Below are 72,089 nucleotides of genomic sequence, written 5' to 3' on the forward strand. Positions count from 1 at the left end.
AGGTTTTATCTTCAAAAATGTTAAGCACCTCAAAAAGAAGGTCTTTATGTGATTTTAACCTGTCACAACTAGAAAAATATAAAATCCTTAATACTTCTTAAAATTTAAGGCCATGTGTAAAGTGGGGGCTATAGGTCCATCACTTATTAGTCTTGCTCCTTTATATCATGAGTGACTTAGAAATGTCACTTCAGCTATATAATACTGTATCCAAGCTTCTAACACATTAGCCCGTATCAGCTAACGGTGTACCTATCCACTGTCTCCTTTCAAACATTTCCCAGTTAGTTCAGAGAATGTAAAGATTTGCATGTCAGGGCAAAAATCATCAAATGGATGATGTGAACAAGAAAGTTCTTTTCTTAATTGTTCTTTGTTGTATTGCATCCCAGCACTGCAGTTTGCAGTACTTATCAGTGTTTGAGATGGTATTTTGGAGTAGATGGATCATTGATCTGTTTTAGTATGACAGTCTGGCACAACAACTTGTTACCCAACTGCATGGCTAGACTATCTTCCCTACACATTTTCACATTTTGTCTTTAAAAAAAAAAAAAAAGTAAACCCAGATCGCTTTCCAGTTTAATTCTAGTTTTATTGCTTATTAGTTTTTGTCTCCTCTAATGCTACATGTGTTTTCATCACAGCATTGATGATTTTTAATCTAATTTAAACTGTATGATGTGAATGTTCTTGCTGATGCTATTTTAAAATGCACTGCTTTTATAAGTAGCTGAGCATCATTAACCTACCAGCTTTAAGCTTTAAAACTTTTTCTATATTACTGGAAATTTAAAATTTATTTTTCTTAAAATCTTTTCAAGCCAGTTATCTTATTCTCTCCTAAGACTCCTGTTAATTTTTATATGCTTCCTTCAGCCTTCATCATAAAACTAAACTGTGATGAAACTCATACCTCATTGGGTCGAAGAAGGATTTTTCACATCAGTTAGCCAGCTTGACAGCAGCTTTAATACATTTTCCAATGATGGTTACAAGCATGTTGTTAGAACAAATGCTTATGTTTTTTAATATAATTCCAATCAAATAATCTTTATGAAGGATTAAAAGGCAAAAGTCTGTAGAGAGAGGAAAGGAAAAGTCTGGTAGATGAATCCTCTGCCTTGCAAACAGTGTGTGAAATCCTTCTTTTAATTCTACTTTAATAACTCCCTTCTGACCTTAAGTTTTTCACTTAGGCACTATATTTCATTAAAGAAACAGCTCATACAAGTGTGACTGAGTAAGCTTTAACCATCTAAACTAGCAGGAACAGTATACATGCAGATACATAGAAATTACACTGAGAGGAATGTAAAGAGAGAAATTCCAAGGATCTCAAAGTAAAATTTGAGAATTTTGTTTTGGGTAGTTTATATCTCAACTCCTTTCTTGATGGAAGCTGATTTCTTTCAGGATGACATGTGAATAACTAGTGAACACCATTCCAATCCTAAATTCATAGTGTTGAACATGAGACGAGTTTTCAGACAGTAGGAAAGGCATCATCAGTAAAAACAGACTGTGTTTTATCTGTTGTTCCATATTAAAAGCTTAATTCAGGTTTTCAAATGAATGCATACTGTCAGCAATGGGACCTATATACAGATTTTCTACCTCTATTATAGAGCCATTGGGTTGATTCTACTTGGATCTTGGATATGTTAAAACAACAAATGAGTCACTTAAAAGTCATATGCTGAGCATTATCTTTTGGGACTTTCTTTTTGCTTCCCTACAATCTTAACAAATTGATCAGGTCTGAATGCTAATAAGAATGTACTTCTAAGCATCAGATCTGAATACTAATAAGAGCACAGTTCTAAGAAATACTTAGCAATATTTACTCATTCCTAACTATACTTTAAACATAATTTCTTCAGACATGCATTCTAAGAAAGTCAGTTGTAGATATTGTTAAAAGACTTAGAAGGATGAGTTTTTCATGTACCGATTTAACTATTTACTTATTTTAAATATTTTCTGGAAAGCGTTGGCAACAATAGTGTAAAATCGATGCTCATATTCCAATAATAATTAAAAAAATAGTCCTAGGCAGAAGTAGTTCACCGGTTTGGAATCAGTGCTACAGTGATTTATACCTGATGTGAGACCCTGTAAAATATTTATCTCACACTATAAAAAAAAAAAAAGCAGTTAAAAATGATCCTATCAGATTTTTGTGATATCCATGAAGATAATTCCCTGAGTCCTGAAAATGAAAATCCTTGTGAGAATCAGCAGCTGATCTTTGAGGCAAGCAGTTGAATGGTACTGCATAAACACCAGGTGTGATGGTTTGACCCTGGCCAGCAACTAAGCACCCACCAGCTGCTCACTCGCTCTCCCCGCAGTGGGATGGGGGAGAGAATTGGAAGGACAAAAGTGAGAAAAGCTCATGGGTCATGATAAAGGTAGTCTAATAAGTGAAGGGAAAAAACCCTCCACAATTGAAACAACAGGTGATGCAAAGGCAATCACTCACCACCTTTCACCAGCAGACTGATGCCCAGCCAGTCTCCAAGCAACGGCTACCTTGGAAAGACTCCCTCTCCATTTTACTGCTGAGAATGATGTTGTATGCTATAGAATATCTCCTTGGTCAGTTCGGGTCAGCTGTCCCAGCTATGTCCCCTCCCAACCTCTTGCCCACTCCCAGCCTATTGCCTGAAGGGGGACAGAATGAAAAACAGAAAGCCTGTGTAAGTGCTGTTCAGCAACATTTAAAACATCAGTGTGTTATCAGCACAGTTTTGGTCCCCGATCTAAAACACATCACCGTACATGCTGCTGTGAATAAAATTAACTCCTTCCCAGCCAGACACAGTACAGCAGGGTAAAAAAACAAAATAAAGAAAAAAAAAGAAAAGTCAAAGCTGTTCAGGTTGGTGTAATAAACCCAAGATGCTTAGGCTTTGCAAAGCCTAAGAAGTTAAGGCAATTTTACATTACAATTAACAGTGTGCACACTTGTGGTTTAAGTCCAGCCAGCAGCAAAGCACAATGAGGCCTCTCACTCATTCCCCCCCCGCCCCCGGTGGGATGGGGAGCATAAAATATAACGAAACGCTCATGGGTCGAGGCAAGGACAGGGAGGGATCACTCACCACTGATGGTCATGGGCAAAAACCAGACTTGACTTGGGAAAAAAACAAAATCAACTTAATGTTACCAATCAAATCAGAACAGGATAATGAGAAGTAAAACCAAATCTTAAAACACCTTCTGCCCACTCCTCCCTCCTTCCCAGACACAACAAATTTCTCCAGCGCGGGTCCCTCCCGCAGGCCGCGGTCCTTCAGTCCCAGGCTTCCTTCAGTCCCAGGCTGCCCCAGCGCGGGCTTCCCCAGGGAGCGGCGGCCATCTTGGGGGGCCTCCGCTCCCCCGCTCCCCTCCGTGGCCTGGGGGGGGACAGCCTGCCGCCTCACCACGGGCTGCGGGGGCATCAGCCTCCTCCCCCGCTCCTCCTTCCTCCCTGCCCTCGGGATCTGCACTGGGGTTCCTCTCCCACCCCGATCCCCCGACTCCCGGCAGGTTTCCCCTCTGGAATCTGTTCTCCCAGAGGTGGGTCCGGCTCCCAGCCGGGGAAGCTTCCAGCAGCTTCCAGCAGGAGCCGGCCCTGCGGACCCTCCCCCGCTACCGAAACCCCGCCACACAAACCCAAAACAACACTTTAAAAGACTGAAAGATAAGACAAGGGTAAAACATTCTGGACTCCTGTCCAGGATCCAGCTGATTCAAATACATTAGGTTTTTGTTTCTTCCCTGCCCCCCTCCCAACTTAGTAGCTCTCCACACAAACACAACATGCAGATTTACATTAATCTCATGAGCTGATCTAAACTATAATTATAATTACATCATCTCAGTCACTGGAACATCTTCCTTTAATAGTGACAAAAACTATAATGTGGGAGAGAGTAAAGAGTCTTTGTCATTCATGTTTTAAATTAGGAAACTGAGACCCTGAAAGTCCACAGCACAGATTCTCAAGTGTTCCTTTAATCATGGGTGAAGACTGAAGCATCTAAACAGTCTAGATGGAAAGGACTGCAAGAGATCTCAGGGGAAGTCTGTGACACAGCCAGGGACGACATTCACTGTTCCTGAGCTATGGGTATAGCTGTAAGATCATACCTATGGCTGTCTTGTTTTCTTATTGTTAGAGGGAGAAGATAAAGGTGATCTCAGTGTCTTTTCCCAGAACCATTTTTTTTTCTGATCAAGATGAATAGCCCAATGGCCTCTCCAGTACATGTGAGACACCCTTGAGCTGTAGTAATGCCTCAATTGTTTCTTTTTTTTTTTGCCTGCACTTTACAAGGCAAAAGATACCTTCTAATGTGTTAAATGAGCTGTTCACAGTGAAAGATGGAAGGTTTTGCTCACCCAAGAGGAACTAAGAATTGCATGGTATCCTGTGGGGTTTGGATCAGAGAGTAGCCTGAGCATCATTTCAGATTTAAAATATTCTTCAGTTATATTGCTAAATCCACTTGCTATGTCAGAAGGTGAGAGTTAGGTCAGCAGGCCAGACACATCTTCATGTAAAGATGAGGAATTTATTAAAAACCAGTGACAGGAAGACCACATTTCAATTTATTAAACACAAAGAGAGGACCTTTACAAGAGGGGAGGAACAGGTTAGCTCCCAAGAGCAGTGTCATATTTGGAAGTATTGTAGGAAACAGTTTTGATTTTGAGTGAAAATAAACCTTTCTGAAACTTCAGGAAAGTTTGGGTTTGTTCTTGCTTTCTCAATTTTTCATTACTTCATCCATATATCATTATAGCATTGGCAGTATTCTACACCTCATGAGATACTTGTGTTTTTTCATGTCTCTTAAAAAAGACCTTCTGCTCAGGAAATAACAGAGCTTAGGAATGCTGCAGCAGCTGCCACTTCCTCCCTAGTGCATCCCACCCTGCTAGGCTGATGAGACACAAGCTCCAGTGGCACTGTTGGCTTGCTCTGCTTCTTAACTCCAGTGGGTATTCACGCTCCTACCTCAGAGTCCTGCAGTTTTGAAACCTTGGGCTTGTTGTAGCTTCCTGATTTTTCCAAATTTCTCAGTGTTGCAGACTTTAAGGATTGATCCCTGAGGTTTCTGTTTTTCCTCCCTTTCCCCTTGTCTACAAGCTAACAGAACTCCAAAGCCATCCAAGAACATGCTTGCCAACCAGAGATTTTTGTAAATAATCCAGTACCATTTCTAAACAAATTAATGCCCTCCAGCTAGCTCATATTTTATATGTCAGTGATATTGAAAAATTACATTGGTATGTTTGAGGATTTGAAGTGAAACATTTTTGACTTGGAAATCTAAAAGAGTAATTTTTAAAGATTTTTTTTTTTATGGCTTACTCTGTAAACATTCATAATTTCCTTGATCAACAGTCATTGGACTCAGTGGCATTTATCACATATGCAAACCAACAATATGTCATCACACTTTGTACACTAGAAGTAGAAGCTAGTACCACAACAATGACATACTAATCCAATTACTAGACAAATGCAAGTTTCTGTCAGGTTGGAAGAACCCTGAAAACTGCCAAAACTCAGATGTTCATGGCATCTGAGGTGAGGAAACTAAAGCCTTTGTGTAGATTCTGGTCGTGTGGCATTGCAATTCCACTTTTTAGGTAGGACCTGGCTTCTGCTGATGTTCATTATCCAGACGTAGTGAACCACCTGCAGATCCCGTACCTATGGTGCATCTTTCTCCACTAGAAGGGAAACTGATCTGACCCACGATCGCACGAGTGCTAAAATTGCTGATTTTATTTGTGCTTTTGTTTAATTATGTCGCATTTTCCTGGATTTGGGCTAGTGCATGACTTTTCACATGATTCAGTAATGATACATTTAGGGAAGAATAGTAAAAGGTGGGGGGTTTATTTGTTTGCTTGAGGTTTTGGGGTTGGTTTGTTTTCCCAGGTAGAAGGTCTCAAAGGATCTCAGACAACAGTTGAAACATCATGAACAGAAATTTAATCACTTTCAGGAAAGTAGAGGGAAGGAAGAAAAAAGGAAGGAAGATTAAAAAATGTGGAAGGAAATTGAAAACATTTAATCTTACAATTTTCAGGATATGTTAAAATTAATGTTACTAGGGATAAACACAGGATTTCAACAGAAAAAGGTTGTAAACTTCCCACAGACCACCCTTCATAAGAAAATAAAAATTTATTGCATACTAAATTCATATTTTTAGCCAAAGTCTAGCATTATCCAAATGGCCATATGCAGTTACTGACATTCAAAAACCAGGTTTAATATTATGTGGATGAAAAAAAAAAAATGCAGCTTGTTAACTTCATATAGAACATAATGTCAACTCAATTTTGACTGGAAAACATGGTGAGTTTTCCACATGTAATCACATACTCAAATAGAAATAAAAATCAATACGGCCCAGCTTTTAAATAGAATGTCACACTTAGTGGCTAGCCAAAAAAAAAAAAAAAAAAAGCTAAAAGATATTTAAATACAGCATAAATATTTCATACCGTAATGCAGTCTAGATTACAAAGTATTTGGAAGACTTCAGATTTCAAATAGTGCACAAACCCATACAGGATATTTTTCATTCTACAGTAAGCTCAGGCATAATATATGCATGCTGACATGTAGCATTGATTTTTCCTTATGTACGACTGTATTAATTTTTAAAGTTCACACAGACAAACGTGCACCTTTCAGAAACAGAAGCAAACAAATGAATAAGTTCCTCAACGGAGATCTCCATTATGAAACTTTTGTTAATGGATGTGTGCATTTAAAAAAATAATTCATTTCTGTATTTTTTTTAAATAGTTTTTTAAAGGATAGCATCTTGTCTTATACTTTCATATTTATAGATTTTACATGCACAGTCTTGCTTTAAATTTTAACTCTTGTTCAAGAGAAAAGTTTATTTCTACAAGTAATACTTTATAAATTCAATAGCTGGAAGCAATTGGCTTTTGATGCCATTTTTTTCATTGAAACAGTAAATAAATAAAATAAATAAACAAACAAATTCAACCCTGTAGCAAGTTCATTACAGGCAAGTTTTAAACTAGTGTCTACTGTGTATTTTCAATAGCACCAAAAGCAACAGAATACATATTATGCAAATTATTTAGAACTATTCATCACAACGTAGGAAATGCAGTAAGGGAATGTGCTCTCTTGCAAACTTACAATGCATAGCAGTCGTCTTCATCCATCTCTCTGGCTCACCCAGTCCGACACTAGACTTTCATCAAATTCTACAAAATAGCTCAAACTTTTACATCTTGGAATTTTTATTGTCACTGAATATATTGCTGCAGAAATACAAGATAGAAATGTCACTTTTGCAGTGTGATTGCTAATTGGCATTCCCGTTACTACAGCTACACAAAACATAGGTAAACACAGATTTTCCTCCCAAGTGATATCCACTTGCTTTGGATATGCTTATTTATTCTGTCAAAGGGATATTTCCTCCAGGCCCTTCAAATTTTGTTTACAAAAGAATAGGGATGCTTCATATCCTTCAGGAGAAAGCCCCTAGATTGATAATTGATTGTTTACTTGGGGTTGGTTGGTTGGTTGGTTGGTTTGGGGGGGGTGGGTTGTTTTGTTGTTTGGGTTTTGGTTTGTTTGGGGTTTTTTTTATGAGACTAATAATCCTATTAAAGAACTTTAGCCAGAGATTAATGACAGCTTAAAAACCTCCACCTCATTAAGGTTTCATCAGTTGCTTTTGGAATTAGAAAATGAAATAATGGAAATGCCAGCTGTGATTCCACTGGCTCTCCTGTTAAGGGGAAAACAACTTCATTTACTAACGAATACAAATAAATCTACTGATAATTAGACCAGTGTCCTATTAAGATACAAAAATAAGGCCAAATATTGACAACCTAAGTGAATGGATTTGGTGTCACATACTATCAGGGTCTTGTCTGATCAGCAGTTGGTTAATGACTAGCAAAGTAAGCTTTGGACTACTTCAGATGTTTTATGGCAGGTAGTCCAGAATCCCCTTCATTGATTTGCTGGGACCATTTGGAGTGAATGCAAAAACGTCCTGTAGACTTTCACACATACAACTGAATTGTCAGACTTAACGTGAAAATGGCGTAACAGTTACAAGGCTGTTTATTTCAGTTTCTATGAGGCTAAATGTATAATAGAGGTGTGACAGCTATACCTCCTCAGCCAGGCTGGGAATCTGAGAACTTAAATTCAGTTTTGAAGAAGTGATTCACTCTTACTCATAACAAAAGGTTAAGTTTTGTGACAGCATTTGACAGAGAGTGGGATTAGGTGAAGATGCTAAAGAAGGAAGTTTCTCTGTAAATGTACACTATATAAAATAAGCTGCAAAACAGAACAAAATTGTTACTCTTTAAGAACAACACTTAAACATGGTAGCCACATAACATCCTTTCTACTGCTACACTTTGTGCTGATGGCAGTATTTGACTAGCTGAGTAGCTGTTCTCCTTCCCCTGGAGACTCTACCTGATTGCTGATCTTCTGAATGAAAGTAGTATGAGTACTGTATGTTTTTACTGTTAGAGATGTCACAAGGCAAAGCTGAAAGCTGTAAGTTGTCAATAAGTCAGTAGCAGAGTGACATTGACTACAAGTTCTTTTAAAACTGCAAAACCAAAATGGTTTTGCAGATAAATTGCCATATTTAATAACAACAACAACAACAATAACAATCATAATGATCAGGTCCTGAGCACCTACAGCCTGAAAAACAAAGTGAAAATCAGCTTTTTATCCAAAAAATTATGCTGAAGGATGTCTTAAAATTTAAAATAGGGAGAGAAAATAAGTCACTTCAGAGGGGATTTTTTTTCCTTGTTTTTGTAGCCATGTTTTCTCTTGCTTTACTTAGTTTTCCTTATGTTAACCGACTAATTCTATCAGAGAAAACTTTTAGATGCAGTTTTTAGACTACAATAACAAAAAAGCTACAGAGTCTTTCAGTATACCAGGTAGAAGAGGAAATACTGATTGATCACCCAGGAACACTTACTGATGTTGTCCTGGTGATAATGTGAAACTTGAAAGCGAAGATGAGAAAACTCACCTGCTAAACTTGCCTAATGTATTAGCCATTGTCAGTGCAAATCCTACCTCAGTTCTAAAACCATTAAGTGCCCATACTTTAAAAATGTCTTAAGTACAAAATAGTCTTCATAAAGGAACAATCTGATTTAAAGGCAGGTTTCATTTTGGGAGTTAGGTGTTGGACATGTGGTCGGGAAAGACACTGCCTCTCAAAAGCACTATTTTAGGCATATTTTTCCTACTTTCTTAATTTTCTGGAACCTGGGAGCTGGTAGTTTGCTTTGTGCTGGTGGTTGGCACGGCCCAGTCACCATCTCAGCTCATCAGTTCTCAGCATCACGTGTGAGACATGACTGACATCACCTCCTCACCCTCCTCCAGGGAGGCAGCAGAGCAGCTAGCATCTAGCTCAACCTCTGCAGCCAGGCACATGATTATTTAGGATGTAGTGTGATCAGGAGATTGTTTATTTTTATGCCTTATTACTCCTTTTCTATGAGAATGTGATCCATTCCTTACCTCTAGAAAAACACCAGTGTAATTGAAGTAAAAAATCTTAAAGCTGTCCTACCTATAATTTTCAGCTAACCACGCTTTAGGTAAAGGTCCCTACAGGTATTCTTGAGAGACTGTCAGCACTGATATATTGGCCAGAAAGTTCATTGCTGAGTGAACAAGACATGCTCTTTATCTCAGGAACTGTGTACAGTTTCCTCAGTTCCTACCAACCCGGAAAACAACAGATCAGAAAAGGGCAGATCATATTAATATTAACAGGCTATTAGACTGGTCATATGGGTGAATGAGTATATAGACAATACAATTATTTTCATGATTGGAAATAATCGCCTATTACAATTTTTAACTACACACTGAGAGTATTTTTGTTTTTTTTCTAAATCTCATTCCTAGCTAACTAGTCTAGATGAATTTCCAGAGTAACCCCATCATCATCATCCATCTTAGGTGATCTTCCCCCCCCAAAACAGGAAGTACTTATTTAAGTGGCATCCCAGATACTGGCAAAGATGGTAAGATATTATATAATAATGATATAACTAAAGTATTCTTTTCAGTGAGTAGCCTTTTATGTCTTTTCATTGTGTCATATGCTACCTGGTTTTGATTAGGTAAAAGCTGGTACAATGGAAAAAAAGATCACTATGGCAGCTGTAGTCCAAGAAATAGAATTTTTTTCTTTTTTCCTATGAATACAGAATCCTTTATAACATTTAAACACATTACCGTAATGTCTGGTAACCAGTTCAGATACAAGTTTCGAGTCTCACCAGAAGGGTTATATTCATTGGTCTAGCAAACAGATCCTCATTTTAGTTTGAGGTTATGCTCATCCAGTCTAATCTTCTATGATAGATAAGGCACAGAATTTTCCCTTCTAATTCCTGACTACTGTCCAGAAACGTGTCCTTTAATGCAGAAACTCTGTGTAAGAAAAGTTGCACAGGGTTTTTTCTACCTCTGCTTCCACTGCTTATCTCAAAACCAGCTTGGTCTAGAAACTTCACATTTACTGCATTAACTAAGCCCGAAGGTGAACTATGCACAAGGGTATGCGCTATGTGGCTAAATTAAAAATTATTTGCTAGGGAAAAAGAAATTAACTTCTCGATGCTATGCAAAATCCCTACAAAGATAATGGCTTTAATGAAGAGTTCTTAACAGCCTGCGGGATTCACAATCTCTTCGCTCAGTGTCGCAGCAGATCATGGTAGCATACATGCCCAATTGTCACTATTTAGCCAGCACAAATCCTTATTATTCAGCATTTCCCTCCACTTTATCCTCACAAAGATGTCTCCCAAGACAGTATATTTCAAAGGATTTAATAGCTGGTCTCACTGTCTAACTTCCCAAATTCCCTCACTTACAGCTTTCAAATTTTGTCAAGCACTTTGCCTAAAACTTGCAGAAGTATAAGTACCTTGGTTCAGGGGGTTTTTTTGGTCCTGAAGCTTAAAAATTCTTTTTGTAAGGTCTTTAATAATTACAAGAATAGCAACAACAATAATAGTAGTGGTATGCCTTGAGGCACTGACTCAGCAAAGCACTTATATTTGTATTATTTTCTATACCCTTATCTGCATTCATAATGATACTTACAGCTTGTGTATTTTATGGAAAAAAACTCACTTTTTTTCAGTGATGCAGGTTGCAAAAGTGAAAAACCTGTAAGATGTATTTATTCACATACACATAGAATCACATCATATCCGAGTAATAGTTGATCTGGTGCACAGTGTGACATGTTGCACATCTATCCAACCAAGGATTGTCTGGAAGAAGATACAAGGAAACCTGTAATGGAAAAATCTGTCCATGCAGAAATTTTTTCTCATTTCAGGTACATACCTCAAAGCATGAAAGTCTATTCATTTTAAAAGTAACCATGCATTTTCTCATGGTTCATGTAGAAAGCTGGGCTTTCCAGTTCATCCTGCGTTCTGTATTTTCTTTTTACTTTGAATGCCAGCATTTTTAGAAAATGTTTATTCCTGAATTGTACTGAATGCATTTCGTGTTCTGAATTAAACAAAACATACTGCTAACAAAATTAAACAAGAACCAGAACAACAGGTCTAAATTTCTTCACAAATATCTAGATTTCGATTGTGATCTAAGCATTACTGCTTTTATTGTTTTCTATAAAGACTTAAATACAAATCCAAACTAATGTACACTGCAAGATAGTAGATATTTAAACCTTGGCCTCAGTTATGCGATTCTGGTCCTAATTCACAGCTTGAAATTCAATTGCAGTGCAGATTTACCCCACTTAAGAGTCTGCACTTATTGCAAATAAGTGTGTAAATAAGCTAAGCACCATGGTCCTAAATTCTGTTGCATTAGTGGAAGGAAGTAAGCAACTTATATCTAGATCTTAGGTATGCTGAACCAACTCTCAGAAGTATTTCTGCCCAGTGACAAGAGAGAAACAAAAATGACAGGGCTCCTGTCGTGGTTTAACCCCAGCCAGCAACTAAACACCACGCAGCCGCTCACTCACTCCCCCCCACCCAGTGGGATGGGGGAGAAAATCGGGAAAAGAAGTAAAACCCGTGGGTTGAGATAAGAACGGTTTAATAGAACAGAAAAGAAGCAGCTAATAATGATAATGATAACACTAATAAAATGACAAGAGCAATAATGAAAGGATTGGAATGTACAAATGATGCGCAGTGCAATTGCTCACCACCCGCCGACCGACACCCAGCCAGTCCCCCGAGCAGCGAATCCCTGCCCCCACTTCCCCGTTCCTATACTAGATGGGACGTCCCATGGTATGGAATACCCCGTTGGCCAGTTTGGGTCAGGTGCCCTGGCTGTCTCCTGTGACAACTCCTTGTGCCCCTCCAGCTTTCTCGCTGGCTGGGCATGAGAAGCTGAAAAATCCTTGACTTTAGTCTAAACACAACTGAGCAACAACTGAAGACATCAGTGTTATCAACATTCTTCGCATACTGAACTCAAAACATAGCACTGTACCAGCTACTAGGAAGACAGTTAACTCTATCCCAGCCGAAACCAGGACAGCTCCTTAATTAAGCTTTTAGTTAGGTGCCTAAACTTAGGTGTGTTGGTTCAGGGCCTCTGTCTCCCATTTTGAAATTCAGTGTATTCTGGTTCAAGGAAATGGGATTCATGATAAGTTCAGGATCCTATATTACAAGATGACAAGTATACTGATCTGTACATATATTAAGTCTCATACAGCTTGCCCAAGAGTTGTCTTTGAGAGAAATCTAAGTCTCTTGTAAAAAGATTTTATAGGTTTGGTATTGTGCTAAATATTTTGTCCTCATCTTTCTTTTTAAATATCAGTGATAGATAACCTAACCCCAGCTCAAAATCTCTGTTACTTGCTGTTATTTTATGTTGCTTTTTAACATTAAGTACACTCTTCAATTAGGTAGTTCATAAGCTACTTCCTTTGACTTAAGAACTGATAGTCATTCTATTTCTTCTTTGATCTGATTCCTTCTCTCATGTCCTAAAGTCTGCCATATGATTTACAGCAGTGCTGTACGCATCTCTTGTAATATAAGGTTGCTGTTGTTGACTTTCATACACCTACTGTGGTGGTTTTTTTCTTCTTTTTAATTAAAACATTTATATAGAATAATCTACTGAACCATAGACTACTTTATGACAGCTCTTATATAAATGCTTTATATTATTCAAATTTGTAACAGGCAGATAGTCACCAAAAGTGCATGAAACCGTGTTACCCTTGCTCATCATAAATGTATTTTAAGTCATTTTTCCTGTACATTTAGCTACAGATCAGCAATGTTTACATATGATCATAATTAGTAAATAAAATATTCAGGAAGATAATTTTTTTGTCTTTTAAAAAGGTTAGTTTATTTAAACAGAAAATTATCCTTTTAAAAAGGCATTAATTTCTTTAGATTCCTGTACGTATGACCATAGAAACCCTGCTGCTGCTCTAGCACATCTTCCACTGGATTTGTATTTATTGGAAAGGTCTGTTGGTAATAAACAACTTTATTACTATATATGTCCTTGTAGAGATGATAAGTGATACTAAAACATGCACAAAGGGACAAACCAGAACCCCATGTCTCACTGTGGCTTCAAGTTTGACTTTTGATGGATAATTAAGTTGAACAGAAGGATCCTGCTTTGCAGTTTGGATTGGACGTGAAACTTGCCATGCAGTCAGTGATGGAAAACGTCCAGTTTTCAAAATTGGTTTAGTGTTGTAGGGCTAGCTTGTATACCTCTTATTTCCAAAGGCCAAAACTGATACCGTTGGAGTCGCTAATGTTATTACATTTGTTCATCACAATCAGGAAGTTTTTCTGATTTCATATTTTCATCATAATTTCACTACATCAAGTGTTTGGTTTTTTTTTTTACCTTCTTTTTCCTTTGTTTGAAAACAGACCATGTTTAAAGTCATCAAAGCTATTTTACTGATCAAGCATCACACTTAACTCAGTTAAAAGAAGCCATTTGGGAAATTATTACAAACTCTTGCCTGGAATTTAAGAAATTACATCAAACTGCAGCAATATTAAGCGGGTGCTGCTTTAAAACAAGTTAATATGCAATATTTCCTCAATAAATAGAATCAGTTCAGCCCAGAGAGATTCATCTGTCCTGCTCTTACACAGGTTAACATACTTTTCTTTGTGGATAATATTGTGTGTGTGTGTGTGTGTGTGTGTGTGTGTGTGTGTGTGTGTGTGTTAAATTTAGCATCCTATAACGTCTTTCAATGATAATGCTATTTCTTACTTGGATTTTTTATTTGATGAAAAATACTATATAATATCAATTATTATGACTTTTTTTTCAGTATATTCAAGTTTATCTTAGCAACTCACTCCTTTTGTTTGCATTTGTTTTGTTTTAAAAAAAATAATACTTTTCATTCCCCTCACCCTTTTTCTCAATTAACATTTTCTGTTCTGGTATCAGATTACTCTGTTCCATTTGAAATGTTATGTTTCCTATGAAGAAATAATCATTTCACAAGAGATTTAGAAGAGAACTTCATGAAGCTGTAAAGAAGATTGATGATGGGCAAATTCCAGAGCTTTAAGAAAATTCGTTTTGTTTTCAAAATTATTCTGAAGTATAGATGCTAACACAAACCTCTGAATTTGGTACAAACAAGTGAATTTCTTATCTGTGTGTATAAATCATCCTCTTGTCCATCATCCAAACCTTATATGAGACTTTCTGAGAAAAAGGTTGGGCACATCTCTGTCTTTAGCTGGCTGAAGACTGTGGCTAGGCAAGATGCTGTGAGGCTCAGCCTTCCTTTCAGACATTGGGCTACTGTCAGTCTTCTTCACACCTTGGGTACCACATTGTATCAAACAGCAGAATATGCTATCTGCCTCTCTGCCATTTCTTATGTCTTACTACAAATTACTTAAAGGTAAAATTGCTGTTCATTCATTAGATACACTGAATACATGTGTGTACTTTTCCACCCTTTTCAATTTACTACTAGGTTTTATCTGTTTGTAATTATGAGAAAATGGGGGGGGTTATGAATGAAAGAGAAAATGAAAAACATTCCTCCTTTTTTCCAGGATGTCTAAAAATTGATGCATGTTTATTTCAGATGAAGGGAAGGGTTTGTCTCAGACGAAGGGAAAATGTTTTGGTGTTGCTACTGTCCCATGAGTTCAGAAAAAATTGTATTTTTCTCTTTATTACTCAGACATACCAGTAGCTATACCTGAAAGAACAGGTTATGAAAAAGATATGTAGATGGATCTACAATTTTAGTACTTCTACTGGTTTCTAGATTATCTTTTTTCATGCTTCATTTTCAGAAACTCTCATGAAAATTGAAGGTGATATAACTAGCATAACTCTTCTGAACATAATTTGAATTTATATTGACGACAGTTCTATTTTTGGTTGTGCATAACTTATAACCTTTAGCCAAGGATCCAGGACTCTTTAATGTCACATACTAACAAAAAAGAGTTATTTCTCAGTATGCAGTGGTTTGAAGGAGGCCAACATGTGATTGCACTGAAATGTGCTGGTGCGATGTCTGATTCAATATGCTTTTTTTGCACATGCACTTGGTTCTGTAAAGGTTTCAGATAAAAGTTGATGAGGTCTGCACTAAACTCTGCAGCTAGATGGACAGATATTCATAATGCCGCAAGAAGCTCAATAATAGATAATGATACTATGGGTGATAATAACAACAGTAGTTTGAAGCTGGCTCAGAACAAAACCTGGAACACTCCTTCCAAACTTTGTAGATTATCAGTTCTGATACCATATTTGGACCTTCTTGTGTTCTTGTCCTTATTGGCTAACACCTACCTTTTTTAATAAGACAAAAAAATAAATGGACATAATAACATGCTCATATGTAATGCTGTGATCAGATATTTAATGAAGTGTCTGAACATATTTGCTACATGGCCTTTAAGAATTTCTCAGATTCATATATGAAAAAATAAGAAAGTAAGTATTGTCTTAGGAACAAGTTGTAATGAGAACTGGGAAAGCAAGTTTGTTTATTTCTTCTGGTTATTTTTTTGTTTCTTTTTTTCCCCTCTCTGCAGTCTGAATATGATAATTGACATATTTAGAAATAAATTTCTAATTTAATCTGAATTTCCTTACGTTCCAAGTCTCTGTTAACACCAAACAATTCAGATTTCTCATTCTATGAAAATATTTTAAGAAAGAAAGTGCTGTATAATTGCTTTTAGGCTGAAATGCATCCATATGGATGACAACAACTGTAAAAAGAATAGATCCACTTTTGTCAACAATCTTACAATTTCTATTCATGAATAACTTATGCTCCATTTATGCTCAATTTCAGTCTAAGTTCCACTGGAAAGTTATACAACACACCTTTCGCATATAAATTATACTAGGAAAAAACCCCCACACATAGTCCAGAGCTGAAAAACCTGATACTTGGGGATACCCTAAAGATTCATGAGCAGCCAGATTCATCCGGCACCTGAAAAACAAAGTCAAGTGTGTGGTGCTCAGACTAATGACCCTCCAACGCCTTTCGCTGGACTGGCTGTTACTTCATTAGTATTCAGCACCTATCATAGCTTGAAAGAACAATAATGTTAAACTAGAAAAAAGGAGAACATACTGTTCCTTAATTGTGCTATGGCCTTCTTATGGGAAGCATAACCCCTAAAATGAAATAAGTGATAACTACAAGCTTTATATCATTAACAGTAATACAAACTAATTAAAAGCCATGTTAATGTTTGTTAGCTAAAGTAGGAAATAGCTGAAGAAAAGGACAGAAATGAGAAGAGGAAGAAAGGAAAGGAAAAACAAGTGCAAATAGCCAAGGAGCAACAAGAACACAGATAGCAGAGAAACACTTATGGCTAATTGTGCAGAGACAGTGAGGGAAAGGGAAGAAAAAAGCTGCAACAAAGAAATCAACAAAGAGAAACACTCAGAGCCCAAATCCTAACATGCAAATAGATTTTAAAAGGATAATGCTTTCCTGTGCTAGATAACAGCTACCTGCATTGCAATTCACTTTCAGAAATAGGACAAGTTTATCACAAAATCGTTTTGCTGCTATGCATGCAGAACTTTGGGCTCAGTTTCTTCCTAAGAACTGAATATGGTGGTGTTATTCCTAATACCGTTTATTTTTCTATTAACATCTTTTTGTTCATGTTTAGTACAGGAAACTGTCTTGTGCAAACAGATTTTAAGAATGTTTTTCTATCCATCTGTTTTCTAAGGTGAAAAAAGAGTTTAATTATATTTTCGTGTACAATAAATAAAGTATATTTGTCCCTAATCATTTTCAGAGTGAAATGAAATTTAAAAACTGTACTTCTGTCTGATATTACATAGTATGCTGTGCGTTCCATGATACTTAATTGCATTATGTACTTTACAACATGGAAGTGTTATTAATTGCTTAAATAGTATTTTAAAGTGTTATCTAGTTCTTTCTACAGGAGGGTAATTAGCGTATGCCAGTGAAACCAGTAGCTTTGCAGTAAAATCAATGTCATTTTTTCCTAGCGTGTACTTGTATTACTTACTTATAAATGCATCATTTATGATTGCTTAAAAGAACCTACAATTGTAATTGTCTTTATCGTAGGTTAACAAGAAAAAAAAGCAGAATCTCACATTCAGATCTTGCTCTCCTTTCAGAGCAACATCCTAAGGTTGTAAGGAAAAAAGCAAAAAGTCACATACAAGTCTCACAAAACAGAAGCCAGTCTTGGGACAGCGGATGAAAGCCCTCATATTTAACCATTTGATTCAGTGCAATTTAATGTGCACACTCCCATAAAACCTAAAAAAAAAAAAAAAGACAAAAAAAAATCACACAGAAAAAATTTCTGTACATGAAGGTGATTGCAAAGTCACATTCCTGGGGTTCTGAGATGGCATCGCAGAGACCAGAGCTCTCTTCATCAGGGCAGAGCGAAGGGACGGTGGAGGCAGGGCCAGCCCCAGCCTCCTGTGGAGGTTACGCTGCTGCAGTCCCAGCCCTGCGCTGCTCGGGGTAGGAGCTCACGGCTGTGCAGCTTAACATCACCAGCACAGGTAGTCCTCTCTGGGTACGGTCCTTCAGCCAAAAACATGGAAGCCCTGGAAGGAGGCTAGTGAAGACTCCCAGGCCGGGCTGGGCTGGGCTGGGCTGGCAGAAGAGCTCCTGGGACTCCCTATTCTTTGCTGGTTATTTGCAGCTGGATGATTCACAGATCCTTTTGCACAGCCCAAGTTGTGTAAAGTTGCCAGATCCGTACTACTGAAAAAGAAAAGTGTATGGGTTTTAGTATTTTGGCATTTCTTTGGAGCAAGGACTGAGGATTTTCCATATTTTTACATAGTCAGTTTTTAAGGGACAGTGTCAAAACAGCTGTTACTGTGATTTAAATGACTGGATGTGTTCAAATTTATGTATATGTAATAGCTGAACTTGAGTGCACATACTTTTAACCATTTTAGTCAAAGTAGATCAAGATAAAGTTTATGCTAGTGTAAAGATAGCCACAGGTTTGTATCCTTTTTTCTAATATCAGGTAGGCTATGTCATTTTAATATTATGACATGCTAAAATAGGGTAATTTACATGCAGATAAGTCATATTTCAGCTCAATTTTTAGGCTGTTAAAGATGGATTTTAGCTAACTAGAAAAAAATTCAAAGTTAAACAAAGTATCAACAACATCTAAACTGTATTAACTGAACTCACACAAGTTTGTGTGTAAGCAAGGTCTTAAATATGCCTATGAGGAAATGTTTTAGTTTTATGAAGCTGTATTCATTGCACTGAATCTTTTCTCTAAAGCAGAGAAGTAAATTTCTCATGTAGTTAATTCCCATGTGTATTGATCAGATATGGAAAATGAAGATGATATCTTATCTTCTATTTTTATGCCCCCACCACTGCATTTGTAAGATTTCTGATGGGAAACTCAGAAAAAGGATTAACTGGAATGATAATTTAGCTCTTCTAAAGTAATGTTTACATAGTTTGAAATAAGCTTTTAAAAAAGAGATATTGTTTCAAATAGGTGTAGTAGAATAAAAGAAAAATGCCTTCTTGTAAACAGAAACCCAAACTTATTTTTGCACAATAAAAGATTCTAAACTCCTCTAAAATAATGGTGCGAATTACTGCAGAAATAACATTTAAATAACTGTTCTTTAGATGGCAATGACGGTATTTATAAAGATTATGGACTATGGTCAAATTTTATTCTCCATTTCTTCCTACTTTGGGGACTTTGGCTATTTCTAAATATGCAAAAGAAAACAATTTTAAAAGCTTTACCTCTGGAGGTATAGAAGTAAAGTATTTTAGAACTGTTAGTATGAATCCTAGGGTTGTTTTTTTTTTTTTAAAAAAAAAAAAAGAGAAGAAACACACAGGAAGCTTCAAAAGGAAAAGATAGATTTCACGGGGCATCTGTTTAGCCAGCTCTAGTTAAAAATGGCATTCAGCTGTAAAACATCAATATGTCAAGCAAGTTACTAATATAATTTTTATGACAGCATAACATATTGTGAAGACATGATCCTTTTCCATTTTCTTCAGCCCTATTCAGCTGCCTGTCCTATTCACAGATCCTCTTTCAGTGGACCATTTTTTGGTGAAAAACTAAAATCTCTATGCCAGTAATTTAGGCTAACCAGCATCTTTGCCTTATATTCTGCAATTAACATTCAAGTAAGTAATCTCCCACTGTTAAGTATTCTGCAAAACTACTCGTATCCCAGTGTGGCCCAGATGGTAGCACACACTACAGGGGACTTTACTGAATCCAGAATTTCTGTGTTGCTGCTACCTGTGGAATTTAGACTACAGCATGCAGAACAGAGTGAATTAATGAGAAGGTTTAAGCTACATATGTATATATGTATGATTTGGTACAGGCAGGCAGAAGTAAATTGTCTAATATTCCTTTCATTTTACTAAAAATTTTTATTGTACTTCCATGCATGGAGCCCACCACAATTTCATGCAATAATTGCAGTCTTAATAACAGCAAAGTCAACTTCTTTGCAGTATGTATACATGCCCAGGTAACACAAAGGGAAGTTTAACATTTTTTCCTCATAGGATCCCTGCTTCATGTCTCTCGTAATTTCTTCAAATCACTCACTCATTTCCTTGTTGGCACTTCTCTGTCTTTCCAGAATTTCTTCATGTCTGAAAGTATAAAACTTCACCACATAACGAGATGCAAGAAACTTTCATTAATAGAAAGGCAGCCAAGCCTGGCCTCTCTGCATTTCTACCAATGACAGCAGGTTTTCTTTGGGGCTCAAACACACTGGGAAACTTATGGTGACATCTACCCAGGAAACAACCATATTGGTATCCTCACCAGGTGCCTTGGTCAAGTTTCCATCTTGTTTCGCTCATAGAAGCTGGGCAGCTCTAAGCTCCACAGCAGAATTGCATAGCCTTATTGAAAATCTCCTCTTCTTTCCCACTGAGCCAGGCCTGCCTTTTCATGGCATAGTGGAGCGGTATTTGCAGAAAGCAAGCGTTCACGCCTTCAGAACAGGGTCTCTCAAGCAGCACTGCTCCCTCTCTTCTTTTCTTCCACTTTCCTCTGTAACTCTGCAAGGTGGTGCTCATTACCTAGTTAAGGGATTACTCTTCCCAAACTGAGTCCGGAGGTCTTCCTCTGCTCACTGGGTCACTAAGAATTTTGTCTTGTAAAAAAAGCAGAGAGGGATTTTTTCCGTCTTCCCTCTGAGGCACTCTGCCGATACTGCGAGTTCATTCATGGCAAAGTGTAATAATGCCGTTAAGCGGAACAAATAATTCTACTCTACTGTTTTATTACATGCAGGCAGCATTATAGAAATAGCTCTTCTGGGGAAAAATGGGGGGTAATGAGTAATAAAGAAATAAAAACATCAGCAAGAAATCTACATTTTAAGTTGAGCTATCTCTCTTTTTTTTCTAGACTGTTGGTAGACTGAGAAACTCAACCATTCCTACCATCTTTCCTTTTCATTCTTCTCTCCTCTCCTCACTAGCAATCTGTGCTGGTAGACCTGTTTATTTCTATTTTAATGATTCTTAAATAGCATCAAAGGAAAATTTGGAATGAAAAAATCTATTGTTACATTGCTGTGGTAGGTTGACCTTGTCAGCTGCCAGATGCCCACCCAGCTGCTCTCTCACTCCCCCTCCTCAACACGACAGAGAGAGAAAATAAGATGAGAAAGCTCATGGGTTGAGATAAAGACAGGGAGATTTCTTATTAACTACTGTCATGGGCAAAACAGGTTCAACCTGGGAAAAATATAATTTAATTTATTACCAATTAAAATAGATTTAGATAGTGAGAAACAAAGACAAAAGCTAAAACCACCTTCCCTTGTCTCTTCTTTTTGCCAGGCTCAAATTCATTCCTTCATTCCTGATTCCTCTACCTCCTCCCACAGAGAAGGAAAACAGGACTGAAAAATAGAAAACAAATAAACAAACAAAAATTATTCTGTATAAATTCTCATGCTTTTAAGACAATCTCATGAGTTCTGAATGCTTGGGGTTGTTTATCCTAGTAGACTTTTATCTCTCACATTGAGTCCATGAATTGGCTTGAGTACCATTCCTGCGTTGTCCAGACCCCTTGCTTAGAAAACAGACACTTCCACAGTTGTTTCTAAACCATCCTTTGAATACATGATAAATCAAAAAAGTGCTATGCAGGCATTATATAAGATATACTACACAATCTAAAGTCTAATAACTGAAAGTAGCTTCCATAGAAATTAAAAATAATGCAATGTAGTATCATAATTATTTTTGTCTTGGGATAAGTTTGCTTTGAAAAACTTTGTAAAAAAAAATCAAAACAAAATAAAATACAATACAATACAAAACACTTATTAGTAGCTTCTTATCTTCCTTTTATAAGAGGATAATAGGGACATATTGAATCAATAAAATCTTTATATACACGCATACTGATTTCACAAATACTGCACCATAACCAGTGTCTGATAACAGAAAAATATCCTATGTGAATTGATACAAAATATGGATTTAACATTAGAAGTTTTCTGCTAAATATTGTAACTCATTAATTCAAGTTCCTCAAACTGGCACCTATTCAAGTTCCTCAAATCTGCTGAGAGACTAATAAACTTGTCATGAAGCAGTTACATTGAGGAGTGATGTAAATGTATAGCACACAACTTATTTTCTCAAAGAATTGATGGAAATTAGAAATAGGTAAACCCTTAGTTGGGGAGGCAAAAGAAAGCATGCAGAAAATTTCTGTAGAAGACCAATATTGCATTTGTCTAGTCCTGTATTGATTGCTCAAATTAATAATTAAATCTCAGTAACTTCACCAGGAGTTTGATTTCACAGTCTTCCTATATGTCTGTACTCACTCTAGCACAATGATCTTCCACTCTTCGGTGGGATAGTCAGGTGCAATCACAATGCCAATAATCAAAATCATGACAGTTAATACTGAAAGTACATAAGGACATATCTCAATCAGAAAGTAGGTGAAGGGAGAGAAGTTATATTTCATTTCTACAGACATCCTATACATGAGCTAAAAATGACAAAAATCAAGGCTACTACCTACGGCTATTATTTCATTCCATTGCACATAGTTGAATTCAGAGTGAAGCTACAGAGGGAATGGTATAGAGAGCTGAGGAGATAGTGCATTCTGGAGTCCATAGATGAGATTTTTATTTTTAAAGAGTTTAGGAGTTTTATTTTTAAAGAATATTAGGTGCCTAAATCAACTAGGAATAAGCTTTTGGGGGGAGGCGTGGAGTTCCACAGCACCCCTCACTCACCTGTGTGTGAGGACACAGCAAGACCCCCTATAATATGTTTATCCTGTCTAACTTCAAATCTTTGAAATCAGTAAGCACTAAATAAACAAAAGCCACAGAAACTGTATCTGGAAGGTTTCCTTAGAGGCTGTTTAGTACATGCTCTTTACAGAAAACAAGACTAAATATACTTAAATCATTCACATTAAAATGATAGACAATAAATAATTGAAGTCATTCCTCTGTTCATTTCCTTCTCCCATGGCATTAAAAATTGAAACCTTAAAATATGGTATTTTAACAAAAAATACAGATTATAGCTTGAAAAGGTCATCACGTCTGTGTGTCCTGTCCACACAAAGCATGGCTACCACAGGCAGGGTATATTTTTTATTATATAAGAAAAGTTCCTAGCGAACTGATGCTGTTCTTGTTGTAACATGTCTTTAAATTCACTGACATCATTGGACTGTTCTACAAGATAGTGTAATCTTTTTTTCTTCTCCTCATTTTCATACATTTTTCAGTATTTAGCAACAGATACTAAGAAAGAAAGGAATAATTTATGAATGTCTCTAAAAAAACTAAAAGCATAAGCTAACAAAGTATCTTTAAGTTACAGTATTTAATGAAAAATGCCATTTTTTTTTATTTGCACTTCTTTCCATAAGGGTCATTTGTGTCTCTAACTATTTGACAAAATCTTCTCACTCCATCCATTCACCCTTATTACTGGGCAATTTCTGGATTAAAGAGGTCAAGATGTAGAGTTAATCATTATCTTGGTAAATAAGGATGGATACTGCTCTTAATTGTGTGTGTTATATAAAGGTAAGAGTAGAAACATTTTTTTCTTTTAAGTTTTCAGGACTTCTGAAAGCAGAGGACAGTTATTTCCCCCAAAGGAATGATTCAGCCTTGAGAGCTACAATATTGTTACATATTTATCCATGACAGAAATGTTAACATGATCTAGGCAAGTTGCTAAGACATTGGAAAGTGTCTGTGAAGAGGTGGACTGCATTGTTTATTATTTCAAACAATTGAGGTAAGTTTTAATTTAGAAATGTGGTTCTGTTCACAGGCATTTTATGTTCCTGAACAATTATCACCTTTGTATTTGCTAAATAAGATGTGAAAACTTAAAGCAGTGGAACAATCACATGCACATATTATACTGAACATTTCATAATGTCCCTGTAAGCTGTGGAAAATGCAGTATTGATTTCAGTAATAACTTTCATTCAGGTATTAATACGATTCAGTGCATGCCAAAGCGAGATTGTAGCTGGAGATACAGTGAACTATCCAGAAGTCATTTAGATGGTGACAGAGAGAATACCTTACTGTATCACTTATTCAGTGTGTTCTGGTAGTCAATGGAAAAACTAACCTATCTGTATGAATTTCCTAGTGCAGAAATCAGGATATCAATTCATTTTCTTCTTGTTTGTGTTTTTCTCTCTCTGGGAGAAGCAGTCTTATAAGCTTCGCTTCCTATCTGTAAATATAAAATTTTGAACAGGGCCATGACTTAATGCAGTTACTGTGAAAACCTGTCATGTCCTATTAATTATGTTGGTTTGCACTCATGACATACTTTGAACTCTAATTTTTTCTTTCTTTTTCTTTCATCTGTGACAATCATAATTCATTAACTGCAAGCCACTGAATTAAACAAAATACTAAGTTTGATAACTCAAATATCTGAAACACAGTGTGCTAATGCATAGGTAAATTGCTTCACTTTTTTTTTCCTAGCAGTGTACTATGAAATGCAAATATTTGCTTATGAGTCTGTAAGAAAGTGAAAAAGTCAGGGAAAAAAGTGCCACTCAGTCCACGATATATTGATTTTTTTTTTCTTATTTACTACTAAAAGCTAAGGCATTCATTACCACTCTTATGGCAGCGCAAGATATGCAAATCTGTTGCAACTGCTTTGTGACAGATGGTAGAATTATTTAATATGCCTGTTTCCAGTTTACTTTCTAAGTCCAATACATGTTGTTAAAAGATTGGAGGCTCGGCAGGAAGGAGGAAATCTGCCTGTTTGTCTTGATATAGCTGCTTCGCTTTGGGTTGGGAGTGGTCATGTGGAGACAGAAGGAGGCAGCTTTGTCTCTGAAACCTTTAGAGCACAACCAGCCTTGGAGAACCTGGGAGTGGATGTCTGGCAGGACAAATGCACTCTGAAAGACCCTGAAATTTTGCCAGGGACATGCCTATGGCAGGGAGTTAATTCACCCATGGTGAAGCCTCTGAGGTGACAGAGGGCAGAAAACTTTTTGCACAGGGATTTGGTGCAGAGCACCTAACCCAGAAAGCCCCCAGAAGGTGTTTGTCTGTTAGTTCTGGAGTAAAGTATTTGTTCTTCAAGACCCGGGAGATGTGTTTGTTCTCAAATGTCCAAATCTTTCTCACTAACAGATTGGCATTCTCTCCATGTAAAGTCTTACCCTGGGCTTGCGTATTATTTTAGCATTCCAGACACGCACTGGTGTGAGAGATAATAAGCCTTCAGCATCTTTTGATATTTTCACTTTAAGGAAAAAAAAAAATGGTAGAATGGAGAAAGGGAGCAGTTGCACTCAAAAGATCTGGTGGACTTGGGCCGCAGCCACAAACTTCCAGACTTTTGCTTTGCATTCGTGGCAACATTTGGGAGAGAAGATAGCTAACCACATCACAGAAGCCATGAAGCCAAACCTTTACGCAGACACAAACGTGGCCTCATTCTGTTCTTACCCACGCAAGAATTTGCACCAGCATCATTATAACCTTTTAATTGGAGGGGATAACCAAACTTCTTTGCCTGTCTTTTGCAGACTTAATTCTTCAATATAAATGTGTTTCAAGAAGCTGTCTTCAGGCTTAAGAATCTGTATAAATGTGCCATATACTCAACAAAGAAATTAAAATCAGCAATGGGAATTTCAGGTTACAAATATAGCATTTGCTTTAACTTTGAGGAGGTAAACCTCAAATGGGAAAACACAGAAACACTTTTCCAAATGTACATCCTTAACTCTTGTACAAATCTGTTTCTCTTTTAGGAAATTGCCTCAGCAAACAGTGCAGGAGAAGACATAGTTTTGCTACAGGGAAAAAACTTTACAAACTGAATGAAAAGATTAATTTTGCAACTTCATGGACTGAAGCATTAAGAAGGAAAAAAATGGGATGCCAAGTACACCACATGCTTTCATGTTTGACTTTAAGAGGAAGAAAAATTATTCTCAACAGAGATGCCAATTCAGAGCCTTGGCAAACTATGAGATTATTTAAGTCCTCAGCAGAAGGCTTGTGCACAATCTTACTGATCACATGCTAATTATTTTCTTAAATAAACTGGGAATTTAATGTTTTTTCATATATGGAATTGTTCTAAGAGAAATTAAAGTATTTTCTTTGTTATTTCCCGAGTGTTATTATTAATTTTCAGGAAAGGTTAACCCTTTCTGCTCTAATTAATTATAAAAAATCATCAAAGACAATAATTTTGAAGCTTTATTGCCCTCACTGCCTTCATATAAATTTACCTCTGTAGCCATAAAATGTCAGTGTTATGATCATAATCTCTAACATTTGCAATATGTAATAATTGTATTATAATTTACTGTATTACTTCCTTATACAGATAAAAAATGTAAATTTACAAGTGCAGTAACACATTTTGTTCCTGGAAAAACATCGATTTTTCTCATGCTAGTGATGTGTTTGTGCAGTTATAGCTAAGTTTGTCAAAGTTTTCATCATAAACCGTGCTTTTCAGGGATTTATAACTAGTATACCAAATTGCTGCAGTCTTAAATTTCACACAGGGTACCCAGTCTTAGCAAGAGAGTGACATTCATTTTACCTTTTTGGTATTATTTTAGATATTATAGATACATTTGACAGTAAAATAATGCAGGTATATAACAAACTCAGTTTAAAAAATTCCCGTGGTAGTTTAGAGTAATGGAGAATTGCCACCCTTTATTCTGACATCATCTGTAATGAAATGAGCTTTTTGAAGCTCATGGAGAATTTACTATACAGGGCAAAGGAGACCTGATTGTCTGGGATGATTAGAAGAAAAGGGTGAAAAAACTGAAGTCACAAACGCTCAGCAGGGAAAGGAAGGGCCTAGAATTTGCAAGTTGAAATTGCATGCTGCAGACTGACCGTGGGTATTGTCCCAAAGGACAGCAAGAGCACGTTCCAGAGTTAGTGAGGGACTCTGCTGAGATATTGAGAATCACATCGGAAGCCAAGCACACGGTCACTGTAGGCCATCGCCATAGCTCATAAACAGGTCAATAGCAGTTGTGGCCACAAGACTGAGGCAGAATATGCTACTCTGTCTTCTAAAACACATTTGGATGGGGGAAACTGCTTCAGTTTTTATGGCTGAAGAGCCATCGGAAGTTCTGGTCATAGATGATAGAATTTTGGCAGGATTTTCTTGCATTTTTTTCCTAGTCCTTTCATCTTTTTTTTTTTTTTTCAAGTGTAACCCTGTCTTATTGTAGTCTTTTTATAGTCCTATTATATAGGATCCACTAATATCCACTAGTAACTGTTAATATTTATTATTTATCATTCAGTGACATTTTATGGTGAATCTTTGTTCTTTTAAGTTCATAAATGTCTTAGTTTCACACAGGCAGTACTCATAAAAAAGAACGTTGGCTGGGGGGGAATGTAGTTTATCTAATAAAAGGTCTCAAAAATCCTGAACTGCTACCAAAATTCAAGCAAATTCTTTGTTCCTCCAACACTCCTTTTTTCCATAAGAAATTGCTATTTTAATTCAACATACTGCAGGTCATTGGACTCTAATGAAGTCTGCCTTCTTCTTTCTGTTTTTTAAATAGTTTATTTATTGCATTTATTTTGGATGCTAACTCCATTTCTTCTAACAGTCCTTTTGGGGCATATAAGGGTTATGTTTTGTTCTCTTCTTCACTTGATGTTTAGTGCTTTTTTTGAGCTTTCAGTAGTGTCACTGCCACCACCACAGTCGGCATTTAAATGCATGCATGTGCCAGGGACACAGTTCAAAGGATCAAGGATCAATAATACCCTTCAGCCTCAGACATGATAAAACTTTTATTTTAAGTAAATATCCAAGTAGATTTTTTTTTTCCCCTCTAGAATTTTTCTCAATGGCAAGAATGGTATTTCTAGGATGCACCACATCTCTTGTGCAATCACTGTACAAGTTTCCATGTGCAGTAAACCCAAATACATTCTGAATGCCTCCGACTTACTGTGTATAAACCAAACTACTCTGCATGTACAGTTGGTGAATGCTACCTGCCCAGGATGTTTCAGACAGAATTGTAGTCTGGTTTCGTTCTCTTAGTTTCTTAGCAGGAATTTTTCAGTGGCATCTAATGTCCACATGCTCTAAATCAGATCTCAGTGAGGCACTTTGCAGAAGGGAGAGCACTGACTATATAGATGGAGAGAAACACTGAGAGGAGGTTGAATTGAAAAAAAAAAGGAAGAGAAAAAATTCAGTTGACACAGACTTTATGGTTTAGCTAAAGCTACAGACTACTGAAAGAAGCCTTAATTACCTATCAAATAGTTCAAATGTTCAAACTAGACCAAGGGACCTGCTGACATCCTAGCAATTCCCAGCTAAATACTATGAGCATTAGTGTTGAATTGGCATTTGCAGAGCAATTGTGAGACCACAAGTGAAAAGAACCTTGTACCTTTTCAAGTATAGCCATTTCTGTACAAAGTATGGTTATTTGATTAAATTTAGGAATATTGACAGGCTGTCTTGAATGAATTAGTTTAGAAACGAGCTTGGCTCACTTTATTTAAAGCACTTGGTCTTAGATCTCAGGCAGTCTGATACAGAGGAAACCTCAAATGCAACTTCACATGAGTAGGAAGGCTTCTTTAAAACAGATGTTAATGAACATTCCTGAAGGTTTGTTGAAGTGTTTCCATGCTCTAATTAGATGACTAAGTTGATATACAGACTGCTCTCAAAGTTGAAAGCTTATTCATGTAACAAAATAATTGCAAAAGTTTAGCATAATATACTGGAGGAACTTGTAGTTCTGGTTTTATAAATGTACTGATTAGTTAGCCTAAAGAAGAAAATAAAGGAGCCATTTTTTCCAGCCTTTGCAAATATATAAGTATGTACCCAAACTGACACTTGTGAAAAGGCCTACTACATGTATGCTGATGCATTTTGATGAACTTAGTGTTAGTAAAAAGTCACATTTCTCCTAAGAGGGCAACAGAGTATTTTAACTTGTATTATTCCATCTGTTAAAAATTATATGGGATTCTGTTCAACGACATTTTGTCTCTGTGAATTGATACAGAATTTTGATGTTCCCAGGGAGATAGAACATGCCAAAAAACCAAGCATTGGATGAACTATGATTAGTAACTATATACCCTTACCTATAATATTCTGCTTTTACAAGAGTTTAATGTTTATGTAAGAAGAAAGATCAAGGATTATGCATGTATCACCATAAGATAATGTAGAACTATTAGTGGTTGTGTACAGGTGCTGGTGAAAAAGCTGATAGCTTGCCTTGTGAGTTATTGAGGACAGACAACTAAATTAAACATAAAGACTTCTCTAAATTAGGACTTCCATTGGTGTGTGTTTTCTATGCCAGATTCAGGTGACTGAAATGTGACTTTAGGCATGACTGGGTAGGAAGAAGGACTGAAAAAAACCCGCGCATTTTCTCAGAGAACTATCTGACTATTTTAAATGAAATCAAGTACATAGAGAGCCATGAAAAAGTGATGACAATCCTGAGACTTTCATCACACACAAACTGTCTTTAAATTAGCAAAAATAAAATAGTAGAATTTTACCACCAAATGGATAATCATGGGAAATACATAGATCTCTGTTATTTCTTACTTCTGTATTACCTACTGTAGTTGGTAATAATTAGTTTGACACAGATTAAACCAATGAAAACTAATCCTCCCTAATTTTTAGATAGGGATAATAACCCTTATGTTTTAGTTAGTGCTAAAACTGAAAATATGGTGCTCCCAAAAAGTTTAAGAAGAGGTAAAAACAAGAACTTTTTTCTTCCCACCTAAAAGTTGATAATTGTATGTAGAGTGAAGCAGTTCAAGATGCTAGAAAGAAAGCATTTTAACTCAATGAAAAGTAATGCATAATGCAAAATTGTGAGAAATGCTACTAGAGTTTCACCAAGTTCTATGTATATTTACCTTTTAAGATCTATTAATTGTTATTATTAGAAATAAACGAGTGATGTGGTTGTGACATAAATTATCATTCAAATAAAATACTATGACTTTTAGGAAATATTTGTAATGTTTTATTCTTTTTCACAGTTAGCTGCCTACCTATGAACACGCAATTTTGGAGGGGGAAGTATCTGGGTTTTTACATAAAATCACGTTCACTAAAGTAGAGGCAAGTGTGTATCTGCCTTCTGGCTTGTTAATAGAATACATAATTTGTATTTTTTCTATGTTGCTGTTGAAGAAAAAAGCACTTGAGATTTTTAAATTCTAAGTGTCTTTTTCAGGGTGACAGTATATGTATTACAAATTAACTGTGAAATACTGTTCAAAACATCCTTATCAATTCAAATCCCATATGTTTTCCATTTAAAAACAAAGCAAACCCAAACCTGAGATACTTAATTCTTAAGGAACTAAAATTCATACTTTAAAATTCTGCCTTATTTTTCTCTTTCCCATGCACACATGCTTGCTTTCTACTTTAAAATAAACACAAACTATGGAGAGTTTAATTAATGCATTGTCTGAAGAACTATGTGACTATAATTCCAAAAATAAATATTTACATTCATTATTTAGCAATTTCATTGTTTCAATAATTTAATTTAATTTATCCATAGTATTTTATGTTATAAAGAAATTTTTTTTTTTAATACTCTATGCAAAAGAAAACATCTCTTTAGTAATATTGTTTTTGAAATTGCCCACAAATTAAAAATATCAGAGCTCTTCTTTTCTGTATGGTCTCATTCAGTTCAGCTCTTGGCTTCATGCTGTGGAGTGCTTTTATCAATGACCGAAAAGAAATCATAAAATCATTACTGATGAAATTTGTAGATGGCTTGAAAATTGAAAGAGTGGTAAATAATAAAGAGGATCTATTACTCTACAAAGTTATCTGGATCATTTGACAAGCTGAACATAATCAAACAATATCTGGTTCAATACAGCCAAAAGGGAAGTCATGCATTTAAACGCAAATAAATTAAATTGTATTTATAAGATGACACACTCCAGCCTGGAAAACAGTGACACATAGGAAGAGCTGGGCTAAGATCTAGTCCACCTAAGCTGGAGATGTGTCCTAAAGATTCAACCTGAGTAGAATCAATCATTAAATAAATACATGATCAACTCACAACACCTACTTTCCAATTGTGCCTAATGTGCAGATACAGAAACTGTCAAGCTTGCTTCTACAGCACCTTTATGGGGAGAGAGAGACCTGTTTTTTGCATAATACCCTTCTCACTAGAGTACTCATTCAGAATTGCAACCTTTATTTTAGGCCCTTTTTATTCTGAGGGGTATTGAAGCTGTGGGCCTGACCAAGAAGCTACAAAGTATCCCAGGCGTGGCTGAGAGTCATGAGCAAAGAATGCGAACTAAAATAGCATCAGGCAAGAAGATATCCTTGCTGAAAACTGAAGAATTAGTTTTCTGGTTCCAGATGTCAGGATTGGCTCTGCTTTTTATACAAAATGTGAAATGCATTAACTCTGCAGACAATGAAGTTTCAAATCCAGTACTCATGCTTCCAGGAGAAAGTTGGATACTTTTCTGTCTTCTCCCTCTCTGACACGTGGGGAAATGGTCAAGGACATAGAGGACCATGTGGTTTTTTTCTTTGATCCTGCCAGTGAGGTGCAGAGGTTTGAGAAGAAATGAACAGATCCTGTGGGACAATATCTGGTTGTCTGACTGTCGATAACATGGGTTGGCTTTTACAACCATGGACCCTTCTTTGATGATCAAGAACTGCTTAGAAGAGGTGGGATCCACTTGACAAAAGTGTAAAGGGTCTTCCAAATTATCAAAGACACAATAAGAGGGAGAAGGGCTATTGATCATTGTTTGCCCTTTCCTTAGAAAAAGAAATATGTACTGGCTTTGAAAAAGGACTGATTCTGGAAAGTGCGCTGGTCCTGTTACACAGGAAGTTTCACTAGATAACAAAGTGCCTCCTTTTCTCAGAAGTTGCTCACTCTATAAATCTTCCCCTGTGGTTTTCCCAGACAGCCTCAGAAACATAAGTTGCTTGAATTCATATGAAAAATGGACTTGCATGAACTCATTTTGGCAAACTACGTGCCTCTACATCTGTGAGAGTTGGAGTTTTCCAGAGAATGGCAATCCTAGAGTGAACTTTTATCACAGAAGCACTTTAGAAGACCTCTCTTTCACTGTAAAGAAACATGAATAGCTATGAAATGTTTTAAATAGCTTAATTATATTAAAAATTTTCTAGCTACTCAAGCCTGTAAATAAACAGAAAAAGCAATTCACTGCTTTACAAACTACATATAATCTAACAGACATCAAAGACATTTTAAAATGTTTTTTAAAAAGTCATAACTGTGAGTTGATTATTGGATGATTTGAACGGCTGAAAGAGGGAGCTTGGAGGTTTGGCATTTCCTAGCCTCCAAATTAACCTTCTGGTTGAATTCCAGCAGATTAATTTCATCCTTACATTTTATTATAATCTTTTCACATGGGTAATTAGAACCTAAAATGGGATAATTCTATTAAACAGAACCAATTCAAACCAGCTGCTGGTAAACTGAAGAGTTTCACATTTTGTCTTAAGTCAGGACACTTTAGATAATACATTTAAAAAGTATAAAGTCATGATTTCAAGATGGAAAATGATCATTCATTTTATGAGTCAGCACTGTATATTAACAAAGATCAGATTAATAATCCTATGCCCTATTTTTTTCCTCTCTAAAGAAGAAAAAAAAGTAATTCTTCTTCTATGCTGTTTTATACTGTTTGCTTACCTGTGGTTGCACTGAGGTAATTAAAAAAATAAAAGACAATAACCTTTCCTGTTCTAGATCAGACACAGCAGCGTGCAAACCACTCATTTTTATTTACCAGGAAGTACATTACATCTTCTTTTGCCTACCCAAGACTTAGGTTGATTATGTCATACAATATGGTTAAAATATTTTATGAGGGATTGAAGTAAAAGTTCTTATTGCTGTTGCTGCAATTAACATAGATTATGCTACACACTGTGTAGATTTAAATAAAGCTGAAGATAATCTAAATACTGAGATTAATTTTACTATGATTAATTTTTAAATAATGTTGTGCTGATTTTCAGTTCCGTAAACTAGTGAATCACCATTGATTTTAGTACAGTTTACTGAATTTTTCTGGCTAGGACTCTGTTCTTCATTATATGTGGAATTCCATAAAGGTGTGGGTTTTGGGTTTTTTTTTTTCTATAAATGTACAATACAGTATCTTTTATGTACTAGCCTTCATAGCTTTTCATGTTTTTCTGGGTTTTTTTCCTTTTCTATACAATACCGTTTTTAAAAAAATAAAACAAACACCCCCACACCCAAATAATTTTTAAGTAGTTAGCTATTGTCAGAATTAGGCAGGGAAAAGATATAAATATTATACACAAAACTAATGTGTTTTCTTATGGCCATGACTAACTATCGTATAAAAGGGAAATCGTTCACATTAAAACTACCCACCATACTCCCCATGACTGTGTCATATTCCTTTATATTGAAATAGTAAGTATGCTTGAAATTACTTATCTCTTTTGCATAATACTCAGTAAAAGAAAAGTAAAAAAAATCATAACAGTTCAGATTTTACCTCTGCATTTCTTATTTTCTTTCTTATTTTTGCCTGCATTTCCTGGATTTTGGAATGTTTACAAATGCCTAGGTACATATTAGTAAGATCCTGATATTTTGATGCTGAGTAAACCTTAACACAGGTCCATTGGATAGCTATTAGTAATTGGTATGCAGGTAATTAAAGGTAGTAGTGCTTTTAAGTTCCTTCTGAAACAAAGTGGTGGTTTGCTACAATTTATGCAAATAATTAAATTAAACAAATGTGTGCCACGTGCACTTATTTAGAAACTGTGATGGTTAAAATCTGTACTTCTGGGAAACTACATTTTCAGAAATACTTGTACCTTCAAAACCTTGTTTAAGTTATGCACCAGACTTTATGCATTCAGATAAATCACATTATAATACCTTGCAGGGAACCTCAAGGCTAAATGGCATTTGAAGATGGGGGCCGTGAGGGGCTGCAGGGAGAGGAGTCAGATGTGAACTTCCACACTCTTCATTCACATGTATGCTTTGCTAAACCAGACTTTTTCTATAAGTAGCCTACAATTTCTGTGGATGAAAACATGGAATGAACAAAAAAGACAGACACACAGAGAGTTAATGTATCATAGTAAAATAAAGTCTGTAGAAAAGGTATTAGAACTATATCAGTAGTGTTTTGATCTTTCTGTTACTATTAGGAAACTTAAGTTTTCTTCAGCTTACTATGTGGAATGAATTAGGGGTAGTAACTATCGTTATACTTGATTAGAATTCAATTAATAATTTCTGTCAAAATATTGGAGATATTGGACTTCAGGAGTTCAAAACATGCTAGTATATTTTATTTCTGAAATCTTATAACTAAGACTGTAGAAACTCCACTTTATTTACCTTACAAAAATGTCAGGGTTTTTGTTTACCTTAAATATTTTTCATTTTCAGATTCATCTACATTTGAGCAAAAAAGATCCAAACCTGAAAAAAGTTATGTAGTCCAAAAAATTAAACAGACAATTTCATATTGAGTAGGAAGAGATGTTCAAAATATGTATTATTTTTGCATTTCTTTCTGTTTCTTTATAGTCAAACCCCTGATATGTTTCTATTTCAGTTTTCCTGGCCAGTTTCTTTATTTTACAGGTCTTTGATTTAGCCTGAGCACTGAATTTTAAAAGAAGCCATTGCTTGCACCACTCTATCTTGAAATCCAAACATTAACTTTCAGACTTGTTGTGTGTCATGAATGTTTATTACACGTTATTTTCTTTGCTACAGTCATATTGCCTTTCATTTCCTAAGATTTATAGGAAGATTTCTTTTTTTAAGTATTCACAAATACTGCAGTTGTAATCACACCTGATTAGTTAGTTGAGTGCCAACTACTTTATGTGGGAACAACTGTATAATGTGAGAGCAATTATGTGATTAGTTTATTCCTTCTAAGCTTAAGCATTATCAAGAGACTAAAAACTGCAGGTTATAAAGTAATTGTTTTTTTCAGCAACTTTATATGTTGCCACCATGTGATATTAACTATTTTACCATGTTATTAATAAATTGTGCTGGATTCTGAAATAGGAGTATAATTTTTGCAATGGTATCATTTTTTTTTCTGATGTGTGCTGGCCTTAGGGTGAATCCTGTGACTGTCTATACTGCAAGTGGTGCAGAAATTTCCCAATTTATCAGAGACAGAATTAGCTGTAGACCTGTAATCAGTATAGTCATTTTAGCAGAGCTGCAACAAACTAATTCCTCCTACCTTTGAGATAATTTCTTATGATGCTGTGTAAGGCTGACACTTCAATGCTGCTTCAGGATCTGAGCTAGCATCTCCCTGCTTGACAGTGTGTCACTTCAGATAGAAGCTCAAGCTTGCTGAGAGCTAGTTTGGGGATCTCCCACACTGTGTTGCATTATGCAGTGTATTCATGACCATAAATGATTTTTTATCAGTTTCATTAATATTTTATATTGGCAGTATGCACACTGATACCCATTGTGTCAGTGAAAGTTTTGATAAAGACTACTTAAAAACTAATTATTAACTTTAAGATGTGATAATACAGTCCTTTTTTTTGTTTTGTTGGGGTTTTTTTTAACACTCACCATGTAACTTTTTACTGGGTAAAGTTTACACTCTGCAATGAAAAAAGCCCAAGGGACTGCACAAGTGATTCTCCATGTTTCTGTGTCACTGTGCCTGAAAGTAATAACAAAAAAAAATAGATTCAGCCCCAATAAAAAGTGGACAGATTTTCAAAATTTAACCATGTAGGTTCCTAATTATAACTGAACTCTTGAAAAATCAATTATTGTGTTGTTGAAATGGTAGCTATCATGAACTAGCTCAAATTTACCAGTTTTTACTTGTATTGTCCATTTCTAAAAGCCAGAAATACTTTGCATTATTGGTTGAGACACTTCTTCCAGTTGAAAAATATACCCCAACAGGTTTTCTGTTCAGATTTAGTGGCAAACAATTACTTGAAGTATACACCAGGCTGAGAATGTCTTACTGATCTGAATTAACAAGTCTTTTACTATTTTCCCAGAATTTATAAATAACACAGGAATGCTCTTTTGGGTCAATATAGAAACAATTTTGGTGCAGTAAATGATACAACCACCAGTCATAATGTGCTGCTCTACTTTCATTCCTGTTATTTTCTATCCACGTTGCTGACATTAGCAATTTCATTAGATGCAACTGAACAAACTTTCATGAATTTTATTGACAGAATGGGGAAGTAATTTTATCTTAAGTCTGTAGTACTGCTATCACAAAAAGGAGGAGACAGCCACACAACATAAGCCTCTCTATTCTGTGAGTACTCCATGAAAAAGATGAAAAATTAGGCTGTTTGAAATATTATTTGATAATCCTTCCTTCACTTACACATTTGAAACATTTTGACAGCTACCTTGCAAGGAACAGGTCCAAACCTACTCAGGGTTCAATAAAATAAGACTAACAGACACTGAAAGCCAGGGAGAAACAGAGCTATCTATTTGTATTAGGTTTGCGTGGCAAGGTTTTGGTAGCAGGGGGGCTACAGGGGTGGCTTCTGTGAGAAGCTGCTAGAAGCTTCCCCCATGTGCGACAGAGCCAATATCAGCCGGCTCCAAGACAGACCAGCCGCTGGCCGAGGCTGAGCCCAGCCGCTGGCCAAGGCTGAGCCCAGCCACAACAGTGGTAGAGCCTCTGGGAGAACATGTTTAAGAAGGGGGGGGAAAATCCTCCACAACTGCAGCTGGAGAAGTGAGTGAGAACATGTGAGAGCAACAGCCCTGCAGACCCCAGGTCAGTGCAGCAGGAGGGGAGGAGGTGCTCCAGGCACCGGAGCAGAGATTCCCCTGCAGCCCGTGGGGAAGACCCTGGTGAGGCAGGCTGTCCCCCTGCAGCCCTGGGAGGTCCACACCGCAGCAGATCTCCACCTGCAGCCCGGGGAGAGAGGAGCCCACACAGGAGCAGGTGGATGCCCGAAGGAGGCTGTGACCCTGTGGGAAGCCCATGCTGGAGCAGGCTTCTGGCAGGAGCTGTGGCCCTGTGGAGAGAGGAGCCCACGCTGGAGCAGGTTTGCTGGCAGGACTTGTGACCCCGTGGGGGACCCACACTGGAGTAGGCTGTGCCTGAAGGACTGCAGCCCGGGGAAGGCACCCACGCTGGAGCAGTTCGTGAAGGACTGCAGCCTGTGGGAAGGACTCATGTTGGAGAAGTTTGTGGAGAACTGTCTCCCGTGGGAGGGACCCCACGGTGGAGCAGGGGAGGAGTGAGGAGTCCTCCTCCCCCTGAGGAGGAAGGAGCGGCAGAGACAAGGTATGACGGACTGACCCCAACCGCCATTCCCTGTCCCCCTGTGCCGCTGCAGGGGTTAGACAGAGAATCCGGGAGTGAAGCAGTGCCTGGGAAGAAGGGAGGGGTGGGGGGAAGGGGTTCTGAGATTTGGTTTTATTTCTCATTACCCTACTCTGGTTGATTGGCAATAAATTAAATTAATTTTCCCCAAGTTGTTTTGCCTGTGATGGTAATTGGTTGTGTGATCTCTCCCTGTCCTTATCTCGACCCACGAGCTCTTTGTTATATTTTCTCTCCCCTGTCCAGAAGAGGGGGGGGGGCTTTGTTGGGCACCTGGCGTCCAGCCAGGGTTAATACACCACACTATTGCAATGTCCAGTAAAACAGTGATCACATAATTTTACCCAGTATATGAATACATGCTTAATTAGCATAAACCAGCATACTAAAGATTCATCTCAGCTTTTGGTTAGTCTATAATATTTGTAGTTATTTATGTATTGTGTTTACTTCCTTTTATTTCTATCAACTTTAGTCACAGTAAATGGATTTTAAAACATAAATGTTAATAAAATTATGTACCTCTGAGTGATTTATCTGCTCTAATTCTGGGTTCAAAAATCCATATCTAAGAATGAGTCATTCATCTCAGAAGGTAATTACATGTTATGAAAGGAAAAACATACAGCCATTCTTAGATGAGAGTCTAAGGATATATAAGCTTTCTTTTTTCCTTTGGCTACAATATTTTCTATATATTTGTGAGATAAAAGGAAAGGATACCTAGAATATTTGCCTATTCAGATTCATTTACTGCAGACTAGATAGAGCCCAGACTGGACTGACAGCAAGAAAGTGAACACAGACTAAGAATGTTTGTAAAATATCACCAGAGATAAGCAGATAAAGCATATACTGTATATTTTATACCTGGCTATTCTTAGCCTTAGTTTAAAATTATTTCACGTTTTCCACTGAGTTCCATTTCACAGGTATAAATTATACCAAGGAACAATTTTGCATTTGATTGACCAAGATGATGTAAAAGATCATTTTTATATCACTTCTAAAACTCTAAGAAAATGGTGTCTGATCTTAAAATATGGTTGTCATATACACTTTATTAAAATGATAGCATTTCCAACAAAGTTAGGGTTCAAAGAACTTCTAGTCATATCACTTCACTGGCATTTCTTTAAGTTTTCCTTAAGTCAACCTATATGAGTAAACCTTCAGAACGGTTTTGGATTTTTTTATTCAAGTGATATATATATGTGTGTGTGTATTTGTACATTTAAATGTCTGTACAGATAATATATATATGTGTGTGTGTATTTGTACATTTAAATATCCGCACAGATAATATCTTTGGAGGTATTCATGCTCTTCAAAGACAAATAGTACCAGAATTTCATTCCAAATATCTTCCTATAAATACTATAAATGATAAATCATACGTTGCGATGCGGTTTTAACTATAGTTCATCCATATGATTTCCTAGCAACTGTGTTCTTTGCATATAGGTTCAATTAGCTCAGGAGTTCTGGCATATCCAAAAGTCATGAGCTTCTCTAAGGCAAAATTTTTAGTTTTGTTTATTTTTGAACATATTTCAGTGGTTTATTTAATTTGATTTTTGAACTGTTTGTGTACAGCTACATTTTCTCTTGCTTGCTTTCCAAATCAGTGCTTCTAGACTTAGTAAGAATACAAGACTAACTGAAAGCATAATGAGAAAAAAAAAACACAAAACAACAGAACCAAACATTCAATGAAATATGAATAAGACATCTAGATTACTGAGTGGAGTACAGCAGTTCCAGAATTTCTTTCCAATTTGCCTGGGTTGCATAGAAAAGAGAAAGGAATAGTCTTTCTGATAGTCACAAAACACCAAAAAAATGTTTCTGCTTTTGGAGTTTATCCTATGTCTTCTCTCTTCTAAGGTTGGTGGCAGTGTACCCAGAATTTGAAGCATGTGGGTAGGAAGAGCTGGGTTTTGGTCATGTTACTCAAGTTTCTATCATCTGTTCTCCAGGACAGAGGCAAACCAAGCACTCACCAGTTACTGGAACTTTTCCCAGCAGAGCTGAAATTCAGCAGTGTTTTGTCACTTCTTTTATCAACAGTCAACAGAAATTAATGTTAATGTTGACATTCTGTAACAGATATTGTGAGAAAAATTCAAATGACCTTTAGTTTATAGTAAGTCATGTACTTCATTTCCAGTATGGGCATATGTAATTGTTTCAAATAATTTAAAAACCTTTAAGGGGGGGGGAAATCCACCCAAATTGTCTAAAAAACATAGGCTTTATCTAAAACCTGTGGCCATGACAAATATTCACAGATATACAGTACGCTCTCATCTATGTCAGGGTAAATCAATGAGAAAAGTTCAGTAGCCAAAGGCTACTTTGGCTAAATCCAAAGAAGAACTCATGTCACTAACTCCTACACCCATTCTACATATCAGCTGAAGACAGGCAGCAGGCTTAGTACACATTTAATAAATACATGCTATTGAATTCTTTGCGTATTACATTTTCAGTGCAGCAGAGATAAGCCAGGAGCATGAAACAGTTTAATGCAAATGTGTGACCAGTCAGGTTTGCAGTAAAGTAAAGAAGGACTAAAACAAATGGTGTTTCATTGTACCTTCTCATAGTAACTTTAATGCAAAAATCTATAAATAATATAAGAACTAAAGGACATATACTGTACTTGATCTTAAATTAAGAGATATTGCCACCACTATAGAACATTGTCAAAAGATAATGGTCTCCTGCTACCAAACACTGTAAACACTGAGGTGAAGCCAAGACATTTATTTTCTAAGTTATTGATCTTATGACAAAATTCTATTACAATGACTTTATTTCTAATACACCAAATGATAGATGTATATTTAATAACTTTACGTGATGGATGTTGATGCAGTAAATTGACAGCAGCTTGCAATCCTATCATTACCCCACTATGTATGGATTGGCTACAGTTCAAACAGGTACATTGTGCCTTTCAGACGTTCAAAGACTGATTTACCAACAGAAGCAGAGTTTTCCCTATTATTATCACTTATTTTGACAATTAATAGACTTTTTTTTCCATTAGCTGAAATAATTTTTTAGTTAATATTTCTGCTGCAAAAGTGGATATCATAGATTAAGCAGTTACCTCATTTAAGGTACCTTCAATCTTTACAGGGTGTTCAAATAACTGAACATAGTGTGAGAGGGTGGGGAAAGCACAAACTGCAATGTACCTTTTCTGGACCAAATGAGCAGGCAATGAGAAGAAGGACAAATATAAGCTCAGTACACTCCAAGTCACCTCATTGCATGTCCTTTTGTACAGGATGACTGACAGGGAAGACATTTATTTCCTCACATTACCAGAGTACAGGAATATCAGAGAATGAACTGTGATTTGGAGAATAACAATTCCCAATTTTTTTTCTTGTCCACATGTTGTGAGGCTACTGTGTATTTTAATAGTGGAACAAAATGTACTTTCCATTATTTGTATAATCTCAATGTAGTTCTCACTGATTTCAGTGAGATTTTGCATTCATGAAAAACGACCCATTCAAATTTGGCTTTTTTTGTCAAGTTTTGCATCAGTTACACATTTATAATCCTGCGGACTACCATGAGATGGCATAGACTGCAATGGCAGAATGTTTGATGACAGTAATTTATAACAAAACACTTTCAAGAAAAATATTAAGTTGTTTATAAAATACACATTCCAATTCAAGCAGGAGAGATTCATTATCGACAATACTGAAACAGTATGATAAGCTTCAGAATAATGAGAATTCTATTAACACATTTTTGAGTTATTAATGGTACTTAAAACAGTATCCAATCTTCTCACAGGCACTAATTAATTTATGCTCATGACATTCTGTAAAGATAAACTTTTTCACACATTTAATAAAAGGAAATGAAGCTCAATTATTAATATCACTTAACTTTACCCATCTTAAGGTTATGATTAAGATAAAGTTGTCAATACAGAGATAAGTACCAGCAGTGGCACAATCATTGCAGTTACTATTAGGCAACTTAAACATCTAATATCCTTTTAGCGAACATTTCAGATGTGCCACCATTTTGTGTAGACTGAGTATCTTGGCACATGGCTTCTGCCAAGTCTCATCATGGGAATCCTTTCCACAAGCTCCATGGGATGCCTCATTCCACGCTTGGGCATTGGGCTTACCCAGGAAAGGAGAAACTAAGATGCAGTTCCTTGAGGTGGCTCACATACACAGCTCCAACCTTCTAGAAGATTATTTAAACATAAACATCAAAGAGTGAGACAAGGCAACCTCTTTCCATCATGCTGATGTTAATATTCACTGCAGAAAGAACTGAAAAATGCTGCCACTGGATTTTGAACTCACCACCAGCTGCAATACAGCCCACTGGAAACCTTGTTATTCTGTGGAAGCCAAGATGAGCAGACACTGTAGCAGGGACCTCAAGTTTGCTGTGAGGAAGGCCCAGTGCACCACTGCTCTTTACTGATTTCTGATTGATAATGATCCTTCAATAGCTTTTAAGTACTGTTTTTTACCTGGTGGCTTTTAAGTGAATATCTCTTCTTGTACGTCTCTGTAGCTACAAATAGTGACAGTATTCTACTGAACAATCTCCCGAATCAAAAGAGAGAATGCTATTTTTCTCTTCTTCTTCTTGTTTCTATGAGGAGCGTTTAGTGTTAGTTCTTAGTCCTTAAGGTGGACAGACATAGATCAGATTTGTTAGTCTCTAATGGAACCCTAATTACTTTTATGAAAGGTTCAGTTAATGGATAGCATTAAGAATGATGGGAGGAAGCAATCTTTTGGCTGACGTAGGTAATGTATGGTATGAATGTGGGGAATTTCTATATGGGGCATCTGATTATTTACTTCCTGTGTCTTACTGCTTGCAATTTGAATATGTTGAATGTTATAAAGGCACTTAAAGCCAGCGGGATCACCTCATCAAAAGAAATATAAAGAAAGAAAGGCAAATTCAAAGGGATCATCTTGCAGTCTTTCAGAATACAAAACTCCCACTGCGACTTCAGCAGGAGTTGTCTGTACTGAATAGCTGGATGATCACAATCATAGACTTTGTTCTGACCTATAATCAGTTTTTCTTCATCTATACCAGTAGATGCTAAGAACTCAGTGTTTCCTACCATGTGCTATTTTCTGTATTTTTATTTGCATTATATCCTATACTTAGGGTCAGAACTCCCACAATAAATGTAACTATTATGAGCGGTAAGTAGTTTCCACTTCTTCAAATAATACATATAAATATATTATTATGTCTATAACCAAGAAAAATGTTTTTAATAGATTACTTTTAATTGAGTCTAGAATATTTGCTACCATAATCATCTGTGAGCATTTGTAGATGCAGACTAGAAGATTGCATGCCAGAAAAATCCAATTGCCTGTTTAGTACCCTAATTTTCATGTGCACATAAGCCTTCTTAAACACAGAGAACATGCAGTAAATTTGGTTTATATGCAGAGAGCAGAGGCTAGATCAAACTTTTATGCAGAAGGTATGCACAGAAGGGAAGTTACTGTGAGTGATGTGGTATGATAGCTCACAATTAACTAAAAAAAACCCCCAGTTTTGGGGTTCACAGGGGAAACGGAACTGGGTATCAGAAGCTGAATGAGGTTGTACAAAATGGCATGGCTGGGAACACTCTTAGCTTTCTGAGGAGCTGGTTCCACATGCTAACAAAGTGAATGAAATGACCACCATTGCATTCAGTGGATGTGGGGGTAAGTGTCATGAGAAGGAGCAAAATCTTTTTCATTCACTTCAGCTGTAACAAGCCCAGAGAGACCAGGTAGCAATGCACAAGGAGACCTGCTTGATTTTTAAAAGCCCAAATTTTATAAGCAAAAGTTCACAGTCAGCTCAAGTAGTTTATCTGCTGCAGCCATTCCAAGCTCCATCCTGGAAGATACATTGAGCAAAGCAATGACAAGAATACTAAGATTTTAGAGGGAATGCTACACTTGAATGACCATGTATTTATATGCAGTTTTCTGTGTTCAGTACTTTTCAACCTATATGCTATTGTCTTTTGCTATTGCCATTGCTCACCACTGTCACAACCCCTGCTGGACAGACCAGGGAGGGGTCGTAGCGAGTTCGGAATTCCCTTGGGCTAAATTAAGGTAAAGGCACACCAGACGATCAGTTGAACGTTTTACGCAAGGCAGAATCAGCCTGAACTTGGAAGGTGTAGCAGTAGGTGGCGGGGCTTCTCACAACAGGAACTGGCACGAAACTACCTCAGCAAACGGTGTAACCCTCCGTAACCACACATACATCAGTTCAGGGAGTAAGGCGAGCCCTCCCGCCGGGTCAGGAGGTTCAGAGCGGACCCCCTCGCTTTCTGGACTCCTTCTCGGAGAGGAGCCCAGGGGCGGCTGGATCCGCTCCTAGTCCCAGACTTGGTCAGCGGTTTGTGTCTGGCGGGACGAGGTGTAGGGATTACGGGGGAAAAGGAAGAGACAAGAGGGAGGTCTCACCAGCCCTGGGCCCAGCGTTGCTCCAGCCAGCCCAGAGGCCCAGCTCCAGAGGGCACGCGCGGGGCTGCTCCCGCCTGCGCCTCGTGTAGCCCCGTTCCTGACTTTTTTCCCCCGTCCATCCCGCCCCTCCGGGCTTTCTGCGCACCGCCCCGAAGGACTCCTGTCCCTCTCGCTCTCGCGCGCAGGCGCCATCGGGGGCCGGTGGTGGCGAAGGGTCCCTGGGGCGGCCGTGAGCCCCTTCCTCATGTCAGCCTCGGGTGACCTCTGGCCGGATGGCGGGAGCTGCCCCGCTCCGCGTAGCCGAACCCGGAACCGCGCACGGCACGGCACGGCACGGCAGGTCAGGCCCTCCGCACCCTGTCGCTGGTGTCCGGTGCTGATGGATTGGCTCCTCACCTGCGGTTCCTCATTATGCGGAGTTCGTCCTTCTGCAGAACTTGCCCCGCCGCAGCGTATGAGACATGAACTCCTTCAGTGTCTCACAACCAGGAGTAACAGAAGTTGCAGAATTTGTTATGGAAAGCCTGTGTGAGGACACAAAAAAGAAATGCCTATAAGTTGGCTTTGCATGATGGAGTTGTATTTCAAGTTCCAAATGCAGCTGCAAAATGTATTTAGCTAACCATATATTCATTGCTTGCCATTTTGGACCCAAAATTTCAGAAGGAACATGTGAGATTTTAAAACAAGGACTCACCAACCCCAAGTACAATACAACAATTAATACACCATTCAGTATGCCATCTAAAACTATAGATATGACAATTAGAAAAAGGAAGGAATAACATAGAGGTAACAGTAATTCAATGTATGTCTTGTCTTTCATTATTTCTGTGGATCTGTTTTGTCTTAAACATACATCACACCTAAAGAACCAGTATTTACAAATGCACATGTACATTAGGGCTACTATGATAACTGATTTCATTCACAAGAACTGCCTTACCGTTCTGAAATATTCAGAGGATTTTATATATTTAAAACAGATGTACTGGAGATGGGCATCAGCTATGACTATATCTGGGTATGCTCAGTCTTTGAGTTAGGTTGGAAATGTAAAAGACACTGACCCTGTAAAAGGACTTAGTTATACCATAAATCTGATAGTAAGCGCAGTAAAAAGACAAGCCTATCTGAATTTGAATTACTAATTTAAAGGAGAATGAGTTACAGATACTAAATCCGTATTTTCTTAATCCAAAATTACACCACTTTTTAAGTAAATTATGTATTTTCACTTTACTAACTTACTGCAGTTGAAGGACTGTGTATGACAAACTAGTTGAAACCATGAAACACCATCTTATTATTAGGCATACTAAAAATCATACTTTTAAATATGATGGCCGCTCAGTACAGGTAAGTAAGGACAACTGGTTTTAATTAATATCTCCTAATGGTAGGTAAGGCTGAAAGAGTAGCTGATCTTTCACTTAAAGAGCTGAAAACAGTCAGAAAAGAATATGTGAATGCCAAATAAGTTTAGTATTTTCGTTCTTTTCTGTACAAGTAAAAAATAATTTTGCGTATCACCCACATTGGTTATTTAGGGTTAATTATGGGGAAAAAAGAAAAGAAATAGCATACGAATTTCTCAGAAGTTATGATGTTGCTCTTATTTGGAGTACAGAGTTACCTGCAGATAACTTTGGATCAAGTTTTCATACTGTTTTAAGATTACACTTCTCATCAAAACCATGTATTGGTATTGAGCGAATGGAATTTTGATGAGGGAAGAAAAAAGTGAATACTGGAAAATCAAGACACTTCTGTGATTTCTGTTGATATTCTTTCAGTCTTTCACTTTTTTATAAATCAGCAAATACAGTTTGCAGAGGAAGTCAGTACTTTTTTTTTTCTCTTTTAGGTGAGGGTCTGAACCTTCAAGGTAAAGAATAATTCCTATGTGCTTGCTTTCTGGATAAACTACTATTTCAGCGTTTATAATATATGAAGTGAAACAGTTCTGTCACGAAGAAACAGTAATTCAAAATGCCCTTTACTGTGGTAGTGAGACAACTTTCCTGCAGGTTGAGAATCCAAAACTTAAATGAACTCTTCAGCTGAATCAAGGGCAAAAATTGGTTTATATTGTCTCATACCTCTGGAAAAGCCCTTTAACTAACATCTTTTAGTGTACCCTGGACACCCCCTGAACTGCTAGACAAAAGGAGTAGACCAACATAATCATTTCTTCCTCCAGCTCTGTGAATTCAATTTTTGTGCAGGATCAGGGAAATCCAGCTTAAGAAAATCAAATTTACTGAATTCAACTAGAATTAGAAAGCAGTTTAAAGACTGTACACACAACAGCAATTTCTATACATATTTGGAGTCTGGCATTGTTAGACCTTGTCTGCCCTTTACAATTTTGCTTCCTTTTGCTGAAATGTCAAAGACAGCTTTTTGAAAGGCCTATGACTTAAGCATGCTCATGAAAGTAAACTCTCAAATTAAAGTGTATTTCCTTTGCAGTTTCAGCTGAAAATAATCTTTTTTGTGTGTTTTTTGACCTTATACAGTGCTGCCTATTATTAACCATCTGTTAGGTTTTGTTTTTCTTCTTTCCTCAAAAACATGTATAGCTACATTTTGTCAAAGAGCTTGTATAAGCAACACAGTAGTAATAAACCAGAAATGTGACCCCTCCAGTGAGAAAAAAAAAAACAACAAAGCATTGTACTTTTCTTTCCCACAAAGAGAAAAGATTATTTCACTACAAAACAATATAAAGCAGTACCTTTATTGCATGTACTCTACCCATCATTGTATAGTGGAAGTACATATAGTTATCTAAAATATCAGTATTGAACAAGTTTTAATTAATATTCTTGTTAAACAAAGCATCTAACAATAGCTCTTTTACTGCACAAGCATTAGATTAGTTTCCAAGGGAATTACCAAGGTGCTCATAATTTGAAGGTGAATTCACAGTTTACTGTGTATTAGTATATCTATTAACTATGAGCATGGGTTTGTTTTCTTGCTCTGTAATGGAAATCTTTCTTCTCTTAGGCTGCATTTTGTTTTAATTAAAAAAAAAAAAAAGTTGCTCAACATAGACTGCCCCAGAAAACAAATAAAATTGCAACCTTTGGATAATTCTTTACGTCCTTTGTGGGCTTTCATTTCCTTTGAAGTCTATTCAGTTCAAGTTTTGCTGCTGACAGTTAAAACATGGTACAGCTCTGATCAGAACAGATTACCAGCCAACCTTTCATATTCTGTTCCCCTTATTATCCTGATACTTGTCATCATGTTTTTCCCATATCCTTTCCACAGTCGCCTATTCTGTGTACAGCTACACACGTCATTACATCACTGCTTCATTCAGCAGCCCTGCTGTGATAGTTTGGCCCTCAAAGGGAAAATAATGGTCCTAACATTTATGTCCATTTGGTTAAGCCATTTACCATTATGTTTTGTGGTTTACAGAAGAGATGAAAGCCAGGGGAAAATAGTATTAAGATGGAATAGACAAAAAGTCCTTGTGCTGTGACAGGCCTTCAAAGGAAGGCTGCAAACCAGAAGGATTATTTTGTTGATTACAACGTACTCCAAGTGTCATTGTGTAACACCTCTAGTCACTAAGTACAGTACCTTACACCCATCAAAGTGATAAAAATAGCTTGTATTATGAGATTAGATAAAAGCATAGCAAGCAAAAAAGTACAGTATTTTATGAAGTTTATTCAGTTTACCTGTCTTAGAAGCTTTAAAAAAAAAAATCTTTTCATAAAGGCTCATTAGACTTCAGTTCCCATTTCCCCTTTCATTATGAGGAGCAATGTCTCTTCGGAGAAAGGTATGAAAGAATGATTCTTCCTGGCAGTGCACTGATACATCCCATTTCACAATACTTGGTCCAATACAGTACATGCAAGGAAGAAGGAAGAGGAGAGAAAACAAGGATTACATGTGTCTAAATATGTGCGGGTAAGTAAAGGGCACCATGTGACTTATACTTACACACCTCAGAAAATACGATATTCTGTTGCTATAATGCAGGTTGTCATGGTTTAACCCCAGCCAGCAGCTAAGCACTATGCAGCCGCTCACTCACTTCTCCCTGCTCCCAGTGGGATGGGGAGGAGAATCAGAAAAAAAAAAGTGAAACTCATAGGTTAAGATAAGAACAGTTTAATAACTAAAGTAAAATAGAATAATAATAATAAAATATAATAACAATAACTATAATTGTAATGAAAAGGAACATAAAAAATGAAAGAAATTAAACCCCAGAAGAGACAAGTGATGCATAATGTAATTGCTTACCACCTGCTGACTGATGCCTGAGCAGTGATCCACCCCTACCGGACAACTCCCCCAGTTTATATACTAGGCATGACGTTCTATGGTATGGAATATCCCTTTGGCTAGTTCAGGTCAGCTGTCCCAGCTTCTTGTGCACCTGCTTGCTGGCAGAGCATGGGAAACTGAAAAATCCTTAACTTAGGATAAGCGCTACTTAGCAACAACTAAAAACATCAGTTGGTTCTCATCATTATTCTCAGACTAAATCCAAAACACACTGTGCCAGCTGCTAGGAAGAAAATTAACTCTATCCCAGCCAAAACCAAGACACAGATATAAATACATGTTTCAATAAAATAAAATTACCTTTAAAGGAGCTTTATTATAGAATAACTGAGAGGGAAAGTAATAGCTACTTACTGTCTCCTGGAAGTGAGTAAATAACTTCCCACAAAATTATAATCTGTTTTCTTTACCTATATATGCTGGAAGTCTGTATACTGCAAAAGATGGGATTAAAAACAAAGGGTTACAGTATGTAGAGGTGTTTTCTCTTTTACAAGTCTGTATTTGTGTCAACATTTCAAATCTAAAAATATTAGGACTCTGTTGCATCTGGGACAAATCTGACTTCCAGCTGAAGTCCAGTATAATAATGTTTCTCTAACAGGGGAAAAAAAAACCCAAACAAAACAACACTTTATCTGTACTCCGATAAAAATCAGATAGTTTTTGTTTTTAGAAAGTGGCTTTATTTAAAACTTTATAAAAGCTGCAGAGAACTGTGCTGAGGAAAAAGAAGCCTCTCAGTTTCCGAAATCTGTATTTTTCATTCCTGTAATTTAATATGCTTTCTCTTCCAGAAGTAGTTATAAATTCTGACTTTCTGACAGTGCCCCAGAAAACAAAAACCCAAACAAACAAAACCCACAAAGCGAGCAAGCAAGCAAACAAACAAACAAAACTGCACAAAACCAAACATGGTTTAGTGCTTTCAACAATCTACTTTATTTTCTCTGTTCAGCCCTGTGTTTTTCCTGCTAGTTGCTCAGAAGCTAAATATCCATTCATACTAAGTGCTAAGCTTATGTCAGGCCTTCCAGTTACGTTTGTCTGCTACTATTCACTATCATTCAAATATATGTGTATATGTATATAGATATATATATGCAGGCAAATACACACTGTAGGATCAGAAAAGATTATTTAATTATCTAGCTCTCTAGTGTAACTCTCTATGTTTGCAGAATAACTCACTTCCTTATTTCACCACTATTTTATTCCTTTAAGTTTGGGGGTTTGGGGTTTCGGTTTTTTTTGTTTTGGTTTGGTTTTTTTCCCTGAAATACATCCAATATATGTTATAATCCCATCTTGGAAAAATCTAAATCACTGGTCAGATGCTTTTACTGCTCAGAAATCAGTTTTCTAAGATTCTTATTTCACTTTGATGAGGCTTTGTGAGTAATCATGTGTGTTCTATGCACATATCAACAGAATTTCTTTTCCTCTTTCACATATTGCTTCACTATTAAAAAGGATCAATTTTAAAAAAAACAGTTACTTTACCTCTGGAAGGCCTGAGAGGCAGTGAAACTATTACAATTCTATTATTCAGAGTATGCTGTGATTCTTCTGTGGTGCACTGTAGCTCAGGAAAGTATTGCAGCAGTGGCTGGACCAGAGAACAGTTTTGTTGAAGAAGCAAACGCATGACCAGGAGATTCCAAGACGCCCTTATCCAGTTTCAGAGCCCTGCTGAGGAAAGACCTTTGATAGACAATTTCCACTGCCAGTCTACATTTTAGTGGGTATCTCTTCTGATTAAACCTCCCTGTGTAGAGATAATCTCCTTTAGCTATATGCAGGAGCTAGGATTTATCCCTTATAAGGCTTATGAGTAGAAACTACTTGAAGATGTATCCCAAAGGGCTTCTTTTTTGTATTGTGTTCCAAGCAAGGGTTTCAAACAGATAAATATATTTTTTTTATACTTAATATGCTGTTAAGTAATACAGCTAGTATGTTAATACCAGTCTTAAAATCCTTGTGCTATAGAAATGTTAAGAAAAGATACCATAAGAAATAAGTTCAATGCTCCACTCCTCTCCTCTCCTCTCCTCTCCTGGGAAAACAAAAACAATAACAAAACAAACAAGCAAACACCACCACCACCCCCTGCCCCGAACACACAAGAATAAAGCTTTTTGAAGGATTCACATAATAATGCCAGTAACCATCCGTTTTGCTTTTGCTTGAAATAATTGTGAAAGAACTGGGTGTTTACAGCAATCTAGTAAGTGCCACAGCTACCACTTCTGAACATGCCCCTTAAAACAAAAGGTATACTATTTTTAACTGAGTTCAGTGAGCTGCAGGTCATGCTCAATGTCAACAGAGATTGCTGGAACTTGTTCTCAACCTTGCCAGAATACTCAGCACATAGCAGAAGTGAGTTCTATCTTCCTGACTGGAAAATTAAAGGAATAAGTAAATAATACCCTTGTGTATTCTGAGATATTAAATGCTTCAGGACAAGTAAAGCCAAAATTTACTTGGAGTGCAAAGTTCCAAGAGTCATGCGTTTAGTTTGCTGCTGTTTTTTCTTTTTTTTCCCCCTTGCATCCATCTTGCCAGTTAGTAAAGAGTTAATCGCAACTAGAGTTTAATCTTCATAGGCTTGCTAGTAAGACCACTGGTCTCCAACCTGTTCCATGTGGCATGGCATAAAGTGTGCTATCCACCCAATGAAGTCCTATAATTTGTGTCAGTTCTGTGGCATCTCAGAAATATGCCTTCCTGCCCTGCAGTCTCCATGGAAACATTGTCGTTCAAACAAAGCACCTGCTTAATCAATAAGATTGTATCAAAGTAAAAGCTAAATTAAGTATTGTGAAGAGTTGCAACAAGACATAAAAGTAAAATAAATGTCTGTATTTTTCCCATCTTTGAAGGATAACTCTGTAAGCAGTAACTTCTTCAGGCTTTGTCTATCTGTCAAAATTGCTTCTGGCTTTCTTGCCATCCTTTTGTTAGGGCTTTATTTCTTCATAGAATCAATGAATGTTATATTATACAATGTGTCTTTTATGGGCTGAAGTAGAAAAGTGTTCACTCTTTTGTGTACTTCACAGAATATGAACTTGAGAAGAGTTGCCTCTCAACACAGAAGCGTCATTGAACATGCAAGATCACAGAATCTTAAAAGCATAGAATGACAGAATCATTTAGGTTGGAAAGGACCCTTAAGCTCATCAAGTCCAACCGTTAACCTAACACTACCAAATCCACCACTACACCACATCCCTAAGCGCCACATCTACATGTCTTTTAAATACCTCCAGGGATGGTGACTCAACCACTTCCCTGGGCAGCCTGTGCCAATGCTTGACAACCCTTTCTGTGAAGAAATTTTTCCTAATATCCAGTCTAAACCTCCCCTGCCTCAACTTGAGGCCATTTCGTCTTGTCGTATCACTTGTTACTTGGGAGAAGAGACGGACCCCCACCTCCCTACAACCTCCTTTCAGGTAGTTGTAGAGAGCGATGAGGTCTCCCTTCAGCCTCCTTTTCTGCAGGCTAAACAACCCCAGTTCCCTCAGCTGCTCCTCATAAGACTTGTGCTCTAGACCCTTCACCAGCTTTGTTGCTCTTCTTTGGACACGCTCCAGCACCTCAATGTCTTGTAGTGAGGGGCCCAAAACTGAACACAGTATTCAGGGTGCTGAATGAATTCATGGTGAATGAGGAATCCTCCTGTCAGAATACTGCCTAGGAAGATAAACATTTTGCAAATCATAGGTTTGGATTTTGAGCTATCAAACATCATGTCAACATTGGGAAAGGGACCTCTTCTAGAGACATTGTTTCCCACAAGAAGTCTTTCTATTTTTCTTCTTACTAATTATTCCTAGTGGTATATTTTGCCCTTGGGCTTCACCATAACTGATTAAAGGTAATCTGCAAGAAGTACCAAGAAACGTATTTGTGACCAAACTCAGTGAAGATGGGAATATGACATTACTGCACTTTAGGGCTAACTTGCCTTGTACCATATTGAAAATGATCATTTGTCTCACCTGCTTGCTACTTAGTTGCCCAATACAGTCTTTAGCTTCCCTAACCTTAATACATGGAATATATGAAAGCCAAATATTTTAAAATGAGTAATTATTTGCATGTCTTAGTAAATTAATTTTTCCTAAGAATAAATAGGGACTAATCGTGATGTAGAGATGTACTGGGTTGACCTTGTCTGGTTGCAAGAAGCACACCAAGCCACTTTCTCACTTGCCCTCAAAGAACAAAATACGATAAAAAGGCTCATGGACTGAGATAAAGACGGGGAGGTCACATACCAGTTACCATGACTGGCAAAGCAGACTCCACTTGGGGAAAATTATTTAATTACCATTTAAAATGGTGAGAAACAAAGACAAATTAAAACACCACCTTCTCCCCACCTCCCTTTTTCTCACGCTCAACTTCAGTCTTTCATTCCCAACTCCCCTCCTCCTGCCCCCACAAAGTGGTGCAAGGAGCATGGGGAATGGAGGGCTGTGGTCAGTTCATAACTGAACTGTGGTCAGATCTCGCTGTCTCTCCTTCTTCCTCAGACTTTTGCCCTGCTCTAGCATGGGTCCTTCCCAAGGGCCATAGTTTCTTCAAGAAATATCCCCCTGCTGTGGTGTGGTTAATACCAAGACTAACGTTATCCTGGGCTGCATTAGGCAAAGTGTTGCCAGCAGGTCGAGGGAGGTGATCCTTCCTACTAAGGTGCTACTAAGCACTGGTGAGGCCACATCTGGAGTACTGCATTCAGTCCTGGGCTCTCCAGTACAAGAGAGATATGGACATACTGGAGACAGTCCAAAGAAGGGCCATGGAGATTATTAAGGGTCTAGAGCAGCTCATATATGAGGAAAGGCTGACAGGGCTGGGACTGTTTAACGTAAAGAACGCTCAGCAAGGTTCTTATTAATGCATGCAAATACCTGCAGGGAGGGTACAAAGAGGATGGAGCCAGACTCTTTTCAGTGATGCCTAGTGACAGGACCAGAGGCAACACTTTTTTCCTGTGAGGGGGACTGAGCACTGGCGCAGGTTGCTCAGGGAGGTTGTGGAGTCTCCCACGTTGGAGGTTTTCAAAAGCCGTCTCAACATGGTCCTGCACCACTGGCTCTAGGTGGTTCTGCTTGAGCAGAGGGGTTGGACCAAATGACCTCCAGAGGTGTCTTCCAACCTCAACCACTTTGTGTTTCTGTGAAAATACCAAATCCACCTTGTTCCCTACTGAGAGTGCTGAAGACATCTGTTATTTTCGCCTGTGTGATTTTTAGTGTTCAGCATTTGGTGCCCTGCCTAGGAAATCTTTTCACAAATAGGGCCTTAGCACACCAGAAAGTCAGGACTGTCTAAGGTGTCTCAAGTTGGGTACATAAAACTGAAGCATCAAAAATTACTTATTACTTTGAACTGTAAAACCTGATATTATTGAATTAGAAAATGTCTGCCCAAATGAAAAAGATCTTCCAGAGGGAAATGGCTGTTGGTGAGAAATTTTTGAAGTGAAAGCCTCCCCCATCTACGTAAGATCTGAAATAATTTACCCACTTCAGTGAAAACTCTAATTATATAGTATGAATTCCTGCATCAAAAAGCCAAGCAATTAATCAAGTTTATTACTAACTCTTCAAGCCACCCCAGCTGTATGTGAAGGAGGTGTGAAAAATTAAAGTTCAGTAATCTAAAAAAATACTCCAGCTTTATTCCTTTCTTTGTTGGCTGGGAGTAGTTGTGGAGGATTCACAGTAGTATTCATTCTGTGGGTGATTTTTGAGATGGGCTTTTCTGATCTAAACCCAAATTGTATTCTAAAATTAAAACACAGGTTGGATTTGGCATTTTCTGTGCCAAGAATTTTCTGAATCAGACATACCAAGTAAGCTCCAGTGATTTTCTGAGTCACTTATGTTTTTAGTATTTTTTATAATTAAAGCTTTTGAGAGACTCAGTTCTAAGCAGCTGCACTAGACTAACTAGCAGGTGCTCATACCTCCACTTGGGTTAGTTTCTGTCCTACTGTAATAGCTATCTGGGCTGGAGCAAAAATAGCACCTGTGAGTGAACACAGGACAGATCATGATCTTTTATGATCCCTCTACCAAAGAATGTGTAATCTCATTTCAGTCAATGCATCAGTTTGTATAGTAAGAAAAGAAGAAAGCAGAGATGTCTGAGAGTACGTAAAATATGCATACTTACCTGTGGGAAACTAGATGGTTTAGCTTAAAGTGTCCTGTTGTTTCTGTTGATGTATATATAGACACAAAGTTCGTGGTCTTAACTTACCATTACAGATTGATTGGGTTTTATAGATATTAAATACAAATAAATAAGGAAGAATATGAAAGAGAAAAAGCCTTTTGGGGTGAAGTAAAAGGGTATTCCAGGTGTGAAGAACAGTTTTGGAAAATACCTCAAAGATTTGAGGAAAAGTAGATAACGTAGCAAGAGAAACAAAATCCTGAAGTACAAGCAAGAAATAAAGCATCAATGACTGAGGTAACGAACTGAGGACAAACATTTGAGTAACAAGAAATGTTGAAACAGAGGGTGAGTGGAAAACATAAAGGGCAAAGAGCACTGTGGGGTGTATTATGTAAGTAAGAACATAAGAGGTATGGCACTGATCATCAGACTGATCATGACAAATAATGAGGAGGCAGGAGAAACAGATTTTCAGAGAATATTTAGACAAAGTCTAAGGAAACAAAATATTAAGAGCAAAGGTGAGAGCTGAAGAGGTAGAGCACCAAAATCATAAGATTACATATGAGAGAAAAAAGTAAGTGAAGCAGATGAAAGTTGAGACAGAAGTTCAAGAGGGAAAACAGTAAACAGAAACAAAAGCGAATGACAATCACGTGTGGAAATGAATATGAAAATAAGAAGACATGATTCCTTTCAATAAAATATAAAAAATAGGATTATAAAATACAAAGGTTGGATATAACCTCTACACCATCTATTATTGCATTTAGGACATTCGCCTTTCCATCCAGAATGAGAGTCTGATTGTCTTTTTTGCTTGAAGTCTTGTACCTCCGAGCTATCAGATGACATTTGATAGTTAGGTTGTGGTAAAGGTGTTTCTCATTGTTGTCTCTGATTTCTGTTTTGTCTTTCTCAACAAATTGGTTGACCTAGTTCGTAAAGAGGAATTTGACATGACTGTCTGAGCTTCTTCTTCCTCTTTCTTCAGTCAGATTGCCTCTTTCCCTCTCCTATTCCTAAAACTGCTGATCATCTAAGCTTTTCTCTGAGCACAAACACTTTATACTTTCATCTGGGTTGGTTCTTTTCCCATTCTTCTAGCCCTGGATAACTCCCTTTTTTACAGAAGAAGATCCCATAAACATTGCTAGTCTTTTTGCAACTTACTATATAAAAAAAAGTTTTCTGTACTCACAATATCTCACATATAGACTCCTCTGTTTCATCTTTCCCTCATGTTTTAGACAACTTTATAATAAATAGAATGATTAGAGCAAACCAAAAGAATGAACCCAGGTTTCAAACACCAGGCCATTCATCAGTGCTGATGGAAGTTTCTTCAAACTGTTTTTAAAGACCCCCACTGAGAAGAACTCCACAACTTCCACAGGTACATTCAGACTAAATTTAGCATCTGAACATGAAAGTAAATTGGCTGAAGAATTGTATTTTGGGATTGTCTGCCCTCAGCAGTTCTAGAGAACTCTGCTACTTGTTGCAATAGCGATTTTGGTATGTAAACTTTTAGATGTCAAATTTGCAAGCCTTAATGGTTTTAAAATTTTGGGAAATACATACACAGCACAATGAAAAACTAAGGTTCCCTTTAAACATCTGAATTTTGGCACACAGAACTGAAACATTCAAAATTGCCAATATTATGGATTACTAATATTGACTGTATTGAAAATACATCCCCCAGTAAAAAAAAAAAAAAAAAAAAAAAATCTTCCAGGAGAAAATGGTTAATGGCAAAGCTTTAGCCACTAGAATAATTTATCCACTCAGTGAAAAATCTAATTATTAATTATACAGCACACTTACATCTGAGAACCACACAATTTATCAAGCCTGTTTCTATAACCTCAAGCTGTTCTATAACCTCTCAGCTGCACGTGAAGGAGGAGTATCACTATTTTTAACATTACCAAGTTTCTGTCTAACCAAACTCTTTCAGCAATTTCAGCCTTTATCTTCTTTTCTTAAATCCTACACTTGAAAAACAGATTCCCTTCCTCTCCATGTCAGCTTTCTATGAACAAGAATATAGTTTATCGTGTCCTTCCTTAGTTATCTAGGGAAAATGATGCCAGTTCTTTCCATCTTTTTTTGTACCTCATCTTTACTAGATAGTTCCTGCACTTTTTCTTAGGATTGTCCTCTCTTCGTATCTTTCTTAAAATGTAATGCTTAAAATGTTGGAACTTTTACTCCTTATGTTTTACACAATAAAACACTGTTCATACTGAGTGTTAGATACCTTAGAAAGTTTGCCTCTTTCTGCTAACTACCTAATCAATAGTCTAGTATTTGAATAGATAATTATTCTGTCTAAGCTTATGAAAATGCACATGTCCCTACTTAATTTTATCCCTATTTTCCAGTCCATTTCTCCAATTTGTTGAAATAATTTGAAATTCTAATCCTGTCTTTCAGCATTCTAGCTGTCCATCCCTGTTTCATGTCATCTGCAATAATAATCATGCTCTCTATTTCATCAAACAGGTCATTATAGAAATATTGGAAGCTCTAGTTTGATGTTTGATAGGGTATCATTATTTATCATTATTTTGAAACTAGGGAGGGAATTCTTTATTACTATTGCTCTACAGACTTTCATGCCAAACTACTTCAGACAAAGTACACAGACAAAGCACATACTTGATGTGGATTTACAAATTTGAAAAGGCTAGATACATATCTGAAAGTTATCAAGTTTCCTCCTGTCATCTGAAGCAACTGATGTTCTTCAAAGACCACAAAGAATGTAGTAACATAGTAAGTTTTCAATATTCTCAGGAAAAAAAAAAAAAAGTAGAGAGAAAATGTAATGATGATACTATAATACATAGCAGTTAGATAAAGAAGAGCTTGTGTTACAAGTCTATTACACTGAGCAGTTTGAAAATGTGTCTGGAAATTTCCTAAAGCATTTTCCAAAAAAAGTAATAAATTTTAAATAATTAAACGAAAATCCTTTGGGTGAGACAAATTAAGAAAAGAAAGGGACTGACAATCACTTTCCCTTATACTCATTGCATCTTTACATGTGGGACCTTTCCCTGGCCTCTTTTTCTCTAATAGAAATATGTGGGTGCTTTAAGCAACAAACTCTACACTATCTTCTCTTGGTCTCTGAGAAAATAATTTTGTCACGTCAGATTTGATGGTGTATGTGTTTTCTTCTGTTCTTAGGCATTTCTTAAACTGGTGATCATATCACCTAATAGTATATATATCTATAAAGTCCTGTATATATCTCAGTTAGTCACCCTAAGTTTTATATTCAGTCAATGGAAAGAAACAGATGCTTACAGAGCAAATCATAAAACTATTTTGATGTCTACCTTAGGATATTCTGTTTAATTTCTTTCCTTTGACTGTAAAAGGAGTCTTCATGATTAGTTCTATATCATGCAGTCTGAACTTGTTCAGATGAAACCCTTTCCTCTATTTTTTCATCAAGTTTCTTATTTGCGACCCCTCTCTCCCCCTCTTCCTCTCTCTCTCTCCACACTTGTACCTATCCTGCCCTCAAGTCCAGAACCACCTCCTGGCTGAGCACATTCAGATGCCATTGGGGAAAGAAACATTTCTGCTCTATTCTGGCACTGTGCATGATCCAGGGTGAATCTGTCAGGACAAGCAAACAACCAGACATCTCTTTTCTTGTCTCCTTTTTACTAACATTTACAGAATCCACACACTAAATTTGCAGCAAATAAATAAAACAGATACTGTGACACAGTGCTCTTAACTAGAAATGACTACTACAATTTTTTGCAAGTTTTATTTCCAGTTGAAATACGAGAACTACTGGCAACAAAATAAGACACATTCATAAACCCATTTATTTTAAGTAAATAATGAAATTGGTGCAGAGTATCTAATAAAAAGTCATGATAGTGACTTTATAGCCATAAGAAGCAAGTTTTGCAACACAGTAAGCGATTTTATGCCTTTGAGTTTGGATGTTGACAAGAACATTCATGAAGATTTCACTGGTTTCCATAATGTTATCACCCATGTTGGAAATGTTCTTTTTGTTGGCAATTACAGAATTTAAACAACTCTCACTAATTTTATGATGATCACTTATGCATGACTGGCTTGTGTCAGCTGTAGCAACTAGATTGTAAAAATATGAATAAAAAGTGTCTGTATTTTTAATTTTTTTCCCCCTCTGGGTATGCTTTTTACAGTGTCTTTTAAAAATAAAATCATCTAAAAGTCATCTTTCTTACAATTATTAAATAAACATTTCGACATAATAAAAAAAAGCCAGCCCCACACAGATTGTGCCAGCAGTAAGGTGTAGCTATGGAAATACAAAGTTTAATTTCTCCTCTGTTGCTAAATCATGTGGAAAGACTCACACAGGAAAGACAAGTAGTTTTCAAACCTTATCAATCTGCAGACCAAGCGTATTTTGCACTGTAAACATAGCTCACACTAAGCTAATGAAAGTCTATTGAAAATGGGCTTGTTTTAAAACAATAATAATAATAATTATAGTTTGTGGCCCCTTAGAATCAGTCCAGAGCCTATGCTCTGCAGAAATGACTAGAATAATTGGTAATGGCAGTAGTTGGGTGTTTCAGCAATATAAACGCTGTCAAGGAAATGCTATTCACTCAGTCCCCCAAAATGATAAAACCTGAACTCCTGAGGCAAACTGATCACAAGGAAGGTAATGCTGAAATGCACATAGTCCAGAGGAAAAGATGTTCTCAAGAAAATGCAAATGAAAAGAGTTGAACAGCTTCCATTATCAGCAAGAAATGTTATAAATATATCTCCTTCAATGTAATTGATCGTACAGAGTTCAGCATTCAATCAAGATATGAGAAGTGTCTCTAAAATTATGCAAAATCTTAACATACTCATAGCTCCAAACATATCTGAAATACAAGTTCAAGATGTTCTTCAGGTGTACAGCTCCTATTTCAAACATGGGTGGCTGATTACTCAGCTTCATTCATTGCAAACCAGCTGTCAAAAAGAAAGATTGTTGAAGTCAGTCCAGAAATATCTTAGTTCTCTCAGCCAGATCGAACGTCAGCTGTTTTCCAAAGCAATGAAATTAATAACAATTATTCTGTGGTAGGGGCAAGCAATGCAGTAAGCTCGGACGTCCTCTTGTTCACTAATCACTCAGTGTCAAAGAGACAAATAAAGGTCTGCTTCATTGGGCACCTGCGTTCCAGCTGATCGCCCTTGCATAACTTGTACTTACTTGGCTTGGTTGGTTGGTTCCCAAAAGCTCATTAGAAAACTTTGTGCAGGGTACGATTCCCAACACGTTAGTTCTTGGTAAAGCTAGCCATAATAAATTAACAATAAACAGTGTTTTGTATTGAACTTAATTACATTCAATAATTAAATTAAATTAAATTATTAAATTTAATGTCAGTCTAGCATCTGAAGTAAATTGCAATATTCAATTTATTCTGGAATTTGCTTATGCTGCTAGATAAGTTGTGTGAAAGATTAATGTCATTTTCAGCCTTTGACAGAAACACTAGTTCTGACTGTACTATTTCTTTTTTGGATATGTCAGTGGAAAAATTAGTTTTGGAAGTACTTTCATAGCACATCACTGTTAGAACCCTTTAAATTTCTTTTGTTTCCAGATTTCTTGTAAAAACTATGATAGCCTCTGTGTTCTGGTTTAACCCCAACCAGCATCTAAGCATCACGCAGCCGCTCACTCACTTCCCCCCACCCCGTGGGATGGGGGAGAGAATCAGGAAAAGAAGTAAAACTCGTGGGCTGAGATAAGAACGGTTTAATAGAACAGAAAAGAAGAAACTAATAATGATAATGATAACACTAATAAAATGACAACAGCAATAATAAAAGGATTGGAATAAACAAGTGATGCACAATGCAATTGCTCACCACCCACCGATTAATGCCCAGTTAGTTCCCGAGCGGCGATCCCCCCAGCCCCACTCCCCCCCAGTTTATATACTGGGCATGACGTCACATGGTATAGAATATCCCTTTGGCCAGTTTGGGTCAGCTGCCCTGGCTGTGTCCCCTCCCAATTTCTTGTGCCCCTCCAACCTTCTTGCTGGCTGGGCATCAGAAGCTGATAAATCCTTGACTTTAAACTAAGCATTACTTAACAACAGCTGAAAACATCAGTGTGTTATCAACATTCTTCTCATACTGAACCCAAAAACACAGCACTGTACCAGCTACTAGGAATAAAATTAACTCTATCCCAGCTGAAACCAGGACACTCTGATACCTTAGTACTCTTGTTTTTTCTTTCTGGGACAACAGGATTGGACACAAATTTCCTTGCATAGTTCACAACCCAAAGCATCCTTATATTTCTTCCCTTTTTTTGAATCAGAACTTTTTGGCAGCTGCATTTTACTGTTTTATATCTGTAGGTTTGTTCTCTTAATTTCTCTTCCTTTTATGTTATTTCAGTTTCCCACGATTTACATTTTTGTTTCTTTCACTTTGTGTTTTTTTGTTTCATTCAACTGCTGCTTAGAGTCTGTGATGATGCTCTTTTACTGTCTTTTCCCCAGATCGAAATATCATCTGTATAGATCTCAGTAACCCATATGACATCAAAAATGTGTTGCATTTTTTGCTAAAACACCTTGTGTACTGAACACAGCCCAAATGGCATTTTGAGAAACAGTATTTCCCAAAGGGCCTGTTGAATGTACACAAATATATCCTCTGTTTTTCTAAGGGCAGCTAGCATAACCCTGGTGATGTATGAAGCATAAAAAATATATATATTTGGCATGGGCCATCATGTCCCGAACATGTCCCCTTCAAAATCAGAAGAAAATCTTAACAAACATACTTAATTCTTTTAGTTTTTGTTTACAAGCTGACAATTCTGTCAAAAATTTGTCAATTCTGACAATTTTTCCTACAATGGCCAACAACTATATGCATTCTAGTAGTTCGATACACAGTGATTTCCAGAGCAGTATTCTCATTCTAACCTTACACAGAGGAGCTGTAGCAAGGTTATAAGATGGGAGACATTTAGCTTTCTTCACTACTCTTCTGGATTGCTGTATTTCTGAATCTTTGGAAGACCTATTCAGACAGTTCCTCAGGTGTGACATTACCTGATTCTTTGCAGTGAATATACTCTTGATTAGGCACAGGGTATGAAACATTTTCATTTCAATAAAATTTCCTTTAATATGAAAAATCATCCAATACTGGCACATAATAAGTTGTACACATATATTTGCTCATATGCATAATTCATATATTCCTTTAATGAAATTAAGCTCATAATTGTCAGTTCTGATTTTTTCCCCTTTTTTGTTCTTTCCCCCCCCCCCCCCCAATTTATCTATTACTGGTGGTTCACAGACTCATTTTTCCCTTGGATTTCCACCTTAAAAGTAAAAATGTTTGATTTACTTTCTGGTCAGTAGCACATTCATCTTCTGCCTGTAGTATTGCTCTTTGTTCTAATGAAAAATTCCTCTAAGCTAATTGGACTGCTATGTTATGAGATTGCTGGTCTTTGCAAATGTCTCAAAATAATCTAATTCTCATGCTTATATATTGTGTTTCACAATGCTTTTATTTTATTTCTAAATAATGAGTATTATCATGTTTGGGGTGATTGCATCAGTATCTGTCATTTTTTAGCATTTGTGAGCTCTTTTGTGGACTTTACTTGCTTGACAGTCTTTCTCATGTTGCTTTCTCTCTGATTTCAAGTTAATCCATTTTATTAAAGCCAGAGTGCAACTTTTCAGTTAGAATGGATGATCTTTTCTGCTTGGGAAATTATAATTGCCCTCTGTAACAACTTTCTCCCTCTCTTTCTCACTGAATTTATCTATCACAGTTTCATAACTTGGTCTCAAATTTTGAAAAAGCTGCAAAGTGCATTTTTAAGCAAACATTTTTCTCTGAATTTAACAATATTATTATTAATGTTACCTTTCCAATACATTCCTGTTGTTGTCACTTCCCACCACTGACATGTATTGCATAAAATGTTCTTCAGAGTCTTCTTTATTTCTGGAGTTTCAAAGCTGTTGGAGATTGTAGGTGCCCTAGATTTTCAATAAAGCTGTTTTCCTAATTTCTCCTCTGCAACTGTGCTCCAAATCAAGTAATAACAGAGCACTGCTTCAGTTAGTGTTTGACTTCTACCTTATCGTTACTGCAAAATCTTAGCTATTGCAGTAGAGAAAATACATTTCCATCTAGTTCGTGCTAGAAGTGAGAATATCAAAAAGGTGCCACAAATCTTTTCACTGCTTTTTATTGCACTTAAATGCTGGTCTGATGCTGCTGGGCCAAAAAGCTTCCAAATGAGCCATTATTTTACACACATGCAACATGCTGCTATCACATAGGAGGTAATTTTAAGGAATTCACATGAATACTACTCTCAAATATATGAATTTTGTTTAGATTTACAAGAAATCTTTGTATTTTGAGGGATTTTGTTTGTTCATCTTCTGTAAAAACAAAGCAAACCCCATCCATTTAGCCCCTCTCCTTTCCAAACAATGTTCTATTCCAAGTTACATGCTTGCTTTATTTATGAAAAGAGACCTTAAATTTGAGGTAAAGATTTGCAGTCCTCTCAGGCCTCCAGCTATTGAAGATCAAAAACCTGGACTGAGGGGGAAAGAAAGGAGAGAGACTCTCAAATGAAATGAAAGAAGAGACATAACTTACAGGACAGAGAATGCAAGACATTAATATATCCAGTAAATTCCATTTTCTTTATTTTTTTCTCTTATATTTCTTATTTTTTCATTACAGATATCCTATGTATTTGAACTTCCACATTTTTTATGAAGCATATCAGTCTTGTATCTCTGAACTTTCTTCCTGCAGTTTTTTTCTTTTTTTCTTTTTTTTTCGTTTGTTTGGGGTTTTTTTGTTTGTTTGTTTAATATGAAAAGAAGCTTTAAGCTATGGTGACTGCTAGAAGCTGAACTGGGTAATTCTGGAGGGGGGAGATATTAATGAATTCATTAGAAAATGAGAGTTTGAGTGCTCTATAACATGAAGGGTTCATCTCACATTCATCAATTAGTTTTGAATCTCTCCTTAAAATGGACAGTCCTAAAATCTTGAACACTCCATTCTATTATTGCCAAATAGAAGTGAATTCATGTTCATGTTGAAATATTTTAAATAAATTATAATTATGCTTGTTTTAATAAAAATATAAAAATAGAACTTTTCATTTAATCAAAAGACTATTCTAGGGATTTTTATTTTATCAGGAAAAAAAAAAGAGACAAATTTGTTTTGGGCCAAACTGAAACAAATCTAGTTGGTTTAGTTTTTTAAATTGCACAGCTGTGCCTGGCCCTCCCTCTCTCAACTATTTATACAGCTTTACAAGTAAGCTTCAAATGTTCTTTATGAGCTTTAGCAGTGACCAGATAAGTAAGGGAAATTCTGTCTTTCACTGAAGCTCACTCTTATCTTGAGATGCTACTAAACTCTCCTCGCAGACATATTTGTTATCTCTGACTTATACATGCAAAGAACAAATACTTGACATGGAAAAACTCCAGATTCCACCAAAGAGAAATTAGCTGACTTTTTTCTAGGGGGGAACAGGTTGGCACTGGTAGTGTGGAGTTGTCCTGGTTTTTGTTTGTTTTTTTCAGAGACAGTATCCAAAATCATCAGTTACAGTCAAAGAAAATATTTTAAGAATGTAAAATGTATTCCTTTGGCAAGGGGTTTTGTCCTTCACCCCTTCTCCAACAATCATATATTGTTCAATCAGGAAAACAAATTAATGTATCCCAATATGACTTTAAGTGTCTAAGGCCTTCTAAAAATGTGGATATATTGCTTCTCTTTATTCTAGCTTCATAAACCATTGGTCTACTGCCCCCAGGTTTGGTATTTCAACAGGGAGTGAACTTAAGAATGAAGAACTGGAGTTTTCATTTAGTTCAATTCTCTTCTAATCCCATTGCTTGCAATCACAGTCAATGTGTAATGTCATAGAAATCCAGGAAGGTTCACAGATGCTCATTTCTACAGTTCAACCCACAACACACTTCCATGAACACCCTACAAAACATCATACCACTATGTAAAACAGGAAACCCAAGAAATCTCCATTAAATAGGAAGGAAAAAAAGAGATAAAGACTATTGTTAATGTCTACAGCTCTTGCACTTCATTAGAAAAAATATCCATTCTAAGAAGTAGACCATATCATATGCTGTATAGACAATTGAGAAATTTCGAAAAATCTCTGACAGTCTGACCTGCTGGCAACACTTTGCCTAATGCAGCCCAGGATATCATTTGCATTCTTTGCTTCAAGGGCACATTGCTGGCTCCTGGTCAATGTGGTGTTTACTAAAACCTCCAGTGCCTTTTCTGCCAAAAATCTTTCCAGCTGGACAACGCCCAGCATACATAGGCACAGGGGATTGTTCCTCCCCAGGTGCAGGACGTCGCATTTCTCATTGCTGACCTTCATGAGGTTCCCATCAGCCCATTTCTCCAGCCTGTTGAGGTCCCTCTGCGTGGCAGCACAGTCCTCTGGTGTATCAGCCACTCCTCCCAGTTTTGTGTCATCAGCAAATTTGCTGGAGGTGCACTCTGCCCAATCATCTGGATCATTAATGAAGATGTTGTGGTGAATGGAGTCAAATCCAGTTGGTGACGGGTTACAGGTGGTGTTCCCCAGGGCTCAGTAGTGGGGCCAGTTCTGTTTAATACCTTTATCAATGATCTGGACAAGGGGATCGAGTGCACCCTCAGCAAGTTTGCAGAGGTCACCAAATTGGCAGGAAGGGTTGATCTGCTCAAGGGTAAGAAGGCTTTACAGAGGGATCTGGACAGGCTGGATTGATGGGCCAAGGCCAGTTGTACGAGATTCAACAAGGCCAAGTGCCGGGTCCTGCACTTGGGTCACAACAACCCCATGCAGCGCTACAGGCTTGGGGAAGATTGGCTGGAAAGCTGCCCGGCAGAAAAAGACCTGGGGGTGCTGGTTGACAGCTGGCTGAATATGAGCCAACAGTGTGCCCAGGTGGCCAAGAAGGCCAACGGCATCCTGGCCTGTATCAGAAATAGTGTGGCCAGCAGGAGCAGGGAAGTGATCGTCCCCCTGTACTCGGCACTGGTGAGGCTGCACCGTGAGTCCTGTGTTCAGTTTTGGGCCCCTCGCTACAGGAAAGACATTGAGGTGCTGGAGCGTGTCCAGAGAAGGGCAACGAAGCTGGTGAACGGTCTAGAGCACAAGTCTTATGAGGAGTGGCTGAGGCAACTGGTGCTGTTTAGCCTGGAGAAAAGGAGGCTGAGGGGAGACCTTATCACTCTCTACAACTACCTCAAAGGAGGTTGTAGTGAGGTGTGTGTTGGTCTCTTCTGTCAAGTGGCTGGAGATAGGACGAGAGGAAATGTCCTCAAGTTGAGGCAGGGGAGGTTTAGATTGGATATAAGGAAAAATTTCTTTATTGAGAGGGTTGTCAGGCATTGGCACAGGCTGCCCAGGGAAGTGGTTGAGTCACCATCCCTGGAGGTATTCAAAAAGCGTGTAGACAAGGCACTTCATGACATGGTTTAGTGGGCATGGTTGCCGGTTGGACTCGATGATTGTAAAGGTCTTTTCCAACCTAAATGTTTCTATGATTCTATGATGTTAAACAGGACTGGACCCAGTATTGACCCATGGGGTACACTGCTAGTTACCAGCCTCCAACTAGACTGAAGTCTATAACACTGACCATCACCCTCTGGACCCAGCCATTCATCCATTTTCAATCCACCTCACTATCTGCTCATACAGCCCATACAGCAAATTTTCTATTGAGGATCTTATGGGAGGCAGCGTCAAAGGCTTTTAGTTTATTAAGTTCGTCAAGCATGACTTCCCACTGGTGAATCCGTGCTGATTACTCCTGATGATTTTCTCACCAGGTTTCCAGGATTAGCTGCTCCACCAGTTTCATGAGGGTTTTTGCCTCCTCAGTGTCTTCTCTCAAACATTCTCAACTTGGCCATCTTTACTCTGGTTTGAGGACCCTTATGGCTTAAGGACATAAGAAGTACCCTACTACATGTCCTACATGCCAATGGTCATTCCCCTCCAGTATCTTATCTTCAGCACTGGCAAAAGGAGAGATGATTTAGGGTGACCTCACAAAACTGATGACTGTTTCCACTGCATTCACTATATAGTACCCCAGGCTCCGGAATTGCTCTGTTAGGGATAGTAGAGCATTCTTTCTTGCTTAGTTCATTTCGTATCCGTGTAAAAACTCAATTCAGTTTTGTTTTTCTATCTTTTTGGCAGCTTCCCAAATGTTTTCTGGAGTTGAAATAAAAAAGCCTTTCAAACACTAATGATATCTTCATGATGAAACTCTGTTGCTATAACTAAAAGACAGAAAATATTGCCTGCTAGATATGTAACATGGATTTAGGATTTTTCTGATGGCTTCCAGCTATTCAAAGAGCCAATACAGCATAAAAATTACCCACAAACAGAAGTGTCTCTAGAATAATGAAATCAACATCAATCTATGGTTTAGGATTGGTTCCTCTATATGTGGGAGAGATAGTATCTTACTAAGAGCCAATGTATCAACTTAATACTAATATGACAACATTTTTGGCTATCAGTGAAGATTTCCTGGAAATCAAGTAATTAAAATATAAAAGAAAATTAAGTTTGTGGATTAAATGCAAAAGGTGAAGATCTCAAACGTCTGTTTTGGTTTTATTTTCTTTATTTTTAAAAAAACTTTTTTTTTTTTCTTGCATGCTATTCATCTTTGTCTGTGCTTTATTTCATACTGTTGTGTTTTTTTTCTTTCATTAAAAAGTTCAAGGATAGCATGTAATAAGAACATTAATCTCTTGAAAGTAAAGTCACTTGGCCAAATTGATCAATTCCATTTCCACCAACATAAAGTCAGCATTTAACTATCAATTTAAGCATGTGAGATTTCTTCATCCTTACATCACTGGTCAGAGAAGAAATCAGTCTAATATATTATTTATTTTTATTTTCCCACAATTCATTTAGTCAATATATTATCTATAATCCCAAATAAAAAAGAATATTGAAAAGAAATTGTAAAATATTTTAAAAAAGGTAAAAATGGTAGTCCCTTTCTGAAACATTAATCCCAGTTCAGGAGTGAGTCAATAAATGAGTACACCCATTGAAAAGGGAATCAATAATGGAGCTAAAAAGAAGGAATCTTTATCATATGAAAACTAAAAAATAATATCTTAAAGTCTTCTATTCAGCAATTTACAATTCATATGATAATGCTAATTGTATCTGGCATAGCAGTTGTAATTAAAAAGCTTTCTCATGTAGTTATTTATCTGTGAGTTTTCATCAAATTATGTTTTGAACTAATTTACTCTCTTTTAGAGATGAAAACAAAACATTGATTAATTATGTGCAATTTTCCTCCTTACATTACAAAATAATTTATTTTCCATATTCTATTACATTACTTTACTGAAAAAGGTGTATTTTTTGGAAATATTTTTGGAAATATTTTTGGAAATATTCCTAGTAAAATGCGGAGTAATCTTTTTGAGATATTTCTGTAAAAAGTTAATGGATATTTTACTGGTCAGCTGCTGAAGGTGTAAGTCACGTGCTCAGTAGCTTAAGTGATGTGTTTATTTAATTTGAATTGTGTATGGCTCCTGCTGTTGGCTATACACTGACTGCAGAGAAAGGATGAGGACTTTTAGCACTCCGGCTAATGGTAATCAGCCTGCGAAGTCTGCCAAGTATCACTGGCAGAACAGGGTATCTTGAATGATTAATGCCTAAGTGTCTTCAAGGAAGAACAGGAGCGCTTATTTGCTCATGACAATATGGCATTTTCTCAGACCAACAGATGTATCAGCCTTTGTCATTCTTCTGTCACACAGTGGAAAGAAGATTTCTTTTTTTGTTTGTTTTACACAGTTGTTTGAAAGTGTCCCTACTTCCTGATGGGACGTGTTGTTTCTAAGTGTCATGATCAACAGGTTAACTGTCTTTTTACATCTTCACTAAGTGCTCTTTGAAGGTTTTAAGGCCATAAGTTATAAGACTGCTGAGTACATGCGTTAGATCATGAATAAGACCACAGCGCTTGGTGTATCAGCCATGGACACCTCACCAGACTTAGACTGGACAGCAGGAGTTCACTGAGCAGGGCTTTGAAACATAGTGGGAAGTCGGCTCATCTGAACAGCAAAACTTGATTATTTCAAGACAGAGATGTGAAAAATCTCTCCAGATTCAGCAGCCCATAAAACAAGGTCATAGCCACATCCTACAGAGCCTCATTACCTTGTATGATAGTGTGGTCTAGAGGAGACTGAGAACAAGGTCCATGTGATAGAGACAGGGTGGAAAAGAGGTTACCTGTGAGCAGGGTAAACATTTCAGAGAGAACTGAGATGGATATCTTAAAAAAAAAAAAGTGGTTATGACTATCAAAATCTTCACATAAACTACTCCTTGGATACCCAGGAGCCTGGGGAAACTGGCATAAATAACTGGGAATTTCTTCAAAAAGTTTGCATTTATTTATGTACATAAAAATCCATACTTTTTTCTAAATTTTATGCAAAATAATTTTAGCTATTATGTGTCTGTGAAAAGATAATTTTAAATATTTTTTCAGAATAGATGTGGAAATTTTGACCGGCTTGGTATACACATTTGTAAACACACACAAACACACACAGAGATTCATAGAATCATAGAATCATCTAGGTTGGAAAAGACCTTTACGATCATCAAGTCCAACCATAAACCTAACACTGCCAAGTCCACCACTAAACCATGTCCTTAAGCACTATGTCTTCATGTCTTTTAAATACCTCCAGGGATGGTGACTCAACCACTTCCCTGGGCAGCCTGTGCCAATGCCTGACAACCCTCTCAATAAAGAAATTTTTCCTTATATCCAATCTAAACCTCCCCTGCCTCAACTTGAGGACATTTCCTCTCGTCCTATCTCCAGCCACTTGACAGAAGAGACCAACACACACCTCACTACAACCTCCTTTGAGGTAGTTGTAGAGAGTGATAAGGTCTCCCCTCAGCCTCCTTTTCTCCAGGCTAAACAGCACCAGTTGCCTCAGCCACTCCTCATAAGACTTGTGCTCTAGACCGTTCACCAGCTTCGTTGCCCTTCTCTGGACACGCTCCAGCACCTCAATGTCTTTCCTGTAGCGAGGGGCCCAAAACTGAACACAGGACTCACGGTGCAGCCTCACCAGTGCCGAGTACAGGGGGACGATCACTTCCCTGCTCCTGCTGGCCACACTATTTCTGATACAGGCCAGGATGCCGTTGGCCTTCTTGGCCACCTGGGCACACTGTTGGCTCATATTCAGCCAGCTGTCAACCAGCACCCCCAGGTCTTTTTCTGCCGGGCAGCTTTCCAGCCAATCTTCCCCAAGCCTGTAGCGCTGCATGGGGTTGTTGTGACCCAAGTGCAGGACCCGGCACTTGGCCTTGTTGAATCTCGTACAACTGGCCTTGGCCCATCAATCCAGCCTGTCCAGATCCCTCTGTAAAGCCTTCTTACCCTTGAGCAGATCAACCCTTCCTGCCAATTTGGTGACCTCTGCAAACTTGCTGAGGGTGCACTTCATCCCCTTGTCCAGATCATTGATAAAGGTATTAAACAGAACTGGCCCCACTACTGAGCCCTGGGGAATACTGCTTGTGACTGGCCGCCAGCTGTGATTCAACTCCATTCACCACAACTCTTTGGACCCAGCTACTGAGCCAGTCTTTTACCCAGCAAAGAGTACACTCATTCAAGCCATGAACAGCAGCCAGTTTCTCCAGGAGAATGCTGTGGGAAACGGTGTCAAAGGTTTTCCTGAAGTCTAGGTAGGCAACATGCACAGCTTTTCCCTCATCCACTAAGAGGGTCATCTTGTGATAGAAAGAGATCAGGTCAGTCACGCAGGACCTGCCTTTCATAAACCCATGCTCACTGGGCCTGATTGCCTATTTGTCCTGTATGTGCCATGGTGATAGCACTCAAGATGATCTGCTCCATAACCTTCCCTGGCACTGCAGTCAGACTGACAGGCCTATAGTTCCCTGGATCCTCCTTCTGGCCCTTCTAGATGGACATCACATGTGCTAACCTCCAGTCAACTGGGACCTCCCCGGTTAGCCAGGACTGCTGATAAATGATGGAAAGTGGCTTGGTGAGCACGACTGCCAGCTCCCTCAGTACCCTTGAGTAGATCCCATCCGACCCCATAGACTTGTGTGTATCTGAGTGGTATAGCAGGTCACTAACCATTTCCCCTTGGATTATGGGGGCTTCATTCTGCTTCCCACGCCTGTCTTCCAGTGCAGGGGGCTGGGTACCCCAAGAACAACTGGTCTTGCTATTAAAGACTGAGGCAAAGGAGGCATTAAGTACCTCAGCCTTTTCTTCATCCTTTGTCACTATATTTCCCCCTGCATCTAATAAAGGATGGAGATTCTCCTTAGCCCTCCTTTTGTTGTTAATATATTTATAGAAACATTTTTACTGTCTTTTATGGCAGTAGCCAGATTAAGTTCTAGCTGGGCTTTGGCCCTTCTAATTTTCTCTTTGCATAACCTCACAACATCCTTGTAGTCCTCCTGAGCTGCCTGCCCCTTCTTCCAAAGGTCATAAATGCTCTCTTTCCTGAGTTCCATCCAAAGCTCTCTGTTCAGCCAGGCTGGTCCTCTTCCCCGCTGGCTCATCTTTTGGTACATGGGGACTGCCTGCTCCTGCACCTTTAAGATTTCCCTCTTGAAGAATGTCCAGCCTCCCTGGACTCCTTTGCCCTTCAGGACTGCCTCCCAAGGGACTCTGCTGACCAGGTCCCTAAACAGGCCAAAGTCTGACCTCCGGAAGTCCAAGGTAGCAGTTCTGCTGATCCTCCTCCTTACTTCTCCGAGAAATGAAAACTGTATCATTTCATGATCGCTGTGCCCAAGATGGCCTCCAACCATCACATCACCCCCAAGTCCTTCTCTGTTCACAAACAACAGGTCCAGTGAGGTGCCTTCCCTGGTTGGCTCACTCACCAGCTGTGTCGGGAAGTTATCTGCCACACACTCCAGGAACCTCCTAGACTGTTTCCTCTCAGCTGTATTGTATTTCCAGCAGACATCTGGTAAGTTGAAGTCCCCCAGGAGAACAAGGGCTGGCGATTGTGAGACTTCTTCCAGCTGCTTATAGACTATTTTGCCTGCCTCTTCATCCTGGTTGGGTGGTCTATAACAGACTCCCACCATGACATCTGCTTTGTTGGCCTTTCCCCTGATTCTTACCCATAAACACGTCACCCTTTCATCACCATCGTCAAGCTCTAGAGAATCAAAATATTCCCTTAGATACAGGGCTACCCCACCACCTCTCCTTATTTGCCTGTCCCTTCTGAAGATTTTATAGCCATTCATTGCAGCACTCCAGTTGTGCGAGTCATCCCACCATGTTTCTGTG

The sequence above is a fragment of the Harpia harpyja genome, chromosome 4 (genome assembly GCF_026419915.1).
Source record: "Harpia harpyja isolate bHarHar1 chromosome 4, bHarHar1 primary haplotype, whole genome shotgun sequence".
Taxonomy (NCBI): Eukaryota; Metazoa; Chordata; class Aves; order Accipitriformes; family Accipitridae; genus Harpia; species Harpia harpyja.